Genomic DNA, 69560 nt, shown 5'->3' with positions numbered 1-69560 from the left:
TATTTTTATTAGAAAGACGGAGGTTGAGGGGGGACATCATTGAGGTCTACAAAATCATGAGAGGTATAGACAGGGTGGATAGCAACAAGCTTTTTCCCCAGAGTGGGGGACTCAATTACTTGGGGTCACGAGTTCAAGGTGAGAGGGGAAAGGTTTAAGGCAGATGTGCGTGGAAAGTTCTTTACGCAGAGGGTGGTGGGTGCCTGGAACGCATTGCCGGCAGGGGTGGTAGAGGCGGGCACGATAGTGGCATTTAAGATGTATCTAGACAGATACATGAATGGGCAGGGAGCAGAGGGATACCGATCTTTAGAAAATAGGCAACAGTTTTAGATCGAGGATCTGGATCAGCACAGGCTTGGAGGGCCGAAGGGCCGGTTCCTGTGCTGTAATTTTTCTTTGTTCTTTGTTCAAATGCATCATCCAGGTAAACCACAGTAAGCGGCAATCCACACAGGATGTTCTCCATGATGTGCTCGAACACTGCGCTCCCCGAGGAGACTCTGAACAGGAGCCAAGTGTACTCAGAGTCCCTTGTGCATATTAATCGTGTCACACGTCCGCGAGGATTCATCAATGCAAGGTAAAGGATACGATCTAACCACGAAGCAGTGTTCAGCGTTAATTTATAGTCTCCGCAGAGGTGGACGGTCTAATCCAGCTTCATTACAGGAACCACTGGTGTCATCCAATCAGCGAGGCTCACCGGCTGAATGATGCCCAAACTCTCCACTTGCCGAAGATTCATCTCGACTTTCTCCAGTAAAGCAGAGGGAACGGGTGGAGAACGGGAATATCGGGGCTGGACCTCCTGGCCCACCTGGATCTTGGCCACGGCCCCTTTAATTGTACCCAAGCCGGGCTGGGAAACATCCGGGAATTTCCTCAGAACCTACCAGACCGCCAGATCCCACCTGGAGGATATGAATGAAAATCGCTTATTGTCACGAGTAGGCTTCAATGAAGTTACTGTGAAAAGCCCCTAGTTACCACATTCCGGCACCTGTTCGGGGAGGCTGGTACGGGAATTGAACCGTGCTGCTGGCCTGCCTTGGTCTGCTTTAAAAGCCAGCAATTTAGCCCAGTGTGCTATACCAGCGCCTTCTCACGCTTCTCAAAGAAAACTACAGTCAGACTATCAATCGGTACACGCAGCTCGACGCGTACCCCCTCCCACGAATATCTGATATGGTCAATCAGATTGCACAGTACCGGGTCTTCTCAACGGCTGACCTCAAATCCGCCTACCACCAGCTCCCCATCCGTAAATCGTCCATACACGGCCTTCGAGGTGGACGGCCGCCTCTATCACTTCCTCAGGGTTCCCTTCGGCGTCACCAATGGGGTCTCAGTCTTCCAAAGGGAGATGGACCGAATGGTCTACCAGTACGGTTTGCGGGCCACCTTCCCATACCGAGACGACGTCACCATCTGCGGCCATGGTCAGCAGGACCACGACACCAACCGTGCCAAATTCCTCCACACCGCCACTCTCCTCAACCTCACCTACAATAAGGAGAAGTGCGTGTTCAGCACAACCCGCTTAGCCATCCTCGGCTATGTGGTCCAGAACGGAGTTCTGTGGCTCGATCCCGACCGCATGCGCCCCCTCATGGAGCTCCCCCTTCCCCACTGCCCCAAGGCCCTCAAACGCTGCCTGGGGTTCTTTTGCTACTACGCCCAGTGGGTCCCAAACTATGCGGACAAGGCCCGCCCACTCATTCAGTCCATCCACTTTCCCCTTACGGCCGAGGCACAACAGGCCTTCGCCCGTATCAGAGCCGATATCGCCAAGGCCGGGATGCACGCAGTAGACGAGGCACTGCCCTTTCAAGTAGAGAGCGACGCATCAGACGTCGCCCTAGCCGCCACTCTAAACCAGGCAGGCAGACCCGTGGCATTCTTTTCCCGCACCCTTCATGCCTCAGAAATTCAGCACTCATCCGTCAAAAAAGAGGCCCAAGCTATCGTTGAAGCTGTGCGGCATTGGAGGCATTACCTGGCCGGCAGGAGATTCACTCTCCTCACTGACCAACGGTCGGTAGCCTTCATGTTCAATAACACGCAGCGGGGCAAGATCAAGAATGATAAGATCTTGAGGTGGAGGATCGAGCTCTCCACCTACAATTACGAGATTTTGTATCGCCCCGGTAAGCTCAACGAGCCCCCAGATGCCCTATCCCGAGGTACATGTGCCAGTTCACAAGTAGACCGACTCCAGGCCCTGCACGACAGCCTTTGTCACCCGGGAGTCACACGGTGTAACCATTTCATAAAGGCCAGCAATCTGCCCTACTCCGTTAAGGAAGTACGGACAGTCACCAGGAACTGCCAGGTCTGTGCGGAGTGCAAGCCGCACTTCTACCAGCCAGACCGAGCGCACCTGGTGAAAGCATCCCGCCCCTTTGAACGCCTCAGAGTGGATTTCAAAGGGCCCCTCCCCTCCACCGACCGTAAAACGTATTTTCTCAGTTTGGTCGATGAGTACTCCAGATTCCTCTTCGCCATCCCATGCCCCGACATGACGTCTGCCACCGTCATCAACGCCCTCAACACAATCTTCGCTCTGTCGGTTTCCCCGACTACATCCACAGTGACAGGGGATCCTCATTCATGAGCGATGAGCTGCGTCAGTTCCTGCTCAGCAGGGGTATCGCCTCCAGCAGGACGACAAGCTATAATCCCCGGGGAAACGGGCAGGTAGAGAGGGAGAACGGGACGGTATGGAGGGCCGTCCAACTGGCCCTACGGTCCAGGAACCACCCAGCCTCTCGCTGGCAGGAGGTCCTCCCTGATGCATTGCACTCAACACACCCCATGAACGTCTTTTTACCTTCCCCAAGAAGTCCACATCCGGGGTGTCGCTCCCGACTTGGCTCGCAGCTCCAGGACCCGTACTCCTCTGTAAGCATGTCCGACTCCACAAGGCGGACCCGTTGGTGGAGAGGCTGCAGTTGCTCCATGCAAACCCCCAGTACGCCTACGTGGCGAACCCCAATGGCCGCCAGGATACTGTCTCCCTCAGGGACCTGGCACCAGCAGGTTCCCCACACACTCACACACCCCCGACCCGGCACCACCCTCCCCTCCGCGACCGGTTAAACCTCTAATTGGTCCACTGGACTTCAAAAGACTTTTTTTTCGCTCTCAAATATTGTAAATATAAATTCATTGCTGTGTATAGTTCTCCACCACCCCCGCAGGACTCAATTTTAACAGGGGGTGAATGTGGTAAACCACTGTTACACCTTTATTAGGTGATGTAAGGTAGGACCTGTACTACAGGTTCGCCGGTAGTCCCTGCCTACTGGCTCTGCCCAGTAGGCTGAGTATAAATATGTGTGTCCTCCGTGCAGCAGCCATTTCGCCAGCTGCTGTGGGAGGCCACGCATCTTAGAGCAATAAAGCCTCAGTTGTATCCAACTCTAGTCTTTGTTCAATTGATCGTGCATCACTCCTTCAGCCGAGTCTGGGGGCGTCTCACGTCTCGGTGACCAGATCTTCGCCCAGAGTCACCGAGGCATTCGGTCCAGGCTCCGGAACACCACGCGAGGGGCGATGCCCCAAAAGGTTCACATTCATCCCTTGTATTTCTTTGCGGCCACAGTCCACATTTCCTGGGACAGGGAGATATGCAGCACATGCTGAAAGGTCAGCGAGACTTCACCATATTATTGATGCTGCAGACCATGTGATCATGGAGCATATTGGACAAAACCCAGCTATCTTCCATCGCCGAGATGCAAACTCTATATACCACCGTGTCAAACCGATATCTTTGAACGATTATTGACAGGGTTGGGTTAAAGTGCTGCAGCACAACCTGGTTGAATGTTCACGGCATGAGACTCGGAATCACCCCGAACCTGTGCCATCCACAGTATGACCATCTGGTGCTCGTTCTCCATTTGAACCATGGACCACTAGAGATATTCTGGATGCATTGAGAAGGAAAAGAGAGGCTTTTAATAAGTATAAGAGGAGCAAATCAACAGAGGCATTAATGGAGTACAGAGAGGACAGGGTGGAATGCAAAAAAGCAATTAGGAGAACAAAGAGGGGAATTTGAGAAAGCTCTGGCTGGTAAAAGTAGGGAAAATCCCAAGATATTCTGTAAATATATCAATGGGAAGAGGATGACCAGGGAAAAGGGGCTGGTTTAGCTCACTCGGCTAAATCACTGGCTTTTAAAACAGGCCAGCAGCACGGTTCGATTCCCGTGCCAGCCTCCCCGGACAGGCGCCGGAATGTGGTGACTAGGGGCTTTTCACAGTAACTTCATTGAAGTCTACTCGTGACAATAAGCGATTTTCATTTTTCAAACTAAAGAGCTGGTCATTGACTTCAGGAAGCAAAGTACTGTACACACCCCTGTCAGCATCAACGGGGCCGAGGTGGAGATGTTTCACAGTTTCAAATTCCTAGGGGTGCACATCACCAAAAATCTATCCTGGTCCACTCACGTCAATGCTACCACCAAGAAAGCACAACAGTGCCTATACTTCCTCAGGAAACTAAGGAAATTCGGCATGTCCACATTAACCCTTACCAACTTTTACAGATGCACTATAGAAAGCATCCTATCGGGCTGCATCACAGCCTGGTATGGCAACTGCTCGGCCCAGGACCGCAAGGAACTTCAGAGAGTCGTGAACACAGCCCAGTCCATCACACGAACCTGCCTCCCATCCATTGACTCCATCTACACCTCCCACTGCCGGGGGAAAGCGGGCAGCATAATCAAGGACCCCTCCCACCCGGCTCACTCACTTTTCCAACTTCTTCCATCGGGAAGGAGATACAGAAGTCTGAGAACACGCACGAACAGACTCAAAAACAGCTTCTTCCCCACTGTTACCAGACTCGTAAACGACCATCTTATGGGCTGATCTGATTAACACTACACCCTGTATGCTTCAACCGATTTTGGTGTTATGTAGTTACATTGTGTACCTTGTGTTGCCCTATTATGTACTTTCTTTTTATTTTCATGTACTTAATGATCTGTTTGAGCTGCTCGCAGCAAAATACTTTTCACTGGACCTCGGTACACGTGACAGTAAACCAATCCAATCTATTAGGGACCAAGGGGAGAATCTGTGGATGGAACCAGATGACATGTTGTACCTAAATGTGCGCAGTATACGGAACAAGGTCAATGAGCTTGTTGCGCACATTGAAATTGGCCGGTACGATGTTGTGGGCATCACAGAGACGTGGCTACAAGGGGATCAGGGCTGGGATCTACATATCCAAGGATATGTGTCCTATTGAAAGGACAGGAAGATGGGCAAAGGGGGTGGGGTTGCATTGTTGGTAAGGAATGAAGTTAAATCGATAGCAAGGAGCGATATAGGATCAGAAGGCATAGAATCTCTGTGGGTAGAGTTGAGGAATCACAAAGGTAAAAAGACCCTGATGGGAGTTATGTACAGGCCCCTGAGCAGTAGTCAGGATGTGGGGCAGAAAATAAATCAGGAGATAGAAAAGGCATGTAAAAAAGGCAACATTACAATAATCATGGGGGACTTCAATATGCAGGTGGACTGGGAAAATCAGGTTGGTAGTGGATCCCAAAAAAAGGAATTTGTGGAATGTCTAAGAGATGTTTTTTTGGAGCAGCATCTACAGAACCCACTAGGGAACAGGCAATTTTGGATTTGGTGATGTGTAATGAGGCAGACTTGATTAGGAACTTAAGGTGAAGGAACCCTTAGGGAGCAGTGACCACAATATGATAGAATTTACGCTGCAGTTTGAGAGGGAGAAGCTGCAATCAGATGTAAGGGTATTACAATTAAATAAGGGTAACTACAAAGACATGAGGGAGGAGCTGGCCAGAGTTGATTGGAAATGGAGCCGAGCAGGGAAGGCAGTGGAACAGCAATGGCTGGGGTTTTTGGGGGTTATTAGGGAGGCACAACAGAAATTTATCCCAAGGAGGAGGAAGCATGCTAAGGGGAGGACAAGGCATCCATGGCTGATGAGGGAAGTCAAGGACAGCATAAAAGAAAAAGAAAAAGCAGACAAAATGGCGAGGATTAGTGGGAAGCCAGAGGATTGGGAAGCCTTTAAAAGCGAGCAGAGGACAACTAAAAAAGCAATAAGGTGGGGGGGGGGGGGGGGATATGAGTGCAAGCTAGCTAGTAATATAACAGGAGATAGGAAGAGGTTTTTTCAATATATAAAAGGTAAGAGAGAGGCAAAAGTAGACATTGGACCACTGGAAAATGTGACTGAAAAAGTAATGATAGGAAACAAAGAAATGGCAGAGGAGCTGAATAGTTACTGCTGAGGACCCGGGTCACTGTCCATGTGGTGTTTGCACATTCTCCCCTTGTCTGCGTGGGTCTCACCCCCACAACCCAAAGATGTGAAGGAAAGGCGGATTGGGCATGCTAAATTGCCCCTTAAAAGCAATTGGGCACTTTAAATTGAAATAATATTTTCCAATAATTTATCTGAGGAGTCGCGAATGGTGCTGAACATTGTGCAGTCATCCGTAAACATCCTCACTTCTGATGGGAGGCTGATCATTGACGAAGCCGTGTAAGATAGTTGGGCCGAGGACACGTCCCTGAGGAACTCCTGCAGTGAGGTTCTGGAGCTGAGATGATTGACCTCCAACCACCACAACCATCTTCCTTTGTGCCGGGTATGATTCCAACCAGCGGAGAGTTTCCCCCTGATTCCCATTGACTCCAGTTTAGCTTGATGCCTGTCTCGATTAAATGCTGCCTTGATATCCAGGGCAGTCGCTCTCTGGTGGTGTTGGAGCTCCACTCTTCCAGGCAAGTGGAGAGAATTTTCTCACACTCCTGACTTGTGCTTTATGGACAGGCTTTGGGAAGTCGGGAGGCGAGTTACGTGCTGCAGGATTCACAGCCTCTGATCTGCTGGGATTTCTGATGTTTGTTGTCATGGAGACTGAGAATCCACCCCCCCCCCCCCCCCCTTTCTCCTGATCTTTTTGTTGAATTACTAATTGTTTTTTCTTAATTGATCAATCCCAATGGTTAGGCTCATTTGTCCTGCTGGGTTGTGTGTTTAATTTAAAATCATGTAACAGTTTTGTTTGTTTGAGCCCTTTCCCAGGTCAGTGGTTGCTAGGTAGCGCAGGTTAAATGATTAAATATAGAGTTTAGTTTCCGCCGTCTTGTCTGTCTGTTTACAATCAGGTGGCAGTTTGAAGCAGTAAAACCTGGGCCCCTTATCACCTGAAACTGTGTCGTTGTGTCGAGGGCACCGATCTGGTTTAAATATTAATCCATTCACCATCCTGAATGGTGAGTATGTGATAGTCCCGTCACTTACTCCTGACCAATCTGAAGGTTGACCTGATGTGGAGATGCCGGTGTTGGACTGGGGTGAGCACAGTAAGAATTCTTACAACACCAGGTTAAAGTCCAACAGGTTGTTTCAATCACTAGCTTTCGGAGCACTGCTCCTTCCTCAGGTGAGTGAAGAGGTGGTTTCCACAAATACATATATAGACAAAGTCAAAGATGGAAGATGACACTTTGAATGCGTCTTGACAGGTCCAGACAGAGCAACTGGAGAGAGGGATAATCACAGGTTAAAGAGGTGTGAATTGTCTCAAGCCAGCATTTCCCAAGCCCAGGCCAGATGGTGGGGGGGTGAATGTAATGCGACATGAATCCCAGGTCCCTGTTGAGGCCGTACTCATGTGTGCGGAACTTGGCTGTAAGTTTCTGCTCAGCGATTCTGCGTTGTCGCGCGTCCTGAAGGCCGCCTTGGAGAACACTTACCCGGAGATCAGAGGCTGAATGCCCTTGGCTGCTGAAGTGTTCCCCGACTGGAAGGGAACATTCCTGCCTGGCGATTGCCGCGCAATGTCCGTTCATTCGTTGTCGCAGCGTCTGCATGGTCTCGCCAATGTACCACGCTTCGAGACATCCTTTCCTGCAGCGTATGAGGGAGACAACATTAGCTGAGTCGCACGAGTATGTACCACGTAGCTGGTGGGTGGTGTTCTCCCATGTAATGGTGGTACCCATGTCGATGATCTGGCACGTCTTACAGAGATTGCCATGGTAGGGTTATGTGGTGTTGTGGTCGCTGTTCTGAAGGTTGGGTAGTTTTCCCGCAAACAAGGGTTTGTTTGAGGTCTCCAGTTGCTTTGTCTGGACCTGTAAAGACTTAATTATCTGTGAAGACTCGTATTCAAAGCATTGTCTTGCATCTTTGACTGTGTCTATATATATGTTTCTGGAACCCACCTCTTCATTCACCTGAGGAAGAAGCTGTGCTCCGAAAGCTAGTGATTTGAAACAAACCTGTTGGACATTTCTTTTTAAACTTGTCCCATGGAAAGTAAGCCCCAGGAACAAGGTTCCAGCACTCTGCTCTGTCCAGAGGGCACTGACACTCTGCTCTGTCCAGAGGGCACTGACACTCTGCTCTGTCCAGAGGGCACTGAGACCCTGCTCTGTCTAGAGGGCACTGACACTCTGCTCTGTCCAGAGGGCACTGAGATCCTGCTCTGTCCAGAGGGCACTGACACTCCGCTCTGTCCAGAGGGCACTGAGATCCTGCTCTGTCCAGAGGGCACTGACACTCCGCTCTGTCCAGAGGGCGTCGACACTCTGCTCTGTCCAGAGGGCACTGAGACTGTGCTCTGTCCAGAGGGCACTGACACTCTGCTCTGTCCAGAGGGCTCTGACACTCTGCTCTGTCCAGAGGGCACTGACACTCTGCTCTGTCCAGAGGGCGTCGACACTCTGCTCTGTCCAGAGGGCACTGAGACTGTGCTCTGTCCAGAGGGCACTGAGACCCTGCTCTGTCCAGAGGGCACTGACACTCCGCTCTGTCCAGAGGGCACTGAGATTGTGCTCTGTCCAGAGGGCACTGACACTCTGCTCTGTCCAGAGGGCACTGAGACTGTGCTCTGTCCAGAGGGCACTGAGACTGTGCTCTGTCCAGAGGGCACTGACACTCCGCTCTGTCCAGAGGGCACTGACACTCTGCTCTGTCCAGAGGGCACTGAGACCCTGCTCTGTCCAGAGGGCACTGAGATTCTGCTCTGTCCAGAGGGCACTGAGACCCTGCTCTGTCCAGAGGGCACTGAGACCCTGCTCTGTCCAGAGGGCACTGAGACCCTGCTCTGTCCAGAGGGCACTGAGACCCTGCTCTGTCCAGAGGGCTCTGACACTCTGCTCTGTCCAGAGGGCACTGAGACCCTGCTCTGTCCAGAGGGCACTGAGATTCTGCTCTGTCCAGAGGGCACTGAGACCCTGCTCTGTCCAGAGGGCACTGAGACCCTGCTCTGTCCAGAGGGCACTGAGACCCTGCTCTGTCCAGAGGGCACTGAGACCCTGCTCTGTCCAGAGGGCTCTGACACTCTGCTCTGTCCAGAGGGCACTGACACTCTGCTCTGTCCAGAGGGCACTGACACTCTGCTCTGTCCAGAGGGCACTGAGATTCTGCTCTGTCCAGAGGGCACTGAGATCCTGCTCTGTCCAGAGGGCACTGAGACCCTGCTCTGTCCAGAGGGCTCTGACACTCTGCTCTGTCCAGAGGGCACTGACACTCTGCTCTGTCCAGAGGGCACTGAGACCCTGCTCTGTCCAGAGGGCACTGACACTCTGCTCTGTCCAGAGGGCACTGAGATCCTGCTCTGTCCAGAGGGCACTGAGACCCTGCTCTGTCCAGAGGGCTCTGACACTCTGCTCTGTCCAGAGGGCACTGACACTCTGCTCTGTCCAGAGGGCACTGAGACCCTGCTCTGTCCAGAGGGCACTGACACTCTGCTCTGTCCAGAGGGCACTGAGACCCTGCTCTGTCCAGAGGGCACTGACACTCTGCTCTGTCCAGAGGGCACTGAGACCCTGCTCTGTCCAGAGGGCACTGAGATTCTGCTCTGTCCAGAGGGCACTGAGACCCTGCTCTGTCTAGAGGGCACTGAGACCCTGCTCTGTCCAGAGGGCACTGAGACCCTGCTCTGTCCAGAGGGCACTGAGACCCTGCTCTGTCCAGAGGGCTCTGACACTCTGCTCTGTCCAGAGGGCACTGACACTCTGCTCTGTCCAGAGGGCACTGACACTCTGCTCTGTCCAGAGGGCACTGAGATTCTGCTCTGTCCAGAGGGCACTGAGATCCTGCTCTGTCCAGAGGGCACTGAGACCCTGCTCTGTCCAGAGGGCTCTGACACTCTGCTCTGTCCAGAGGGCACTGACACTCTGCTCTGTCCAGAGGGCACTGAGACCCTGCTCTGTCCAGAGGGCACTGACACTCTGCTCTGTCCAGAGGGCACTGAGACCCTGCTCTGTCCAGAGGGCACTGACACTCTGCTCTGTCCAGAGGGCACTGACACTCTGCTCTGTCCAGAGGGCACTGACACTCTGCTCTGGATTGGATTGGATTTGTTTATTGTCACGTATACCCAGGGACAGTGAAAAGTATTTTTCTGCGAGCACCTCAACAGATCATTAAGTACATGGGAAGAAAAGGGAATAAAAGAAAATACAAACTAGGGCAACACAAGGTACACAATGTAACTACATAAACAACGGCACCGGGTGAAGCATACAGGGTGCAGTGTTAATGAAATCAGTCCATAAGAGGGTCATTTAGGAGTCTGGTAACAGCGGGGAAGAAGCTGTTTTGAGTCTGTTTGTGCGTGTTCTCAGACTTCTGTATCTCCTGCCCAATGGAAGAAGTTGGAAGAGTGAGTAAGCTGGGTGCCTTTCTGAGGCAGCGGGAATTATAGATAGATAGAATTATAGATGGGAGGCTGGTTTGCGTGATGGACTGGGCTACATTCACAACCTTTTGTAGTTTCCTGCGGTCTTGGGCAGAGCAGGCTCCATACCAAGCTGTGATACAACCAGAAAGAATGCTTTCTATGGTGCATCTGTAGAAGTTGGTGAGGGTCGTAGCTGACATGCCAAATTTCCTTAGTCTTCTGAGAAAGTAGTCGTTGGTGGGCTTTCTTAACTATCGTGTTGGCATGGAGGGGACCAGGACGGACTGTTGGTGATCTGGACACCTACAAAACCTGAAGCTCTCGACTCTTTCTACTTAGTTCCCATTGATGTAGACAGGGACATGTTCTCCACTACGCTTCCTGAAGTCGATGATAATCTCCTTTGTTTTGTTGACATTGAGGGAGAGATTATTGTCATCGGACCAGGGCAGCACGGTGGCGTAGTGGGTTAGCACTGCGGTCTCACGGCGCCGAGGTCCCAGGTTCGATCCCGGCTCTGGGTCACTGTCCGTGTGGAGTTTGCACATTCTCCCCGTGTTTGCGTGGGTTTCACCCCCACAACCCAAAGATGCGCAGGGTAGGTGGATTGGCCATGCTAAATTGCCCCTTCATTGGAAAAAATGAATTGGGCACTCTAAATTTTTTTTTTAAATTGTCGTCGCACCAGTTCACCAGATTCTCTATTTAATTCCTGTACTCTGTCTCATCATTGTTTGAAATCCGACCCACCACGGTGGTGTCATCAGCAAATTTGAAAATCGAGTTGGAGGGGAATTTGGCCACACAGTCATAGGTGTATAAGGAGTATATTAGGGGGCTGAGGACACAGCCTTGTGGGGCACCGGTGTTGAGGATGATCGTGGAGGAGGTGTGGTTGCCTATCTTTACTGATTGTGGCCTGTGGGTTAGAAAGTTCAGGATCCCATCGCAGAGGGAGGAGCCGAGGCCAAGGCCACGGAGTTTGGAGATGATCGTGTTGAAGGCTGAGCTGTAGTCGATTAATAGGAGTCTGACATAGGTGTGTTTGTTATCTAGGTGTTCCAGTGTTGAGTGCAGGGCCATGGAGATGGCGCCTGCTGTGGACCTGTTGCAGCGCTAGGTGAACTGTAGTGGATCAAGGCATTACGGGAGGCTCGAGTTGATTTGTGCCATGTCTAACCTTTCGAAGCACTTCACGATGATGGATGTCAGAGCCACAGGACGATAGTCATTAAGGCACGCTGCTTGACATTTTTTGGTACAGGGATGATGGTCGTCTTCTTGAAGCAGATAGGGACCTCAGATTGTTGTAATGAGATGTTGAAGATATCCCCGCCAGCTGATCCGCGCAAGACCTGAGTGCTCGTCCGGGTACCCCATCCGGGCCAATGGCTTTCCGTGGGTTGACCTTCGAGAAGGCTGCTCTGACATCTGCAATGGTGATCTCAGATACAAGTTCATCTGTGGCTTCTGGGGTGGAGGGCTCGCTCTCGCTGACCTCTTGCTCAAATCTTGCATAGAATGTGTTGAGCTGATCAGGGAGGGGTGCGTTGGAGCCGACGATTTTACATGCCTTCATCTTGTAGCAAGTTATGTCTTGCAGACTTCGGCATAGACAGCGGGGATCTGTTCCACTAGCTTCTCTATCTCCCTCCTGTCCAGAGGGCACATGGCTCTGTTGGCCATGGAGCAGAGGTCAGGAGGATTGAGCAGTGTCCAAGGTGGTTGGCGCAGCAAATAAAGCTTTTGAATGAAGCCAAGGTTTTGGTTTTATTTTAATATCTGGATGTTTAATTTTGGGATGTCTGAGCAGAGACGACGAGGGACAAGAATTCTGAAAATCTTTCAAAAGACCAATGGAGAAATATTCAGGGAAAAGAAAACTTGTTGGAGAAAGTTTCCCCAGACCTCCCCCCCCGGTGGCAGACTGTCCCTCAGGCTCTGATTGGATAGTGTGTCCCGGGCGCCGGATATCCTGTATCTCCGTCGGTGATTGGCCCCCGGGGCCGCATATCCAGCCCCTCTCCCGGTGATTGGCCCCCGGGGCCGGATATCCGGTCTGTTTCTCGGTGATTGGCCCCCGGGGCCGGATATCCTGTCTGTCTCTCGGTGATTGGCCCCCGGGGCCGGATGTCTGGTCTGTCTCTCGGTGATTGGCCCCCGTGGCCGGAAAACCGGTCTGTTTCTCGGTGATTGGCTCCGGGGGCCGGATATCCGGTCTCTCTCCCGGTGATTGGCCCCCGAGCCGGATATCCGGTCTCTCTCCCGGTGATTGGGCCCCGAGCCGGATATCCGGTCTCTCTCCCGGTGATTGGCCCACGAGCCGGATATCCGGTCTCTCTCTCTCCCGCGTGTTGAATGATGGAGCAGTTGCCCGGGGCCTCGGGCTCGGGTCCGGGTTGTGGTTCGGGCAGCGGCGCCGGCAGCCCCGGGACCCAGTTCCTGATCAGCGGGGGTACCGGGTACGTCCCGGAGGATGGGCAGAGCGGCCGCCAGCTGTTCGGGGCCGGAGAGGGGCTGACCTACAAGTGAGTGTCCGGAGAGGTCAGGGGTCCCGGGGGAGGGTCTCCGGCCCCGGGGTCACCATCCCGGGCAGCACAGTGGCTAGCACTGTGGCTCCACAGCTCCAGGGTCCCGGGTTCGATTCCCGGCTTGGCTCACTGTGTGGAGTCTGCACGTTCTCCCCGTGTCTGCGTGGGTTTCCCCCGGGTGCTCCGGGTGCTCCGGTCCCACAGTCCCAAATTGGTCATTCTGAATTCTCCCTCTGTGTACCCGAACAGGCGCCGGAATGTGGCGACTAGGGGCTTTTCACAGTAACTTCACTGCAGTGTTAATGTAAGCCTACTTCTGACAAGATTATTATTAAAATTCTTTGCGGAGTGTCAGTGGCTGCGACGTGGGTCCCACCAGCCACTGGGCTCCGCTGGGTGCGGGATCTCAACGTCTGAATGGTGATTCTAAATGTTCAGCTTTAAAATCTTTCAGTATGAATTCTAGAATTTCCCCCACTACCGATGTAAAGCTTACTGGTCTACAATTCCCTGTTTTCTCTCTACCTCCCTTTTTGAATATCGGAGTGACGTGAGCTGCCCTCCAATCTGCAGGGACAGTTCCAGAATCTATAGAATCCCGGAAGATGACCACCAACGCATCCACTATTTCCAGAGCCACCTCCTTAAGCACTCTGGGATGTAGATTCTCAGGCCCTGGGGATTTATCAGCCTTCAATCCCATCAATTTTCCCAACACCATTTCTCTACTCGTATTGATCACTGTCAGTTCCTCCCTCTCACTAAACCCTGTGCTCCCCAACATATCTGGTTTGTTATTCGTCTCCTTTGTGAACACAGAACTGAAATATGTATTTAGTTGGTCACCATTTCTTTGTTCCACATTCTTCCCAATGCCTGTGGGAACGAGTGAGGAGAATGTGGAACCCGCTCCCCAAGATATTAAAGAGGGACGTTGGATAAACAGTTGAGCAAGCAAGGAGTTGAAGGAGATCGTGATGGGGTTGGAGGAGACACTAACTGGTTAACTGGGCTCAATGAGCAGATCTGTAATTGCTAAGTTATCCCAGTGCCTCCCCAAGGCAGTGACCAAATTCTGCCTGATAGAGTATCGCAGGCTGCAGTGAGGATTGAACCCACATCCAATCTCCATGCCATGTTTCAAGCCAGCTCCATGGCTATATGGAGGGTGGTCGACGACAATGATTTTGAATGTGGATGCAGGAGCTGATTAAATGTTGCTGATGGTCTTCTCTCGCTCTTCCAGTGATTTCCTCATCCTGCCCGGGTACATCGACTTCACTTCTGACCAAGTGGTGAGTATTTGGCTAAAACTTCAGGATGCAATTGTTGTAAAAGAAAAAAATAGTGATACAATCATAGAATGGGGCCATTCAGCCCATAATGCCCTGTTGACCCTTTGAAGTAGCTACCCAACTAATCCAGCTCCCCCTTCTCTTTCCCCGTAGCCACTGTCAATGTTTCTCCAACCTTCCCCTTCTCTTTAATAAATAAAAGCAAATTACTGCGGATGCTGGAATCTGAAACCAAAGAGAAAATGCTGGAAAATCTCAGCAGGTCCTGGCAGCATCTGTAGGGAGAGAAAAGAGCGAACATTTCTTTGGGTCATCTGGACTCAAAATGTTAGCTCTTTCCCCCTCTCTTCCCCATAGCCACTGTCAAAATGTTTCTCCAAACTGTCTTTCAAAGTTATGATTGAATCTGCTTCCATCGCCCTTTCGGGGAGCACCTTCCAGATCACATCTCACTCTCTGAATTGTTACAGTAAGAAGTCTTACAACACCAGGTTAAAGTCTAACAGGTTTGATTCAAACACCAGCTTTCGGAGCTGCGCTCCGAAAGCTGGTGTTTGAATCAAACCTGTTGGACTTTAACCTGGTGTTGTAAGACTTCTTACTGTGCTCACCCCAGTCCAACACCGGCATCTCCACATCGTTCTGAATTGTTAGTCAATCATCGTTAACCTGGTGGGTTGCGGTGTTTATGTAGAGGGGAGGGGTTTTGTGAAATGGGGGGGCTCCGAAGGGAGGACTTTGACTCTCTTTGAACCTCATTGAAAGTCACTCTTGTAGGAGGTGGTTTAATTGAAAGTGAATAATTCTCTGAATCATTTCTACAACGCAGCAGTCATTTACCTTTGTGTTTCCATGTGTAGGATCTTGCCTCGGCACTCACCAAGAAGATCACCTTAAAGACACCCCTGGTCTCCTCTCCAATGGACACAGTGACTGAGGCTAATATGGCAATTGCCATGGCGGTATGTAAACATCCTGTTCCCAACACCCTGCTACCCATTCACACACACATGCTCATATTCTCACACTGTTTCCAGATCTAATGTAGTTGCTCATAAACTGAATATTCCAGGAATATTCTTTGATTTCCTGCTCTGTGCCATTGGCGACTCTGGCTGAATATTTGGAGGAGCTGCTGTTCCTGGCGACTGACAAGGTTACTGTGGCTGTGCCTCTTGGACGCCACCCCCCCCCCCCCCCCCCCCCCCCCCCCCCGCCTCGCTCGCCCGTCCTCTCACAATGACCTGAGAGGGTAGAGGAACCTGGAACACCATTTTGTGCAGCATCTGGTAACAGCTGGCTGCAGCTTATTCATATCCATTTCTGATGTTATACAAATCGTGTTTACATTGAAAATCCCATTCAAAATGAAACCATCAGAATTTGAGATGGGGAAATGTCCACAGCAGTCAAATTGCTATTTTGTCATTTGGAGTTGTGGATTTTGATTTCCACTCTTTTCGGACGTTGATTTTTGAAGCAATTCCCTATGTTCGGGAAAGTTGGAGTGGAGGCTGCTTCACAATCAGTGTTCCTGACACTGACGACCATAACTGCAAGTGGGGGTTCTGAGGTTGGTCTGACTATCACTGATCCTTGGTCAGGTCTCCATGGTTACCACACTTTGCCTATGATTGGTATTGGTTACTTGTGATCTGCTGTTGCGTTTACCGAGCTAACCCAGCCGTCTTTCACCCAACCCCCCAGCTCATTTATTACCAGCAGAATTTTATAGGTGAAATACTCACAAAACTGCCTCAATCCAACACCGTTCTGGGTTTGAAATGGAATGGCTCCAGTGGATTTTGGTGTTGCTAGTGTTCTATTTGAGCCTGTGGTCAGTCCGTGCTCAGTGTGTGGGCAGTATTGTTGCTCAGTGTGTGGGCAGTATTGTTGCTCAGTGTGTGGTCAGTCCGTGCTCAGTGTGTGGGCAGTATTGTTGCTCAGTGTGTGGGCAGTATTGTTGCTCAGTGTGTGGGCAGTATTGTTGCTCAGTGTGTGGGCAGTATTGTTGCTCAGTGTGTGGGCAGTATTGTTGCTCAGTGTGTGGGCAGTATTGTTGCTCAGTGTGTGGGCAGTATTGTTGCTCAGTGTGTGGGCAGTATTGTTGCTCAGTGTGTGGGCAGTATTGTTGCTCGGTGTGTGGGCAGTATTGTTGCTCAGTGTGTGGGCAGTATTGTTGCTCAGTGTGTGGGCAGTATTGTTGCTCTGAGTGTGGGCAGTATTGTTGCTCAGTGTGTGGGCAGTATTGTTGCTCAGTGTGTGGGCAGTATTGTTGCTCAGTGTGTGGGCAGTATTGTTGCTCTCAGTGTGTGGGCAGTATTGTTGCTCAGTGTGTGGGCAGTATTGTTGCTCAGTGTGTGGGCAGTATTGTTGCTCAGTGTGTGGGCAGTATTGTTGCTCGGTGTGTGGGCAGTATTGTTGCTCAGTGTGTGGGCAGTATTGTTGCTCAGTGTGTGGGCAGTATTGTTGCTCAGTGTGTGGGCAGTATTGTTGCTCAGTGTGTGGGCAGTATTGTTGCTCAGTGTGTGGGCAGTATTGTTGCTCAGTGTGTGGGCAGTATTGTTGCTCAGTGTGTGGGCAGTATTGTTGCTCAGTGTGTGGGCAGTATTGTTGCTCAGTGTGTGGGCAGTATTGTTGCTCAGTGTGTGGGCAGTATTGTTGCTCAGTGTGTGGGCAGTATTGTTGCTCTGAGTGTGTGGGCAGTATTGTTGCTCTGAGTGTGTGGGCAGTATTGTTGCTCAGTGTGTGGGCAGTATTGTTGCTCAGTGTGTGGGCAGTATTGTTGCTCAGTGTGTGGGCAGTATTGTTGCTCTGAGTGTGTGGGCAGTATTGTTGCTCAGTGTGTGGGCAGTATTGTTGCTCAGTGTGTGGGCAGTATTGTTGCTCAGTGTGTGGGCAGTATTGTTGCTCAGTGTGTGGGCAGTATTGTTGCTCAGTGTGTGGGCAGTATTGTTGCTCAGTGTGTGGGCAGTATTGTTGCTCAGTGTGTGGGCAGTATTGTTGCTCTGACTGTGGGCAGTATTGTTGCTCAGTGTGTGGGCAGTATTGTTGCTCAGTGTGTGGGCAGTATTGTTGCTCAGTGTGTGGGCAGTATTGTTGCTCAGTGTGTGGGCAGTATTGTTGCTCAGTGTGTGGGCAGTATTGTTGCTCAGTGTGTGGGCAGTATTGTTGCTCAGTGTGTGGGCAGTATTGTTGCTCAGTGTGTGGGCAGTATTGTTGCTCAGTGTGTGGGCAGTATTGTTGCTCTGTGTGTGGGCAGTATTGTTGCTCAGTGTGTGGGCAGTATTGTTGCTCAGTGTGTGGGCAGTATTGTTGCTCAGTGTGTGGGCAGTATTGTTGCTCAGTGTGTGGGCAGTATTGTTGCTCAGTGTGTGGGCAGTATTGTTGCTCAGTATGTGGGCAGTATTGTTGCTCAGTGTGTGGGCAGTATTGTTGCTCAGTGTGTGGGCAGTATTGTTGCTCAGTGTGTGGGCAGTATTGTTGCTCAGTGTGTGGGCAGTATTGTTGCTCAGTGTGTGGGCAGTATTGTTGCTCAGTGTGTGGGCAGTATTGTTGCTCAGTGTGTGGGCAGTATTGTTGCTCAGTGTGTGGGCAGTATTGTTGCTCAGTGTGTGGGCAGTATTGTTGCTCAGTGTGTGGGCAGTATTGTTGCTCTGAGTGTGTGGTCGGGCAGTATTGTTGCTCTGAGTGTGGGCAGTATTGTTGCTCTGAGTGTGTGGGCAGTATTGTTGCTCAGTGTGTGGGCAGTATTGTTGCTCAGTGTGTGGGCAGCATTGTTGCTCTGAGTGTGGGCAGTATTGTTGCTCTGAGTGTGTGGGCAGTATTGTTGCTCTGAGTGTGGGCAGTATTGTTGCTCAGTGTGTGGTCAGTCCGTGCTCAGTGTGTGGGCAGTATTGTTGCTCGGTGTGTGGGCAGTATTGTTGCTCAGTGTGTGGGCAGTATTGTTGCTCAGTGTGGGCAGTATTGTTCAGTGTGTGGGCAGTATTGTTGCTCAGTGTGTGGGCAGTATTGTTGCTCAGTGTGTGGGCAGTATTGTTGCTCAGTGTGTGGGCAGTATTGTTGCTCAGTGTGTGGGCAGTATTGTTGCTCAGTGTGTGGGCAGTATTGTTGCTCAGTGTGTGGGCAGTATTGTTGCTCAGTGGTGTGGGCATATTGTTGCTCAGTGTGTGGGCAGTATTGTTGCTCAGTGTGGGCAGTATTGTTGCTCAGTGTGTGGCAGTATTGTTGCTCCGTGTGTGGGCAGTATTGTTGCTCAGTGTGTGGGCAGTATTGTTGCTCTCAGTGTGTGGGCAGTATTGTTGCTCAGTGTGTGGGCAGTATTGTTGCTCAGTGTGTGGGCAGTATTGTTGCTCAGTGTGTGGGCAGTATTGTTGCTCAGTGTGTGGGCAGTATTGTTGCTCAGTGTGGGCAGTATTGTTGCTCAGTGTGTGGGCAGTATTGTTGCTCCGTGTGTGGGCAGTATTGTTGCTCAGTGTGTGGGCAGTATTGTTGCTCAGTGTGTGGGCAGTATTGTTGCTCAGTATGTGGGCAGTATTGTTGCTCAGTGTGTGGGCAGTATTGTTGCTCAGTGTGGGCAGTATTGTTGCTCAGTGTGTGGGCAGTATTGTTGCTCAGTGTGTGGGCAGTATTGTTGCTCAGTGTGTGGGCAGTATTGTTGCTCAGTGTGTGGGCAGTATTGTTGCTCAGTGTGTGGGCAGTCCGTGCTCAGTGTGTGGGCAGTATTGTTGCTCAGTGTGTGGGCAGTATTGTTGCTCAGTGTGTGGGCAGTATTGTTGCTCAGTGTGTGGGCAGTATTGTTGCCCAGTGTGTGGGCAGTATTGTTGCTCAGTGTGTGGGCAGTATTGTTGCTCAGTGTGTGGGCAGTATTGTTGCTCAGTGTGTGGGCAGTATTGTTGCTCAGTGTGTGGGTAGTATTGTTGCTCAGTGTGTGGGCAGTATTGTTGCTCAGTGTGTGGGCAGTATTGTTGCTCAGTGTGTGGGCAGTATTGTTGCTCAGTGTGTGGGCAGTATTGTTGCTCAGTGTGTGGGCAGTATTGTTGCTCAGTGTGTGGGCAGTATTGTTGCTCCGTGTGTGGGCAGTATTGTTGCTCAGTGTGTGGGCAGTATTGTTGCTCAGTGTGTGGTCGCGCAGTATTGTTGCTCAGTGTGTGGGCAGTATTGTTGCTCAGTGTGTGGGCAGTATTGTTGCTCTGTGTGGGCAGTATTGTTGCTCAGTATGTCGGCAGTATTGTTGCTCAGTGTGTGGGCAGTATTGTTGCTCAGTGTGTGGGCAGTATTGTTGCTCAGTGTGTGGGCAGTATTGTTGCTCAGTGTGTGGGCAGTATTGTTGCTCAGTGTGTGGGCAGTATTGTTGCTCTCAGTGTGTGGGCAGTATTGTTGCTCAGTGTGTGGGCAGTCCGTGCTCAGTGTGTGGGCAGTATTGTTGCTCAGTGTGTGGGCAGTATTGTTGCTCAGTGTGTGGGCAGTATTGTTGCTCAGTGTGTGGGCAGTATTGTTGCTCAGTGTGTGGGCAGTATTGTTGCTCAGTGTGTGGGTAGTATTGTTGCTCAGTGTGTGGGCAGTATTGTTGCTCAGTGTGTGGGCAGTATTGTTGCTCAGTGTGTGGGCAGTATTGTTGCTCAGTGTGTGGGCAGTATTGTTGCTCAGTGTGTGGGCAGTATTGTTGCTCAGTGTGTGGGCAGTATTGTTGCTCTCAGTGTGTGGGCAGTATTGTTGCTCAGTGCGTGGGCAGTATTGTTGCTCAGTGTGTGGGCAGTATTGTTGCTCAGTGTGTGGGCAGTATTGTTGCTCAGTGTGTGGTCGGGCAAGTATTGTTGCTCAGTGTGTGGGCAGTATTGTTGCTCAGTGTGTGGGCAGTATTGTTGCTCAGTGTGTGGGCAGTATTGTTGCTCAGTGTGTGGGCAGTATTGTTGCTCAGTGTGTGGTCGGGCAGTATTGTTGCTCAGTGTGTGGGCAGTATTGTTGCTCAGTGTGTGGGCAGTATTGTTGCTCAGTGTGTGGGCAGTATTGTTGCTCAGTGTGTGGTCAGTATTGTTGCTCAGTGTGTGGGCAGTATTGTTGCTCAGTGTGTGGGCAGTATTGTTGCTCAGTGTGTGGGCAGTATTGTTGCTCAGTGTGTGGGCAGTATTGTTGCTCAGTGTGTGGGCAGTATTGTTGCTCAGTGTGTGGGCAGTATTGTTGCTCAGTGTGTGGGCAGTATTGTTGCTCAGTGTGTGGGCAGTATTGTTGCTCAGTGTGTGGGCAGTATTGTTGCTCCGTGTGTGGGCAGTATTGTTGCTCAGTGTGTGGGTAGTATTGTTGCTCAGTGTGTGGGCAGTATTGTTGCTCAGTGTGTGGGCAGTATTGTTGCTCAGTGTGTGGGCAGTATTGTTGCTCTGAGTGTGGGCAGTATTGTTGCTCAGTGTGTGTGGTCAGTCCGTGCTCAGTGTGTGGGCAGTATTGTTGCTCAGTGTGTGGGCAGTATTGTTGCTCAGTGTGTGGGCAGTATTGTTGCTCAGTGTGTGGGCAGTATTGTTGCTCAGTGTGTGGGCAGTATTGTTGCTCAGTGTGTGGGCAGTATTGCTGCTCAGTGTGTGGTCGGGCAGTATTGTTGCTCTGACTGTGGGCAGTATTGTTGCTCGGTGTGTGGGCAGTATTGTTGCTCAGTGTGTGGGCAGTATTGTTGCTCAGTGTGTGGGCAGTATTGTTGCTCAGTGTGTGGGCAGTATTGTTGCTCAGTGTGTGGGCAGTATTGTTGCTCAGTGTGTGGGCAGTATTGTTGCTCAGTGTGTGGGCAGTATTGTTGCTCAGTGTGTGGGCAGTATTGTTGCTCAGTGTGTGGGCAGTATTGTTGCTCAGTGTGTGGGCAGTATTGTTGCTCAGTGTGTGGGCAGTATTGTTGCTCAGTGTGTGGGCAGTATTGTTGCTCAGTGTGTGGGCAGTATTGTTGCTCAGTGTGTGGGCAGTATTGTTGCTCAGTGTGTGGGCAGTATTGTTGCTCAGTGTGTGGGCAGTATTGTTGCTCATTGTGTGGGCAGTATTGTTGCTCAGTGTGTGGGCAGTATTGTTGCTCAGTGTGTGGGCAGTATTGTTGCTCAGTGTGTGGGCAGTATTGTTGCTCAGTGTGTGGGCAGTATTGTTGCTCTGAGTGTGTGGGCAGTATTGTTGCTCTCAGTGTGTGGGCAGTATTGTTGCTCAGTGTGTGGGCAGTATTGTTGCTCTGAGTGTGTGGGCAGTATTGTTGCTCAGTGTGTGGGCAGTATTGTTGCTCAGTGTGTGGGCAGTATTGTTGCTCAGTGTGTGGGCAGTATTGTTGCTCAGTGTGTGGGCAGTATTGTTGCTCAGTGTGTGGGCAGTATTGTTGCTCAGTGTGTGGGCAGTATTGTTGCTCAGTGTGTGGGCAGTATTGTTGCTCTGACTGTGGGCAGTATTGTTGCTCAGTGTGTGGGCAGTATTGTTGCTCAGTGTGTGGGCAGTATTGTTGCTCAGTGTGTGGGCAGTATTGTTGCTCTGAGTGTGTGGGCAGTATTGTTGCTCAGTGTGTGGGCAGTATTGTTGCTCAGTGTGTGGGCAGTATTGTTGCTCAGTGTGTGGGCAGTATTGTTGCTCAGTGTGTGGGCAGTATTGTTGCTCAGTGTGTGGGCAGTATTGTTGCTCAGTGTGTGGGCAGTATTGTTGCTCAGTGTGTGGGTAGTATTGTTGCTCTGACTGTGTGGGCAGTATTGTTGCTCTGAGTGTGGGCAGTATTGTTGCTCAGTGTGTGTGGTCAGTCCGTGCTCAGTGTGTGGGCAGTATTGTTGCTCAGTGTGTGGGCAGTATTGTTGCTCAGTGTGTGGGCAGTATTGTTGCTCAGTGTGTGGGCAGTATTGTTGCTCTGAGTGTGTGGGCAGTATTGTTGCTCAGTGTGTGGGCAGTATTGCTGCTCAGTGTGTGGTCGGGCAGTATTGTTGCTCTGACTGTGGGCAGTATTGTTGCTCGGTGTGTGGGCAGTATTGTTGCTCAGTGTGTGGGCAGTATTGTTGCTCAGTGTGTGGTCAGTCCGTGCTCAGTGTGTGGGCAGTATTGTTGCTCAGTGTGTGGGCAGTATTGTTGCTCTGAGTGTGTGGGCAGTATTGTTGCTCAGTGTGTGGGCAGTATTGTTGCTCAGTGTGTGGGCAGTATTGTTGCTCCGTGTGTGGGCAGTATTGTTGCTCAGTGTGTGGGCAGTATTGTTGCTCAGTGTGTGGGTAGTATTGTTGCTCAGTGTGTGGGCAGTATTGTTGCTCAGTGTGTGGGCAGTATTGTTGCTCAGTGTGTGGGCAGTATTGTTGCTCAGTGTGTGGGCAGTATTGTTGCTCAGTGTGTGGTCAGTCCGTGCTCAGTGTGTGGGCAGTATTGTTGCTCAGTGTGTGGGCAGTATTGTTGCTCAGTGTGTGGGCAGTATTGTTGCTCAGTGTGTGGGCAGTATTGTTGCTCAGTGTGTGGGCAGTATTGTTGCTCAGTGTGTGGGCAGTATTGTTGCTCTGAGTGTGTGGGCAGTATTGTTGCTCAGTGTGTGGGCAGTATTGTTGCTCAGTGTGTGGGCAGTATTGTTGCTCAGTGTGTGGGCAGTATTGTTGCTCAGTGTGTGGGCAGTATTGTTGCTCAGTGTGTGGGCAGTATTGTTGCTCAGTGTGTGGGCAGTATTGTTGCTCAGTGTGTGGGCAGTATTGTTGCTCAGTGTGTGGGCAGTATTGTTGCTCATTGTGTGGGCAGTATTGTTGCTCAGTGTGTGGGCAGTATTGTTGCTCAGTGTGTGGGCAGTATTGTTGCTCAGTGTGTGGGCAGTATTGTTGCTCAGTGTGTGGGCAGTATTGTTGCTCAGTGTGTGGGCAGTATTGTTGCTCTGAGTGTGTGGGCAGTATTGTTGCTCTCAGTGTGTGGGCAGTATTGTTGCTCAGTGTGTGGGCAGTATTGTTGCTCAGTGTGTGGGCAGTATTGTTGCTCCGTGTGTGGGCAGTATTGTTGCTCAGTGTGTGGTCAGTATTGTTGCTCAGTGTGTGGGCAGTATTGTTGCTCAGTGTGTGGGCAGTATTGTTGCTCAGTGTGTGGGCAGTATTGTTGCTCAGTGTGTGGGCAGTATTGTTGCTCAGTGTGTGGGCAGTATTGTTGCTCAGTGTGTGGGCAGTATTGTTGCTCTGACTGTGGGCAGTATTGTTGCTCAGTGTGTGGGCAGTATTGTTGCTCAGTGTGTGGGCAGTATTGTTGCTCAGTGTGTGGTCAGTCCGTGCTCAGTGTGTGGGCAGTATTGTTGCTCAGTGTGTGGGCAGTATTGTTGCTCAGTGTGTGGGCAGTATTGTTGCTCAGTGTGTGGGCAGTATTGTTGCTCAGTGTGTGGGCAGTATTGTTGCTCAGTGTGTGGGCAGTATTGTTGCTCAGTGTGTGGGCAGTATTGTTGCTCAGTGTGTGGGCAGTATTGTTGCTCAGTGTGTGGGCAGTATTGTTGCTCAGTGTGTGGGCAGTATTGTTGCTCAGTGTGTGGGCAGTATTGTTGCTCAGTGTGTGGGTAGTATTGTTGCTCTGACTGTGTGGGCAGTATTGTTGCTCTGAGTGTGGGCAGTATTGTTGCTCAGTGTGTGTGGTCAGTCCGTGCTCAGTGTGTGGGCAGTATTGTTGCTCAGTGTGTGGGCAGTATTGTTGCTCAGTGTGTGGGCAGTATTGTTGCTCAGTGTGTGGGCAGTATTGTTGCTCGGTGTGTGGGCAGTATTGTTGCTCAGTGTGTGGGCAGTATTGTTGCTCTGAGTGTGTGGGCAGTATTGTTGCTCTCAGTGTGTGGGCAGTATTGTTGCTCAGTGTGTGGGCAGTATTGTTGCTCAGTGTGTGGGCAGTATTGTTGCTCAGTGTGTGGGCAGTATTGTTGCTCAGTGTGTGGGCAGTATTGTTGCTCAGTGTGTGGGCAGTATTGTTGCTCAGTGTGTGGGCAGTATTGTTGCTCAGTGTGTGGTCAGTCCGTGCTCAGTGTGTGGGCAGTATTGTTGCTCAGTGTGTGGGCAGTATTGTTGCTCTGAGTGTGTGGGCAGTATTGTTGCTCAGTGTGTGGGCAGTATTGTTGCTCAGTGTGTGGGCAGTATTGTTGCTCCGTGTGTGGGCAGTATTGTTGCTCAGTGTGTGGGCAGTATTGTTGCTCAGTGTGTGGGCAGTATTGTTGCTCAGTGTGTGGGCAGTATTGTTGCTCAGTGTGTGGGCAGTATTGTTGCTCAGTGTGTGGTCAGTCCGTGCTCAGTGTGTGGGCAGTATTGTTGCTCAGTGTGTGGGCAGTATTGTTGCTCAGTGTGTGGGCAGTATTGTTGCTCAGTGTGTGGGCAGTATTGTTGCTCAGTGTGTGGGCAGTATTGTTGCTCAGTGTGTGGGCAGTATTGTTGCTCTGAGTGTGTGGGCAGTATTGTTGCTCAGTGTGTGGGCAGTATTGTTGCTCAGTGTGTGGGCAGTATTGTTGCTCAGTGTGTGGGCAGTATTGTTGCTCAGTGTGTGGGCAGTATTGTTGCTCAGTGTGTGGGCAGTATTGTTGCTCAGTGTGTGGGCAGTATTGTTGCTCAGTGTGTGGGCAGTATTGTTGCTCATTGTGTGGGCAGTATTGTTGCTCAGTGTGTGGGCAGTATTGTTGCTCAGTGTGTGGGCAGTATTGTTGCTCAGTGTGTGGGCAGTATTGTTGCTCAGTGTGTGGGCAGTATTGTTGCTCAGTGTGTGGGCAGTATTGTTGCTCTGAGTGTGTGGGCAGTATTGTTGCTCTCAGTGTGTGGGCAGTATTGTTGCTCAGTGTGTGGGCAGTATTGTTGCTCAGTGTGTGGGCAGTATTGTTGCTCCGTGTGTGGGCAGTATTGTTGCTCAGTGTGTGGTCAGTATTGTTGCTCAGTGTGTGGGCAGTATTGTTGCTCAGTGTGTGGGCAGTATTGTTGCTCAGTGTGTGGGCAGTATTGTTGCTCAGTGTGTGGGCAGTATTGTTGCTCAGTGTGTGGGCAGTATTGTTGCTCAGTGTGTGGGCAGTATTGTTGCTCTGACTGTGGGCAGTATTGTTGCTCAGTGTGTGGGCAGTATTGTTGCTCAGTGTGTGGGCAGTATTGTTGCTCAGTGTGTGGTCAGTCCGTGCTCAGTGTGTGGGCAGTATTGTTGCTCAGTGTGTGGGCAGTATTGTTGCTCAGTGTGTGGGCAGTATTGTTGCTCAGTGTGTGGGCAGTATTGTTGCTCAGTGTGTGGGCAGTATTGTTGCTCAGTGTGTGGGCAGTATTGTTGCTCAGTGTGTGGGCAGTATTGTTGCTCAGTGTGTGGGCAGTATTGTTGCTCAGTGTGTGGGCAGTATTGTTGCTCAGTGTGTGGGCAGTATTGTTGCTCAGTGTGTGGGCAGTATTGTTGCTCAGTGTGTGGGTAGTATTGTTGCTCTGACTGTGTGGGCAGTATTGTTGCTCTGAGTGTGGGCAGTATTGTTGCTCAGTGTGTGTGGTCAGTCCGTGCTCAGTGTGTGGGCAGTATTGTTGCTCAGTGTGTGGGCAGTATTGTTGCTCAGTGTGTGGGCAGTATTGTTGCTCGGTGTGTGGGCAGTATTGTTGCTCAGTGTGTGGGCAGTATTGTTGCTCTGAGTGTGTGGGCAGTATTGTTGCTCAGTGTGTGGGCAGTATTGTTGCTCAGTGTGTGGGCAGTATTGTTGCTCAGTGTGTGGGCAGTATTGTTGCTCAGTGTGTGGGCAGTATTGTTGCTCAGTGTGTGGGCAGTATTGTTGCTCAGTGTGTGGGCAGTATTGTTGCTCAGTGTGTGGGCAGTATTGTTGCTCAGTGTGTGGGCAGTATTGTTGCTCAGTGTGTGGGCAGTATTGTTGCTCCGTGTGTGGGCAGTATTGTTGCTCAGTGTGTGGGCAGTATTGTTGCTCAGTGTGTGGGCAGTATTGTTGCTCAGTGTGTGGGCAGTATTGTTGCTCAGTGTGTGGGCAGTATTGTTGCTCAGTGTGTGGGCAGTATTGTTGCTCAGTGTGTGGGCAGTATTGTTGCTCAGTGTGTGGGCAGTATTGTTGCTCAGTGTGTGGGCAGTATTGTTGCTCAGTGTGTGGGCAGTATTGTTGCTCAGTGTGTGGGCAGTATTGTTGCTCAGTGTGTGGGCAGTATTGTTGCTCAGTGTGTGGGCAGTATTGTTGCTCTCAGTGTGTGGGCAGTATTGTTGCTGTATGTCGGCAGTATTGTTGCTCAGTGTGTGGGCAGTATTGTTGCTCAGTGTGTGGGCAGTATTGTTGCTCAGTGTGTGGGCAGTATTGTTGCTCAGTGTGTGGGCAGTATTGTTGCTCAGTGTGTGGGCAGTATTGTTGCTCAGTGTGTGGGCAGTATTGTTGCTCAGTGTGTGGGCAGTATTGTTGCTCAGTGTGTGGGCAGTATTGTTGCTCAGTGTGTGGGCAGTATTGTTGCTCACTGTGTGGGCAGTATTGTTGCTCAGTGTGTGGGCAGTATTGTTGCTCTGAGTGTGTGGGCAGTATTGTTGCTAACTCCTGTTCTTCTCTCTTTTGAACCCTAGTTGATGGGAGGAATTGGATTCATTCACCATAACTGTACCCCCGAGTTCCAGGCAAATGAAGTGCGGAAAGTGAAGGTACAGATTGGAATGCCGGCTCAGTGTGATTCCCATCCGTCAGGTTAATGAGGCAGTTCCAGAATTCTGGAGTTTCACTTCCAAGGAAAGGATTGGGATGTTTGGATTCCTGTCTTTGGAAAAATGTGAGCTCAACTTAAAACAAAGAAAAGTACAGCACAGGAACAGGCCCTTCGGCCCTCCAAGCCTATGCTGAGCACAAACTAAAATAAACCTTCTGCCCTTACTCGGTCTGTATCCCTCTATTTCCTCCCTATTCATGGACCCATCCAGATGCCTCTTAAATGTTGCTGATGTGCTGCTTCCACCACATCCTCTGGCAGCGCGTTCCAAGCACCCACCACACTCTGTGTGGAAAAACTTACCCCAGATCCCTCTGTATGTTAATGTTCCTGTGGGTTCTGCCATTTACAGTATAATTCGCGCCTAGATTTAATCCTCCAAAATGCATCACCTCTCATTTGTCTGGATTAAATTCAAAAACTCAAAAAACCTACTGAGGGAATTGATAGAATGCCCAGGAAAATAGTCGAAAGGCTGGATAACATTGAACTGTGGAGCAGTCTCTGGGGGTCACATGGAATATTCCTGCTACTTTTTATGATCTTATAATCGAAGCACGGGCCTTGATGCAGGCAGTGTCCATGGGGCTGGGCGATGCAGGCAGTGTCCATGGGGTTGGGTGATGCAGGCAGTGTCCATGGGGCTGGGCCATGCAGGCAGTGTCCATGGGGCTGGGCCATGCAGGCAATGTCCATGGGGCTGGGCCATGCAGGCAGTGTCCATGGGGCTGGGTGATGCAGGCAATGTCCATGGGGCTGGGTGATGCAGGCAGTGTCCATGGGGCTGGGCCATGCAGGCAGTGTCCATGGGGCTGGGCCATGCAGGCAGTGTCCATGGGGTTGGGTGATGCAGGCAGTGTCCATGGGGCTGGGCCATGCAGGCAGTGTCCATGGGGCTGGGCCATGCAGGCAGTGTCCATGGGGTTGGGTGATGCAGGCAGTGTCCATGGGGCTGGGCGATACAGGCAGTGTCCATGGGGTTGGGTGATGCAGGCAGTGTCCATGGGGCTGGGTGATGCAGGCAGTGTCCATGGGGCTGGGCGATGCAGGCAGTGTCCATGGGGCTGGGCGATGCAGGCAGTGTCCATGGGGCTGGGCCATGCAGGCAGTGTCCATGGGGTTGGGTGATGCAGGCAGTGTCCATGGGGCTGGGCGATGCAGGCAGTGTCCATGGGGTTGGGTGATGCAGGCAGTGTCCATGGGGCTGGGCCATGCAGGCAGTGTCCATGGGGTTGGGTGATGCAGGCAGTGTCCATGGGGTTGGGCGATGCAGGCAGTGTCCATGGGGCTGGGCCATGCAGGCAGTGTCCATGGGCCTGGGCCATGCAGGCAGTGTCCATGAGGCTGGGCGATGCAGGCAGTGTCCATGGGGCTGGGCCATGCAGGCAGTGTCCATGGGGCTGGGTGATGCAGGCAGTGTCCATGGGGCTGGGCGATGCAGGCAGTGTCCATGGGGCTGGGCCATGCAGGCAGTGTCCATGGGGCTGGGCGATGCAGGCAGTGTCCATGGGGTTGGGTGATGCAGGCAACGTCCATGGGGCTGGGCCATGCAGGCAGTGTCCATGGGGCTGGGTGATACAGGCAGTGTCCATGGGGTTGGGTGATGCAGGCAACGTCCATGGGGCTGGGCCATGCAGGCAGTGTCCATGGGGCTGGGCCATGCAGGCAGTGTCCATGGGGCTGGGCGATGCAGGCAGTGTCCATGGGGTTGGGTGATGCAGGCAGTGTCCATGGGGCTGGGTGATGCAGGCAGTGTCCAGGGGTTGGGCGAGGCAGGCAGTGTCCATGGGGCTGGGCCATGCAGGCAGTGACCATGGGGCTGGGTGATGCAGGCAGTGTCCATGGGGCTGGGCCATGCAGGCAGTGTCCATGGGGTTGGGTGATGCAGGCAGTGTCCATGGGGCTGGGTGATGCAGGCAGTGTCCATGGGGCTGGGCCATGCAGGCAGTGTCCATGGGGCTGGGCCATGCAGGCAGTGTCCATGGGGCTGGGTGATACAGGCAGTGTCCATGGGGCTGGGTGATGCAGGCAGTGTCCATGGGGCTGGGTGATGCAGGCAATGTCCATGGGGCTGGGCGATGCAGGCAATGTCCATGGGGTTGGGTGATGCAGGCAATGTCCATGGGGCTGGGTGATGCAGGCAGTGTCCATGGGGCTGGGTGATGCAGGCAGTGTCCATGGGGCTGGGTGATGCAGGCAGTGTCCATGGGGCTGGGCCATGCAGGCAGCGTCCATGGGGCTGGGTGAGATTTGGGTGTGTTATCAGAAGGAAGCCAAGGTGTTGGGGCGAGGCTGAGGGTTTGAGATTGCAGAGTGGGGAGTTTGTGGATCAGTAGTTGGGGGTTTTCCAGTTTGTCGAAGTTTGTTTTCTGTTGAGTTCCAGCCGTGTCTCCAGGATCAGAATCTCACTCCAGTAAACTTGCTTTTTCTGTGCTGTTGGTTTTGATGTGAAATGATTTGTTTATTTAATGGTCTGATTTGTCTCCATGTTTCCAATGTTCTTTCAGAAATACGAGCAGGGATTCATCACGGACCCCGTGGTTATGAGCCCCTCGGAAAAGGTGCAGGACGTGTTTGAAGCAAAAGCTCGTCACGGATTCTGTGGAATTCCCATCACAGACACCGGGAAACTTGGCGGGAAATTGGTTGGAATCATCTCCTCCCGTGACATCGACTTCCTGACGGAAAAGGAGCACGACCGTTACCTGGCAGAGGTATTGCCCGGGGCTGGGGTGGCGCGATGCCCGGGGCTGGGGTGGAACGATGCCTGGGGCTGGGGTGGCGCGATGCCCGGGGCTGGGGTGGCTCGATGCCTGGGGCTGGGGTGGCGCGATGCCTGGGGAGGGGGTGGCACGATGCCTGGGGAGGGGGTGGCGCGATGCCCGGGGCTGGGGTGGCGCGATGCCCGGGGTGGTGGGGGGGGCCTTGCAATGCTGTGGGAATCCAGCATCGAGAGGTGTGCAGTGGTGCGGGAATCTAGCATCGAGAGGTGTGCAGTGCTGCGGGAATCTAGCATCGAGAGGTGTGCAGTGCTCCGGAATCCAGCATTGAGAGGTGTGCAGTGCTGCGGGAATCCAGCATTGAGAGGTGTGCAGTGCTGCGGGAATCCAGCATTGAGAGGTGTGCAGTGCTGCGGGAATCCAGCATTGAGAGGTGTGCAGTGCTCGGGAATCCAGCATTGAGAGGTGTGCAGCGCTGTGGGAATCCAGCATCGAGAGGTGTGCAGTGCTCGGGAATCCAGCATTGAGAGGTGTGCAGTGCTCGGGAATCCAGCATTGAGAGGTGTGCAGTGCTCGGGAATCCAGCATTGAGAGGTGTGCAGTGGTGCGGGAATCCAGCATCGAGAGGTGTGCAGTGCTCGGGAATCCAGCATTGAGAGGTGTGCAGTGCTCGGGAATCCAGCATTGAGAGGTGTGCAGTGGTGCGGGAATCCAGCATCGAGAGGTGTGCAGTGCTCGGGAATCCAGCATTGAGAGGTGTGCAGTGCTCGGGAATCCAGCATTGAGAGGTGTGCAGTCCTCGGGAATCCAGCATTGAGAGGTGTGCAGTGCTCGGGAATCCAGCATTGAGAGGTGTGCAGTGGAGCGGGAATCCAGCATTGAGAGGTGTGCGGCGCTGCGGGAATCCAGCATTGAGAGGTGTGCAGTGCTCGGGAATCCAGCATTGAGAGGTGTGCAGTGCTCGGGAATCCAGCATTGAGAGGTGTGCAGTGCTGTGGGAATCCAGCATTGAGAGGTGTGCAGTGCTCGGGAATCCAGCATCGAGAGGTGTGCAGTGGTGCGGGAATCCAGCATCGAGAGGTGTGCAGTGCTCGGGAATCCAGCATCGAGAGGTGTGCAGTGGTGCGGGAATCCAGCATTGAGAGGTGTGCAGTGCTGCGGGAATCCAGCATCGAGAGGTGTGCAGTGCTCGGGAATCCAGCATTGAGAGGTGTGCAGTGCTGCGGGAATCCAGCATCGAGAGGTGTGCAGTGCTGCGGGAATCCAGCATCGAGAGGTGTGCAGTGCTCGGGAATCCAGCATTGAGAGGTGTGCAGCGCTGTGGGAATCCAGCATTGAGAGGTGTGCAGTGGAGCGGGAATCCAGCATTGAGAGGTGTGCAGTGGTGTGGGAATCCAGCATTGAGAGGTGTGCAGTGCTGCGGGAATCCAGCATTGAGAGGTGTGCAGTGCTGCGGGAATCCAGCATTGAGAGGTGTGCAGTGCTGCGGGAATCCAGCATCGAGAGGTGTGCAGTGCTCCGGAATCCAGCATTGAGAGGTGTGCAGTGCTCCGGAATCCAGCATTGAGAGGTGTGCAGTGCTCGGGAATCCAGCATCGAGAGGTGTGCAGTGGTGCGGGAATCCAGCATTGAGAGGTGTGCAGCGCTGTGGGAATCCAGCATTGAGAGGTGTGCAGTGCTCGGGAATCCAGCATTGAGAGGTGTGCAGTGCTCGGGAATCCAGCATTGAGAGGTGTGCAGTGGTGCGGGAATCCAGCATTGAGAGGTGTGCAGTGGTGCGGGAATCCAGCATTGAGAGGTGTGCAGTGCTGCGGGAATCCAGCATTGAGAGGTGTGCAGTGCTGCGGGAATCCAGCATTGAGAGGTGTGCAGTGCTGCGGGAATCCAGCATTGAGAGGTGTGCAGTGCTCGGGAATCCAGCATTGAGAGGTGTGCAGTGCTCGGGAATCCAGCATCGAGAGGTGTGCAGTGGTGCGGGAATCCAGCATTGAGAGGTGTGCAGTGCTCCGGAATCCAGCATTGAGAGGTGTGCAGTGCTGTGGAAATCCAGCATTGAGAGGTGTGCAGTGCTCTTGAATCCAGCATTGAGAGGTGTGCAGTGGTGCGGGAATCCAGCATTGAGAGGTGTGCAGTGGTGCGGGAATCCAGCATTGAGAGGTGTGCAGTGCTCGGGAATCCAGCATTGAGAGGTGTGCAGTGCTCGGGAATCCAGCATCGAGAGGTGTGCAGTGCTCGGGAATCCAGCATCGAGAGGTGTGCAGTGCTCGGGAATCCAGCATCGAGAGGTGTGCAGTGCTCGGGAATCCAGCATTGAGAGGTGTGCAGTGGTGCGGGAATCCAGCATTGAGAGGTGTGCAGTGGTGCGGGAATCCAGCATTGAGAGGTGCAGTGGTGCTCTGTATACTTCAATCTGAGCTGCCAGCTTCACGCTGGCTGTTATAAGCGGCTTTGCTCCGGGTATTTGGTATAATCGGCTCACACGGTTTGTGTATCGGAATGGTTGGTGTTTGCAGGAATTATGGCTTCCTGTGCAGAGACGGTGTGCTCACTGTGACAGCTCATTAAGGAATCAGCCATTCAGCCCCTCAAACCCGCTCTGCTAGTCAATGACATCCTGCCTGATTTTCTACTTGGATACCATTTCCCTGCACGATCCCCGTTTCCCTCCATGTTTTTAATGTGTAGAAATCTGTCGATCTCAGTGTGGAACTTACTGAGTGACTGAGTCACCACATCCCTCTGAGGCAGAGAATTCCAGTGACCCTCTGAGTGAATAAATCCCTCCTCATCTCAGTCCTACATGAGCCCTGATTCTGAGACTGTGTCCCATGGTTCTAGACCCTGCCCCCCCCCCCCCCCCCCCCACCCCCCTCCCCCCCTTTCCCCCCAGCCAGGGGGGACATCCTTCTGCAACTTCCCATCGAGCCCGGTAAGAATTTGTACCTTTGAATGAGACCATCTCTCAATCTTCTAAACTACAGAATAAAGGCCCCGTCTATTTGATCTTCCCTCATTAGGGCAATCCCTCCACCCCAGCAATGAGTTTGATTAACATTGGTTGTGTTCTCTCTGTGGCAAGTTTATCCTTCAGTAAGGTGACCGAGTCGGTAAACAATCCTCCAGGTTTGGTCTCACCAAGATTTTATATAATTACTCTGAGACATCTTTACTCCGACACGCAAACCCTCTTGTAATAAAGGCCAAAAATACCATTTGCCTTAATTGCTGTATCTGCCTGTCAGCTTTAGTGACTGGCGATTAATTGCTGTATCTGCCTGTCAGCTTTAGTGACTGGTGATTAATTGCTGTATCTGCCTGTCAGCTTTAGTGACTGGCAATTAATTGCTGTATCTGCCTGTCAGCTTTAGTGACTGGCGATTAATTGCTGTACCTGCCTGTCGGCTTTAGTGACTGGCGATTAATTGCTGTATCTGCCTGTCAGCTTTAGTGACTGGCGATTATTTGCTGTATCTGCCTGTCAGCTTTATAGAACATAGAACGATACAGCGCAGTACAGGCCCTTCGGCCCTCGATGTTGCACCGACATGGAAAAAATCTAAAGGCCATCTAACCTACACTATGCCCTTATCATCCATATGCTTATCCAATAAACTTTTAAATGCCCTCAATGTTGGCGAGTTCACTACTGTTGCAGGTAGGGCATTCCACGGCCTCACCACTCTTTGCGTAAAAAACCCACCTCTGACCTCTGTCCTATATCTATTACCCCTCAATTTAAGGCTATGTCCCCTCGTGCTAGCCACCTCCATCCGCGGGAGAAGGCTCTCGCTGTCCACCCTATCTAACCCTCTGATCATTTTGTATGCCTCTATTAGGTCACCTCTTAACCTTCTTCTCTCTAATGAAAACAACCTCAAGTCCATCAGCCTTTCCTCATAGGATTTTCCCTCCATACCAGGCAACATCCTGGTAAATCTCCTCTGCACCCGTTCCAAAGCTTCCACGTCCTTCCTATAATGAGGCGACCAGAACTGTACGCAATACTCCAAATGCGGCCGTACTAGAGTTTTGTACAACTGCAACATGACCTCATGGCTCCGGAACTCGATCCCTCTACCAATAAAGGCCATCACACCATAGGCCTTCTTCACAACCCTATCAACCTGGGTGGCAACTTTCAGGGATCTATGTACATGGACATCGAGATCCCTCTGCTCATCCACACTACCAAGAATTTTACCATTAGCCAAATATTCCTTATTCCTGTTATTCTTTCCAAAGTGAATCACCTCACACTTCTCCACATTAAACTCCATTTGCCACCTCTCAGCCCAGCTCTGCAGCTTATCTATGTCCCTCTGTAACCTGCAACATCCTTCCGCACTGTCTACAACTCCACCGACTTTAGTGTCATCTGCAAATTTACTTACCCATCCTTCTGCGCCCTCCTCTAGGTCATTTATAAAAATGACAAACAGCAACGGCCCCAGAACAGATCCTTGTGGTACGCCACTCGTAACTGAACTCCATTCTGAACATTTCCCATCGACCACCACTCTCTGTCTTCTTTCAACTAGCCAATTTCTGATCCACATCTCTAAATCACCCTCAATCCCCAGCCTCCGTATTTTCTGCAATAGCCGACCGTGGGGAACCTTATCAAACGCTTTACTGAAATCCATATACACCACATCAACTGCTTTACCCTCGTCCACCTGTTCCGTCACCTTCTCAAAGAACTCGATAAGGTTTGTGAGGCATGACCTACCCTTCACAAAACCATGCTGACTATCCCTAATCATATTATTCCTATCTAGATGATTATAAATCGTATCTTTTATAATCCTCTCCAAGACTTTACCCACCACAGATGTTAGGCTCACCAGCCTATAGTTACCGGGGTTATCTCTACTCCCCTTCTTGAACAAAGGGACCACATTTGCTATCCTCCAGTCCTCTGGCACTATTCCTGTAGCCAATGATGACCTAAAAATCAAAGCCAAAGGCTCAGCAATCTCTTCCCTGGCTTCCCAGAGAATCCTAGGATAAATCCCATCAGGCCCCGGGGACGTATCTATTTTCACCTTGTCCAGAATTGCCAACACTTCTTCCCTACGCACCTCAATGCCATCTATTCTAATAGCCTGGTCTCAGCATTCTCCTCCACAATATTATCTTTTTCCTGAGTGAATACTTTAGTGACATCCAATTCCCTTTGAAACGTAATAATTCTCATCATTTCAGAAATACTCTGTATTTCTGTTTGTCCGACCAAGTGGACACCCTCACATTTCTCCACATTGTATTCCATCGGCCAAATGTCTCTGTTCAGTTCCCTTACCCCTAACCCCTGTGCACTGGATGCAAGTCTGTCAGTGCGATAAATTCCCACTGATTGTGGAGTGAGATTAACACTGGGAATGTCACTGATTCCAGCATCACCCCTGCTCGCCCTCAGAGGGGCCCCTCCTCCCTCTCGCCCCTTGGAGGGGCCCCTCCTCCCTCTCGCCCCTCGGAGAGGCCCCTCCTCCAGCTCGCCCCTCGGGTAGGGGGCCCCTCCCCGGCTCGCCCCCTCAGAGAGGGCCCCTCCTCCCTCTCGCCCCTCGGGTAGGGGGCCCCTCCTCCCTCTCGCCCCTCGGGGAGGGTGGGGATCCACCCATCTCAGCCCTCGGTGATGCTGTATGGTGCTGCCCCTGGGGGGCTGGGGGGGGGGGGGGCTGCTCCTGGGGGGCTGGGGGGGGGGGGCTGCTCCTGGGGCTGGTCTGACTGTTTCCCCATCTCTACACCAGGTGATGACGAAGAGAGAAGATCTGGTGGTGGCTCCGGCTGCTGTCACTTTGAAAGAAGCAAACGAGATATTGCAGCGAAGTAAGAAAGGTAACTGGCCCGAGTGTGAGAATGAACTCAATGTGGGGGGGGGGGGGTGTTGTGTGGAGTGGGGGTGGGGGGGGTCGTGTGTGATCACATTTCGTACAATTTACAGTGCAGAAGGAGGCCATTCGGATCTTCGTGTCTGCACCGGCCCTTGGAAAGAGCACCCTACCCAAGCCCACACCCTATCCCAGTAACCCCACCGTTTGAAAATGAAAATCGCTTATTGTCAGGAGTAAGCTTCAAATGAAGTTACTGTGAAAAGCCCCTAGTTGCCACATTCCGGCGCCTGTTTCAGGGAGGCTGGTACTGGAATTGAACCGTGCTGCTGGCCTGCTTTGAAAGCCAGCGATTTAGCCCAGTGTGCCAAATCAGCCCTTTGGCCACTAAGGGCAAATTAGCATGTCCAATCCACCTAACCTGCACGCCTTGGACTGTGGGAGGAAACCCACGCAGTCACGGGGAGAATGTGCAAATGCCACACGGACAGTGACCCAGAGCCGGGATCGAACCTGGGACCTCGGTGCCGCGAGGCAGCAGTGCTAACCACTGTGCTGGCTTGCGATTGGGAATTATTCTGAGGCTGAGTTGGTGCTGTGATTGGATATGGACTAGCATGTGTACAGAGGGGCTGAGTGGCCCTCAGCTCTGTAACAGTGATACACTAATGAGTAGGCTCTTTAATGCTCTGCTGACTGTCCCTTTGTACAATGAGAGCGAGGCTGAGCTGGGAGCTGCTGTGAAATATTCCCTGTACTCGGAGCGATCAGTCTGACGCCTTTGTCTTTGATTCAGGGAAGCTGCCCATTGTCAATGATAATGACCAGCTGGTGGCCATTATCGCTCGGACAGACCTGAAGAAGAATCGTGATTATCCACTTGCATCAAAGGACTCCAAGAAGCAGTTACTGTGCGGAGCTGCAGTGGGCACCCATTCCGATGATCGGTATCGATTGGACCTCCTGGTGCAGGCTGGTGTGGACGCTGTGGTTCTGGTCAGTTTATCTGCACTCCACCATCTCTCTCCCCCCCCCCCCCCCCCCCCCCCCCATCCCTGCCACCGAGCCCCCCATCTGCCCCGATTCCTCTCTTCCCCCTCCCTCACCACCACCGTCCGCCCCTGGGCTCCCGCCCCCTCCCCTGGACCCCCGTCTCCTCCCCTGGGCCCCCGCCCCCTCCCCGCTGTATACCCATCCCGCTCTCACTGCTGTCTCATTCTCTCTACAGGATTCCTCCCAGGGAAATTCCATCTTTCAGATTGAGATGATTAAACACATCAAGGACAAGTACCCGGACCTGCAGGTCATTGGTGGAAATGGTAATTTATCTGAATGATTGGGCTGCTCCGTCTGTTCCTGTGATGGAAATCAGGAGCTCAGCGCGGTCTAGAACCTCTCGCTGACCTTCAATTGCTGGGGTTTTTATGCCTATTCAGGTATTAAAGAATCTTGCAGTGGAGGAAGAGGCCATTCAGCCGTCTGCCTCTGCTCGCTCTTTGAAAGAGTAATTATTCCCATTTCTCCGGCCCTTTCCCTGTAGGCCTGGAATTTTCACCCCTCTTCAGATTCCTCCAATTCTGCTTCTGCCGTCCTTTCAGGCAGCGCCTTCCAGATCAGAACATTCCGGATCACAACAACCTGTCATGCTAAGAAATAGTTCCCCCGATCTCCTTCTCTGATCAGTGACGTTAAATATCTGACCCTCTGGTTAACTGCTGCACCTGCTCCCAGTGACTGGAGAGTCAGAAACTATCTAAAACCCACCACCACCACCATCTAGAAGGTCAAGAGCAGCAGGTACCTGGGATCCCCACCACCTGGAGGTTTCCCTTCAAGTCACTCACCATCCAGACTGGGAAATATATCGGCCGTTCCTTCACTGTCGCTGGGGCAACATCCTGGAACTCTATCCCTAACAGCACTGTGGGTGTACCTACACCTTCTGAAGGGCAAGTAGGGATGGGCAACACATGCTGGCCTAACCAGCAACGCCCACATCTGTGAACAGTGAGAAAAAAAGCTTCAGAAAGATGACAAAGCGGCATTTCTAAAGTGTGTTTCATTACAGCATAATCAAAACCGCTTTACAAAAGGTGAAATACATTTGAAATGTAGTCAACAGCAGCAATTCCATACACAGTGAGCTCCTGCCAACAAATAATCAGTCACCGTTGTTTTATTTATTTATTTAATTAAATTTAGAATGCCCAAGTCTCCATGGCGACTAGGGCTACCGACAGGATCTGAATGATGATCTCTCTCCCTGGCGCTGTCGGCCATGAGAGGGATATAATCCCACAAAGCACAGACTCTGCCAAGAGTGACCCCTTCAGAGCCACAGGATTACACCGCCCCATATCGGCTCCGTCATGAAGAGAACATTGTCAGTCTGCACAAAAACAATGTTCCCATCACTGCTACCCAGAGTGGGAATGGGAAGTGCTCCATCTGTATCACTGTCGCCCTGTTGAAGGCAAATGATCGATCTTTTGTCTTAAGGTAAAAGTGACCATTTTTTTTCTCACTGTCTCTCATTTCCCCCAAACCCCCCCCTTCCTCTCCACCCCCCCCTTCCTCTCCACCCCCCCTTCCCCTCCACCCCACCCCACCTTCCTCTCCACCCCCCACCCCACCTTGCATCCCCCCTCCCTTCCTCCCTACCCCCCCATCCTCTCCCCCCCCCCCCCCCCACCCCACCTTGCATCCCCCCTCCCCCTCTGTGTCTCCTCAGTTGTCACTGCAGCACAGGCGAAGAATCTGATTGATGCTGGTGTGGATGCTCTGAGAGTGGGAATGGGAAGTGGCTCCATCTGTATCACACAGGAAGGTAATTTCCTCTGAGTAACACTGCTAGGGCCAATCGCTGACTGTTGGGGGTTAATCTCTGCTGAGGAACTGCCTCCTTGGATCACCCTGTGCATGCGCAGCTGCTCCAGGGCCTGGAGGGAATTTCTCAGCTACCTGCACTCACTCTGCACTCCCGGTTTGTATCTGAACTGGATCCTGTTCCAGTGCCTGGGATTGTCTGTCCGACTTTGCAACAGGCAACCATCTCCTCATCCAAAGTTCCTGCTCATAATTCCCACGGAAAATTTCATGTGATTTATTTGTTTTTACAAAGTTTGGTTGTAACAACCTCCCCCACCCAACTCCCCGGGCCCTGCCCCCACCCGGTAAAAGCCCCTTATTCCATTCTGTGATGTGTCAGTGAAGTAGCTCCATGTCAATCAGTCACTCTGGGCTGCTTTTGACAGGTGAAAGTCTGATTGTCCTCCTGTCGATTTATTTACAGCGGGTTCCACAAATATAACAGTTTTTTTTTATTGTATTTTTGGGGCTATAATCAAACTTGGGAAACTCTGAAGTGTCAGAATTGCCACTGACTTGGGAGTTTATGTGACAAGAAATCTGAAGAATCCAAACTGTTTCTTGGCATCTCCAACACTGTTGTCGGGAGATCTGAAGGTTTAATGACCGAGCTGTCTGGGACGGGGGGGGGGGGGTTAGTGACTGAGCTGTCCCGGGGGGGGGGGGGGGGGGGGGTTAGTGACTGAGCTGTCGGGGGGGGGGGGTTTAATAACCGAGCTGTCTGGCGTGGGGGGGGGGGGGTTTAGTGACTGAGCTGTCTAGGACGGGGGGGGGGGGGGGGGGGGGGTTTAGTGACCGAGGTGTCCGGGGCGGGGGGGGGTCTGATCATTTGGTTGTGTTGAACACGTGTAAGACAAAAGTTAGACCTCATTCTGGGAGCACTACCTGAGGAAGGAGGTGAAGACAATGGGGAGAGAACAGAGGGGATTCACAGGGTTGATTCCAAAGTTAAGGAAGGTCAGTGGGCAGCACGGTAGCACAGTGGTTAGCACTGTTGTTTCACGTCTCCAGTGTCCCAGGTTCGATTCCCGGCTTGGGTCACTGTCTGTGCGGAGTCTGCACATCCTCCCCGTGTCTGAGTGGGTTTCCTCCGGGTGCTCCGGTTTCCTCCCACAGTCCAAAGATGTGCAGGTTGGGTGGACTGGCCATGATAAATTACCCTTAGGGTCCAAAAAAGGTTAGTTGGGGTTACGGGAATAGGGTGGAGGTGTGGAGATGGAGAGGAGATGTGGGCTTGGGTAGGGTGCTCTTTCCGGGGGCGGGGTGCGGACTCGCTGGGCGGGGTGCAGACTCACTGGGCCGGGCGTGGGCTCGCTGGGCCGGGCGCGGGCTCGCTGGGCCGGGCTCGCTGGGCCGGGTGCGGGCTACTTGGGCCGGGCTCGCTGGGCCGGGCTCGCTGGGCCGGGTGCGGGCTCGCTGGGCCGGGGGGGGGCTCGCTGGGCCGGGCTCGCTGGGCCGGGTGGGGGCTCGCTGGGCCGGGACTCGCACTCGCTGGGCCGGGTGGGGGCTCGCTGGGCCGGGTGGGGGCTCGCTCGGGTGGGGGCTCGCTGGGCCGGGCTCGCTGGGCCGGGTGGGGGCTCGCTGGGCCGGGTGGGGGCTCGCTGGGCCGGGCTCGCTGGGCGGGGGGGGGCTCGCTCGGGTGGGGGCTCGCTGGGCCGGGCTCGCTGGGCCGGGTGGGGGCTCGCTGGGCCGGGTGGGGGCTCGCTGGGCCGGGCTCGCTGGGCGGGTGGGGCTCGCTCGGGTGGGGGCTCGCTGGGCCGGGCTCGCTGGGCCGGGTTCGCTGGGCCGGGCTCGCTGGGCCGGGCTCGCTGGGCCGGGTGGGGGCTCGCTCGGGTGGGGGCTCGCTGGGCCGGGCTCGCTGGGCGGGTGGGGGCTCGCTGGGCCGGGCTCGCTGGGCGGGTGGGGGCTCGCTCGGGTGGGGGCTCGCTGGGCGGGTGGGGGCTCGCTGGGCCGGGCTCGGACTTGCTGGGCCGGGTGGGGGCTCTCTGGGCCGGGTGGGGGCTCGCTGGGCCGGGTGGGGGCTCTCTGGGCCGGGTGGGGGCTCGCTGGGCCGGGTGGGGGCTCGCTGGGCGGGTGGGGGCTCTCTGGGCCGGGTGGGGGCTCGCTGGGCCGGGTGGGGGCTCGCTGGGCCGGGTGGGGGCTCGCTGGGCCGGGTGCGGGCTCGCTGGGCCGGGTGGGGGCTCGCTGGGCTGGGTGGGGGCTCGCTGGGCCGGGCTCGCTGGGCCGGGTGGGGGCTCGCTGGGCCGGGTGGGGGCTCGCTGGGCCGGGTGCGGGCTCGCCGGGTGGGGGCTCGCTGGGCCGGGTGGGGGCTCGCTGGGCCGGGCTCGCTGGGCCGGGCTCGCTGGGCGGGTGGGGGCTCGCTGGGCGGGTGGGGGCTCGCTGGGCCGGGTGGGGGCTCGCTGGGCGGGTGGGGGCTCGCTGGGCCGGGCTCGCTGGGCGGGTGGGGGCTCGCTCGGGTGGGGGCTCGCTGGGCCGGGCTCGCTGGGCGGGTGGGGGCTCGCTGGGCGGGTGGGGGCTCGCTCGGGTGGGGGCTCGCTGGGCCGGGCTCGCTGGGCCGGGTGGGGGCTCGCCGGGCCGGGTGGGGGCTTGCTGGGCCGGGTGGGGGCTCGCTGGGCCGGGTGGGGGCTCGCTGGGCCGGGTGGGGGCTCGCTGGGCCGGGTGGGGGCTCGCTGGGGTATTGATTGGGGTATTGAAAAGGGAATTGGATTCCTGCTGAAAAGAGATTGTGCGAGGGTACGGGGATACGGCTGGTGAGTGGGACAAGCTAGAATGATCTTTCAGAGTCAGTGCAGACTTGATGGGCCAAGTGGCCTCCTGCTGCACTGGAAAGATTGTGATTCTTTCAATTGCTAAAACTACAAATGACAAAACTGGGAAATGTTATAAATTGGGATTGAAAGTGATAAAGTTGACATGGACAGGCTGGTGGACTGGGCAGACAAGTGGCAGATGAAGTTTAATGCAGACAAGTATGAAGTGATTCATTTTAATGGGAATAACAGTGACAAGAAAATAATGGACACAAATCTAAAGTGGGTGCAGAAGCAGAGAGCCCTGGATGTGTGTGTATGTCATTGAAGGGCCCGGTACAGAGCGAGAGCACAATGCAGCATCTTGGGTTTTATTCATAGGGGCATAATAATATTCACTTATTGTCACAAGTAGGTTTGAATGGAGTTACTGTGAAAAGCCCCTAGTCGCCACATTCCAGCGCCTGTTCAGGGAGGCTGGTACGGGAATTGAACCCGCGCTGCTGGCCTTGTTCTGCATTACAAGCCAGCTGTTTAGCCCACTGTGCCATAGGGGTTATGATTAACTTTTGTAAAACATTCCGGCCTCAGGTGGGGTGCATACAACAAAAACAATTAAGAATCAAGAGGAGGCCGCTCAGCCCCTTGGATGCTAGCCCATTCAATAAGATCATGGCTGATCTGATTGCAACCTCAACCTCACTTTCCGTTCACCCCAGATAACCTTTCACCCCTGAACTTTTCAAGTCCCTTCTCACTCTTCTAAACTCCAGCAAATACAAGCTCAGCCTGTCTAATCTTTCCTCGAAGACAATCCTGCCATTCCTGGTGTTAGTCTGGTGAATGTTGGAATCTATGGAATTCCTTGCCCAGTGAAGCAGTTGAGGCTCCTTCATTACATGTTTTTAAGGTAAAGATAGATAGTTTTTTGAAGAATAAAGGGATTAAGGGTTATGGTGTTCGGGCCGGAAAGTGGAGCTGAGTCCACAAAAGATCAGCCATGATCTAATTGAATGGCGGAGCAGGCTCGAGGGGCCAGATGGCCTACTCCTGCTCCTAGTTCTTATGTTCTTATGTTCTCGAAACTGCTTCCGATGCATTTACATCCTTAAATAAACCGACCAATCCTGTGCCTAATACTCCAGGTGTGTTCACACTAAACAACCTCTCTACGTCTGTAACCAATTCCCCTCACGATAAACAACAACATTCTATTTGCTTTCCTAATTACTCGCTGTACCTGTATACCAGCCTTTGTGATTCATGCTCCAGGACACCCAGATCCCTCAGCTCTGCAGCCCATCACCATTTCGATAATGAACTTATTTATTCTTGCTGCCAACATGGATACTTTCTCACATCACACCCCATTTTCCACATCTTTGCCTATCTATGTCCTCTGTAGCCTCCTTAGTGCCTCACATCCTACCTGCTTACCTACCTGAGTCATCAGCTAATTTCGCAGCCATCCCATCACTACCGTCATCCAAGCCATTTATGTAAATTGTAAACTTTTGAGGCCCCTAACCTGATCCATGTTGACTCAGCCCGTTTGTCTTGAATGGTTCAGGTGCCCTGTTATAATATCTTTAATAATGGTTTCTAACATTTTTCATACGCCAGATATTAAGCCAACTGGTCTGTAGTTTACTGCTTTCTCCCTCCCTCCCTTTCTAAATAAAGGATTTACATTTGCTATTCTCCAATCTTAACGGAACCTTCCCTGAATCCAGAGAGTTTGGGGAAATTGAAACCAACGCATCAATAATCTCATCAGCCGTTTCCTTTACTCCCTGAGGATCAAGCCGTGGATCTGGGGATTTGTCAACCCACAAACCCAACAATTTCCCCGAGTTCTTCCCTCCCTTCCAGATCCTGGTTTACAGGATTGTGTCCACAGTTTGGGATGAGTGTGAGAGGAGCAGGAAAGATTTATCAAGACTGGGACCTGTGCACAAGGATTGCAGTTTGAGGAGGCAGAAGAAGCATTTTTCTCCTTGGGAAAGGTTATGGGGATGTTTAATCGAGGTGTTCAAAATAAAATAGTTTCAACACCATAAATAAGGAGAAAAGGGCGGCACGGCAGTTAGCACTGCTGCCTCACAGCGCCAGAGACCCGGGTTCAATTCCGACTTCAGGACGGTCTGTGCGGAGTCTGCACGTCCTCCCTGTGTCTGCGTGGGTTTCCTCCGGGTGCTCCGGTTTCCTCCCACAGTCCAAAGATGTGCATGTTTGGTGGATTGGCCATGCTAAATTGCCCCTTGTCCTTGAGTCAGGTGGGATTACGGGGATAGGGTCGGGGAGTGGGCCGAGGTACAGTGCTCTTTCAGAGGGTGAGTATAGAATCGATGGGCCAAATGGTCACCACTTGTGGCAGGAGGATTGGTAACCAAAGGGACACCGATGATTCGCAAAAGAACCAGAGAGTGAAATATATAGGATGGCGGAGTTTGGACAAGGGTCAGAGAGCAGAGTGGTCGAGTACCCCGGATGATTGAATTGCTAGTTGCCGTGTAACAGGGCTGCTGGATCCTCTCCCAGGCTGCTTCCTGTCCCCCTCGCTCTGTGATGCACAAAGCTTTCTGCTGTAATCTCCATCTGTCTCTCTCTGATCTGCAGCAGCACCCAGGATTCCTCCAGACATTAAAACTCTCAGCCCCAAACTCCCAACAACCATCAATGGGTCTTTTAGTAAGTGCTTTTCAAAGCCTGTTGTGTTGGAGACTGGAACGTGATTGGCTGTGCACTCAACATTTGCTTCTATTTGTTATGTCGCCCCCCCCCCCCCCCCCCCCCCCCCCCAAAAGCCTGATCTAACAGCTGAAACAAAACTGTCCTCCGAATATCGGTCATGTATCAATACGATTAACTTTGCTCACATAGTGTCTGAAGCTGCTGGTGGTACGACCTTGGGAGCCTTTAGTCAGTAAAATTGAAGGACCCTCATGTTCACACACACACACACTGACTCTCACTGGGGTACGGGTTCCACACACACTGACACTCACTGGGGTACGGGTTCCCGCACACACTGACTCTCACTGGGGTACGGGTCCCACACACACTGACACTCACTGGGGTACGGGTCCCACACACATTGACTCTCATTGGGGTACGGGTCCCACACACACTGACTCTCACTGGGGTACGGGTCCCACACACACTGACTCTCAAAGGGGTACGGGTACCACACACACTGACTCTCACTGGGGTACGGGTCCCACACACATTGACTCTCACTGGGGTATGGGTCCCACACACACTGACTCTCACTGGAGTACAGTTCCACACACACTGACTCACTGGGGTACGGGTCCCCCACACACTGATTCTCACTGGGGTATGGGTCCCACACACACTGACTCTCACTGGGGTACGGGTCCCACACACATTGACTCTCACTGGGGTACGGGTCCCACACACACTGACTCTCGCTGTGGTACGGGTCCCCCACACACTGACTCTTACTGGGGTACGGGTTCCACACACACTGACTCTCACTGGGGTACGGGTTCCACACACACTGACTCTCACTGGGGTACGGTTCCACACACTGACTCTCACTGGGGTCCCACACACACTGACTCTCACTGGGGCACGGGTCCCACACACATTGACTCTCACTGGGGTACGGGTCCCACACACACTGACTCTCACTGGGGTCCCACACACACTGACTCTCACTGGGGTACGGGTCCCACACACACTGACTCTCACTGGGGTACGGGTCCCACACACACTGACTCTCACTGGGGTACGGGTCCCACACATACTGACTCGCACTGGGGTACGGGTCCCACATACACTGACTCTCACTGGGGTACGGGTCCCACACACACTGACTCTCACTGGGGTACGGGTCCCACACATACTGACTCGCACTGGGGTACGGGTCCCACATACACTGACTCTCACTGGGGTACGGGTCCCACACACACTGACTCTCACTGGGGTACGGGTCCCACACACACTGTCTCTCTGTGGACAGGGTTACCGATGGAGAAATTTTGCGTTCTGTTCGGTCCTGACTGATGACTACTACGTGCCACTAATTTGAATCAATTGGCCCAGTTTCTATGGTCTCTGCAATGAACATCTTTCTGTAACCTGGGATTCAATGGGCTTCTCCCACCTGTTTGTGCAACGATTCGCTCAACTTCCACACTTGGGGAAATTCTTGATCTGTTGTTTGTATGGATACAATTTGAATAGATTCTGTGGTCTCCCATTGGACCTTCAAATCTCCAGCCACAGACCGACACATCACTTCATTCAAATCAATCTGACAGTCTCTGAGAGATGTACAGTCTGGATTTGTAGTGAATACTGCACAGTACAGACTGCCCCAGGAGTATTTCCTGGCATAGTGGGAGCTTTACTCTGTATCTAACCCCGTGCTGTACCTGTCCTGGGAGTGTTTGATGGGGACAGTATAGAGGGAGCTTTACCCTGTATCTAACCCCGTGCTGTACCTGTCCTGGGAGTGTTTGATGGGGACAGTGTAGAGGGAGCTTTACTCTGTATCTAACCCCGTGCTGTACCTGTCCTGGGAGTGTTTGATGGGGACAGTGTAGAGGGAGCTTTACTCTGTATCTAACCCCGTGCTGTACCTGTCCTGGGAGTGTTTGATGAGGACAGTGTAGAGGGAGCTTTACTCTGTATCTAACCCCGTGCTGTACCTATCCTGGGAGTGTTTGATGGGGACAGTGTAGAGGGAGCTTTACTCTGTATCTAACCCCGTGCTGTACCTATCCTGGGAGTGTTTGATTGGGACAGTGTAGAGGGAGCTTTACCCTGTATCTAACCCCGTGCTGTACCTGTCCTGGGAGTGTTTGATGGGGACAGTGTAGAGGGAGCTTTACTCTGTATCTAACCCCGTGCTGTACCTGTCCTGGGAGTGTTTGCTGGGGACAGTGTAGAGGGAGCTTTACCCTGTATCTAACCCCGTGCTGTACCTGTCCTGGGAGTGTTTGATGGGGACAGTGTAGAGGGAGCTTTACCCTGTATCTAACCCCGTGCTGTACCTGTCCTGGGAGTGTTTGATGGGGACAGTGTAGAGGGAGCTTTACTCTGTATCTAACCCCGTGCTGTACTTGTCCTGGGAGTGTTTGATGGGGACAGTGTAGAGGAGCTTTACTCTGTATCTAACCCCGTGCTGTACTTGTCCTGGGAGTGTTTGATGGGGACAGTGTAGAGGGAGCTTTACTCTGTATCTAACCCCGTGCTGTACTTGTCCTGGGAGTGTTTGATGGGGACAGTGTAGAGGGAGCTTTACTCTGTATCTAACCCCGTGCTGTACTTGTCCTGGGAGTGTTTGATGGGGACAGTGTAGAGGGAGCTTTACTCTGTATCTAACCCCGTGCTGTACTTGTCCTGGGAGTGTTTGATGGGGACAGTGTGTCTAACCCCGTGCTGTACCTATCCTGGGTGTTGTACAGTCTCTGCAGTGACTGGCTAGATTCTGATTAACCTCTGGTTGATTCTCACCTCGTCACTGCAGGAACCCTGCTTCACACTCTGGAGTCTCATTTCCATCTACTTAAACAATCTGCTGCACGATTGCCGCTTGTATTGACAAGGCATGCTGTGGATATTGCTGTGACCTGTTAGATTGTTAAAGCTGACATATAACCCGCTCATGCTGTACCGTTATTTTCACATTTTAAAGTGTAATATTTATAGTGATGTTTGGAGTCTGTGCAATTGGGAATCTTGGGCCATCTTAAAGCACCATCACTGCCAGTCCGCACCTGGGACACCAATCGGGAGAGATATGAGACAGTGACGTGGGTACAAGACTCTCTCACAGCAGGATCAGTGAGACGGGTATAAGACTCTCTTACAGTAGGGACAGTGAGGCGGGTATAAGACTTACAGCAGGGACAGTGACGCTGTTATAAGACTCGCAGCAGGATCAGTGAGACGGGTATAAGACTCTCTTACAGCAGGCTCAGTGAGGTGGGTATATTGACTCGCTCACAGAGTCAGTGAGGTGGGTATATTGACTCGCTCACCGGGTCAGTGAGGTGGGTATATTGACTCGCTCACAGGGTCAGTGAGGCGGGTATATTGACTCGCTCACAGGGTCAGTGAGGTGGGTATATTGACTCGCTCACCGGGTCAGTGAGGCGGGTATATTGACTCGCTCACCGGGTCAGTGAGGTGGGTATATTGACTCGCTCACAGGGTCACTGAGGCGGGTATCAGACCTAGGGTCAGTGAGGCGGGTATAAGACTCACAGGGTCACTGAGGCGGGTATCAGACCTAGGGTCAGTGAGGCGGGTATAAGACTCACGGTCAGTGAGGCGGGTATATTGACTCGCTCACAGGGTCAGTGAGGCGGGTATATTGACTCGCTCACAGGGCCAGTGAGGTGGGTATATTGACTCGCTCACAGGGCCAGTGAGGTGGGTATATTGACTCGCTCACAGGGCCAGTGAGGTGGGTATATTGACTCGCTCACAGGGCCAGTGAGGTGGGTATATTGACTCGCTCACAGAGTCAGTGAGGCGGGTATATTGACTCGCTCACAGGGTCAGTGAGGTGGGTATATTGACTCGCTCACAGGGCCAGTGAGGTGGGTATATTGACTCGCTCACAGGGCCAGTGAGGTGGGTATATTGACTCGCTCACAGGGCCAATGAGGTGGGTATATTGACTCGCTCACAGGGTCAGTGAGGTGGGTATATTGACTCGCTCACCGGGTCAGTGAGGCGGGTATATTGACTCGCTCACAGGGTCACTGAGGCGGGTATAAGAATCACAGGGTCACTGAGGCGGGTATCAGACCTAGGGTCAGTGAGGCGGGTATAAGACTCACGGTCAGTGATGCGGGTATATTGACTCGCTCACAGGGTCAGTGAGGCGGGTATATTGACTCGCTCACAGGGTCAGTGAGGTGGGTATATTGACTCGCTCACAGGGTCAGTGAGGCGGGTATATTGACTCGCTCACAGGGTCAGTGAGGTGGGTATATTGACTCGCTCACAGGGTCAGTGAGGCGGGTATATTGACTCGCTCACCGGGTCAGTGAGGCGGGTATATTGACTCGCTCACAGGGTCAGTGAGGCGGGTATATTGACTCGCTCACAGGGTCAGTGAGGCGGGTATATTGACTCGCTCACAGGGTCACTGAGGCGGGTATCAGACTCGGTCAGTGAGGCGGGTATCAGACCTAGGGTCAGTGAGGCGGGTATATGACTCACAGGGTCAGTGAGGCGGGTATATGACTCACCGGGTCAGTGAGGCGGGTATATGACTCACAGGGTCAGTGAGGCGGGTATATGACTCACAGGGTCAGGGAGGCGGGTATATTGACTCACAGGGTCAGGGAGGCGGGTATATTGACTCGCTCACAGGGTCAGTGAGGCGGGTATAAGACTCACAGGGTCAGTGAGGCGGGTATAAGACTCACGGTGAGGGAGGCGGGTATATTGACTCGCTCACAGGGTCAGTGAGGCGGGTATATGACTCACAGGGTCAGTGAGGCGGGTATAAGACTCACGGTGAGGGAGGCGGGTATATTGACTCGCTCACAGGGTCAGTGAGGCGGGTATATGACTCTCAGGGTCAGTGAGGCGGGTATAAGACTCACGGTGAGGGAGGCGGGTATATTGACTCGCTCACAGGGTCAGTGAGGCGGGTATAAGACTCACAATCACAGCAAACCCAAATATTAATAACTGCACCTTTGAGCATTTATATATCATAATTTCTCTAGATTCTAACAGTAAATTGATGTGGGTGCGGTTTTGCCTTAATATTACTGGACGAACAATCCATGGAATGTGAGTTTGAATTCTACATGTTGTTACGATCTCAGCTGATTATCTCATAAATATTTCCAAACTCCACTCAAAGACCTGCCTTACAATCTTCAAACAATGCTTTCCCTCAGCTGTTTTCACCAAGGATCCACTTCCAGGATTTCTAACTCTCTTTTCAGTATTCCTCTGTTTTGAATAGCCACATGCATTCAAAGGTCCGCATAATCTCTCTGATGCCCAGCCACCAATAGAACACAACTTCATTGGCTGTGTTACGGTTACCAACCTTAGGACTGCTTCAGATATCTGCTCTCTCTCAGGCCAACCTCATCAGGTCTGCCCATTTCTACTCTGTTTTTACCTTCAATGAACAGCACCTTGTTGAAATTCCAGTTCCCTTTTATTCCTTTCATTTTAAACTCCCTGGAACCTCTTTTCATTCTCTGGTTTTAGGACAAACTGTTCTTTCTGGGAATTGGTTTCTTTCCCATCGCTCCTTTCGTCTACTTCCGGCAGACCTGTGAGAGCTGCCCTCTTTCTCCCTACCTACTTCCTAGGGTTCGGTTTAAACTAAATTCAAATGGTCCTTTCAATTTAAAGGTGGCCCCTGGTTGCTAAGCAACAGCTTATTCATTCTCTGTATGCTGTTGTTTGCTTTTCACGTCATAAACTCAAAGTACAATTTGAAACAAACCCAAAACCCTGCATACTTGCAAACACCTTTGTTTAACGTGAGTCTGATTGAAGTTTTACCCTTTCTTACACAGAAATTAATTTAAACGCACTTAAATCCATGCCTTATTTCTAATATCCAACAGCACAAGCATAGGTTCTTTTTAAGCTGCTTTTGCTTCCTGACAACGTGGAGATGCAATAATAAGAAAATTAATCCAGAATAGCTCGCAGTTAAAATGCCCATGATTTTGTCGATTGTAATAAAAACCCATCTGGTTCACTAATGTCCTTTAGGGAAGGAAATCTGCCGTCCTTGCCCAGTCTGGCCTACATGTGACTCCAGACCCACAGCGATGTCGTTGACTCTTAACTGCCCCCCTCAGAAATGGCCCAAATATCAGCGGTTACGGCGACAGCTGAGCGAGTCAGATCCCAGAGTGAGGTCTGTCTTACTGATCAGAAATCATTTTCATATTGTGAAAATGAGGAGGAAGAGCTACTGACCCCAAAAGCATAGGACTCCAATAACACCTTTTATTTAAAAAAATTGTTAAAAAGACAAAAACCTAAGAGGACAGGATTAAAGTTACACGGTTAAACAGTCTTAACAGATCAACCCCCGAAAAACAGCTTATTCGTGAGTTTCCAAGTAAACTAGCTTCTTAGCAGCAATATATTAATGATTTGGTCGAGGGAAATAAATGTAGTATTTGCAAATGATACAAAGTTGGATGGGAGGGTAAGCTGTGAGGAGGATGCAGAGATGGTTCAGCGGGATTTGGACAGGCTGGGTGAGTGGGCACATGCACGGCAGATGCAGTATAATGTGGATAAATGTGAGGTTATTCACTTCGGTAGCAAAAATAGGAAGGCAGATTATTATTTGAATGGATGTAAATTGAGTGTGGTGGATACTCAGTGAGATCTTGGTGTCCTCGTGCCTCAGTCACTGAAAGTAAGTGCGCAGGTACAGGAGGCAGCAAAGAAGGCAAATGGTATGTTGGCCTTCATAGCGAGAGGATTTGAATATAGGAATGGAGATGTTTTACTGCAATTGTATCGGGTATTGGTCAGGCCACACCTGGAGTATTCTCTGCAGTTTTGGTGTCCTTATCTGAGGAAGGATGTTCTTGCTATGGAGGGAGAGCAGCGAAGGTTTACCAGGCTGATTCCTGGGACGGCGGGACTGTCATATGAGGAGAGACTAAGTCGGTTCGGATTACATTCATTGGAGTTTAGAAGAGTGAGAGGGGATCTCATAGAAACTTACAAAATTCTAACAGGATTAGACAGGGTAGATTCAGAAAGAATGTTCCCGATGGTGGGGGAGTCCAGAACTAGGGGTCATAGTTTGAGGATAAGAGGTAAACCTTTTAGGATTGAGGTGAGGAGAAATTTCTTCACCCAGAGAGTGGGGTGAATCTGTGGAATTCACTATCACAGAAAGTAGTTACGGTGAAAACGTTGTGTAATTTCAACAAGGAATTAGATACAGCTCTTGGGGGTAAACGGATCAAAGGATATGGGGAGAAGGCGGGATCAGCCATGATCATAATGAATGGAGCAGCAGGCTCGAAGGGCCGAATGGCCTCCTCCTGCTTCTGTTTTACTTTGGAGGATGTTTCTATGTTACCCCTTATCGATTTTTAACCATGAAAATCCAGTAATATTACCCAAGTCAAATAATTGTTACCACTTTATTAACGGGTATAGCACACGACTTCTCTTTGATGTGGAATCCAAAAAGGAGATTCATAAACAAACTGTTTCCCAAACAAAGACTCTTCTGGCTCAACACTGGATGGCTGCCTCCAATTCAAAACTTTAACAGCAACTCACACATAAAGGTGCTGGATCTCTGAGCTATACCCCTCCGTCACAACTCCAGTTAAATGCTGTTCCTTAAACATCTTCTTCCCTTATATCTCCGACTTAATTTCCTCAAACATCTCTTTGAACTCAACTTCTCCAAATATAAAGATCTTGTTTTTCTATTTCACCTCTATGTTTGGGTCAGTAAAATTTCATATCTCTTCCTCATTCATAGAACCTTTGTAAGATGTAATGGGTTTCTTATCAGCTCTGAACTCCCGTTTCAAATTCAGCAGCTGGAAAATCAAGTTTCCCACAATGAGATTCAACTTATTTACTTGCAGCTCAACCTCACCATAACCTCTCTTTACAAATACACCAACCAAACACCTTGAACCCTTAGCCCTCCCAGACAACCTATCTCTACTAACCTTCCCCTGTTTAGTTAATCATGCATGCACACGCACACGTGTTTCTTTACCTACCCAGAAAACAAATAAAGATCCCTCATCAGAGTTCAGAACCTTAAGCATTTCAATCAGGTGCCTCATCCACTGAGAGGAGATTAGAAAAGGTCAGCAAATGTTGGCCTCGCCAAGTATAAGAGTTTAATTGTAAAATGTTAGGGTGATGTCCTGGGGCCTGAGCTGCTTCAGGGATTGGATTGCCATACGCTCTCGTACTGACTGATTTCCTGTTTGTTCCTGGCTCCAGTGCTGGCTGTGGGCAGACCTCAAGCCACAGCCGTTTACAAGGTCGCAGAGTACGCAAGGAGATTTTCTGTTCCTGTGATAGCAGACGGTGGGATTCAGACCGTTGGCCACATTGCCAAGGCCCTGGCACTGGGAGCATCGACTGGTAAGTGAACCACTGACCACATAGAGGCAGAAAAAGCAAAACTCCAGTCTCTGAATTAATTTGGTTTTAAATGTTAAATAGAAAGAAGCTCTGGAGTCAGTCCATGTCGGTGCTGACTTCACTTGAACCAGCAGCTGGGTGACCCGCCTGTCAGCAGTGGTCCCCCGGCATCTACCTTTATGCTTCACTTGATTAGGACACCGGTTTGTGAAACAGTCTTGTTGTTAGGAGCCAGCATGTCAGTGGGACTCTGGGTAACACTCATTTCTGAATAAATAATGTGCTGGGTTTAAATCTCAGTCAGAGACTTGACCACAAAATCCAGGATAACACAACGAATTCAGTACTGAGGGAGTGCTGCACTGTCAGAGGGTCAGTACTGAGGGAGTGCCGCACTGTCAGAGGGTCAGTACTGAGGGAGAGCCGCACTGTCAGAGGGTCAGTACTGAGGGAGTGCCGCACTGTCAGAGGGTCAGTATTGAGGGAGTGCCGCACTGTCAGAGGGTCAGTACTGAGGGAGTGCTGCACTGTCAGAGGGTCAGTACTGAGGGAGTGCCGCACTGTCAGAGGGTCAGTACTGAGGGAGCTGCACTGTTTGGTGATGTCTGTCCTCAACTGAATGTAAACCATCTGTTGTAACAATTTTGAAGTTGAGCGGTAAGTTGTCCCTGGTTTCCAGGTGGCTTCATTAAGTTCTCTTTCTGCCCTCTCTCCCAGTGATGATGGGATCTCTGCTTGCTGCCACCAGCGAAGCTCCTGGAGAATATTTCTTCACAGATGGAGTGAGGCTAAAGAAGTATCGGGGAATGGGCTCCCTGGATGCGATGGACAAGCACATGGGGAGCCAAAACCGCTATTTTAGGTTAGTCCTGTGTAGTTGTGAATCTCTTGTGCTGTCAGTCAACCCAGTTTCATTTGGGGGAAAAAACAAGAAAATGCAGGGAAAATTCAGCAGGTCCGGCAAGATTTCTGGAGAGAAAAACAGCGTCAACACTTCGGCGGTCTGATTACTTCAGGCAGAGCCATGGAGACTGGACCTGTTTACTCGTCTCTCTCTCTCTGTCTGTCTCTCTCTGTCTGTCTCTCTCTCTCTGTGTCTGTCTCTCTCTCTCTGCCTCTCTCTCTCTCTGTCTGTCTCTCTCTCTGTGTCTCTCTGTCTCCCTCCCTCTCTGTGTCCGTCTCTCTCTCTCTGTCTCCCTCCCTCTCTCTGTCTGTCTGTCTCTCTGTCTGTCTCTCTCTGTGTCTGTCTCTTCTGTCTCCCTCCCTCTCTGTGTCCGTCTCTTTCTGTGTCTGTCTCCCTCCCTCTCTGTGTCCGTCTCTCTCTCTGTATCCGTCTCTCTCTCTCTGTATCCGTCTCTCTCTCTCTCTCTGTATCCGTCTCTCTCTGTGTCTGTCTCTCTCTCTCTGTCTGTCTCTCTCTCTCTCTTTCTGTCTCTCTCTCTCTGTCTGTCTCTCTCTCTCTCTGTGTCTGTCTCTCTCTCTCTGTCTGTCTCTCTCTCTGTGGGGGGGGGGGGGGCGGGGGCGTTGCCATAGGACTGCTACTGCAGGATTACAAGGGGTCTGTATGTCTGAAGTGATTAACTCAAAGTTACTCCAATCCTCTTTCCAGCGAGTCAGATAAGATCAAAGTGGCTCAGGGAGTATCTGGCGCTGTCCAGGACAAGGGCTCCATCCACAAATTTGTTCCCTACCTGATTGCTGGGATCCAACATGGCTGCCAGGACATTGGAGCCAAGAGTCTGTCACAGCTCAGGTATGACTGTGTTCTTCAGCTCTCCTGCTGTCCTCACCCTCTTCTTGTCGCCCTCCCTGTGTTGCATCAATGACTGACTCTGTACTCTTTCTAGAGCGATGATGTACTCGGGGGAGCTGAAATTTGAAAAGAGAACCTTGTGTGCTCAACTGGAAGGTGGTGTTCATGGGCTGCACTCGTAAGTATTGTTGCCCGCTGCCTCTCCCTCTTTGTCCCGCTCTCGTCTACTTTCCATTTCCACTTGCATCTGTTTCATTTGTTGTGAAAGTGCTTCAGAAACACGTTCCAGCCAATCCTGTTGCACAGATTGTTATGTGACTATTTGGGGCGATGTGTAACTGGGAATCTGTCAGTAGCAAATATTCAAAGTGAATTTCATTGCTGTAGCTTCTCTCCTCCTGGGACATTCTTCAGTTTTAGCCGATATGGTGCGATGTTTCTCAGTGCCAATGCAGCCATGTCTCTGCTCCCAGACTCAGCTCCACAGGAGGTACAACTTCCACTCCTTCTAATTCTTTAACAGATTGAGACCTCTGTCCCGATCTGTGCAGCGATCTGTGTGACTCCAGACCCACAGCAATGTGATTGACTCTTAATTGCCCCCCCAAGGGCAGTTAGGGATGGGCAACAAATGCTGGCACAGCCTGCGACACCCACATCCCATAAACAAATTTTTTAAAAGAGCTGCTGAATATCTGAGATCGTGATTTTTCTCTTCCTTTTTTTCCCCAGATATGAAAAGAGACTTTTCTAGAAATTCCAGTCTCATGCCAGGATTCTATTTCTCATCATTTCCTGCCAAATTTCCAAAGATCCTATTTCAATCTTTCATCAGCTTGAAATCTATATCTGGAAGCGATGGGAGAGGATGTGGGACTCAGGAATTCACACTAACTGTTTGATTCTGCATGTCTGATATCTTGGATTGCTGTATTGTGTAGATACTTTACCAAATGTGTTTTATTTTTGTTAGTGGAATAAAATTGTTTGGCATAATGTGACCTACACCGTTAAATGTCAAAGCTGCTGCTGGATGTGGCACTTTGATGTGACTGAGTTTTTACTGTGTTGGAGTTTCTAATCCCTGCACAGCCATGGAGTGTTTGTTCTCAGTTATAACATTGCACATTAACCCAGAGATTATTACTGTGACTGGTTCCTTTGCATCTGCTACTTAAGAACCAACTCTCTGAAGCATTGAGGAACTGGTATTTCGTGAAACATCCTAAATCAGAAGATGTGTCCATAAAGTCATTGGCCAGCAAGGTCCATGTTTGTGGAATAATTAATGGCTCGAAATGTTGACAGATGAATAGCATTCATTTTAAAAATGGGACTATGGCTTCGAACTGGTTGTGTAATATCTGATTCAGCATCTTAAACAGGGTTCTGATTGTAGTTTAAACTGTTCTAAAACAAATGATGTTTCAGACAAAAAACTCTTTATTCCTCTGGTGTGACCATGTTAGAAATTACATTAAAGAACAGTTTGTGAGAAAGGGCAAAGCCCTGCCAGTTGCTGCCTTGAGCAAAATCAGCTCAGCTTCTGATTAAACAGGTGAAATAAAGACCATTTTCCCTGGAAACTTCCCTCCCAGGTACCACCCCTCTCACATTCTACTGCAATGAATGTGGTGGTGGGATTGCTGCAGTTCGTGCCTAAGATGCAGAGGGTTACACAGAGACCCTGGAATCGATGTGGTTATCAGGCTCTGTTCTGATGCTTCCATAGTCAAATAGCTGACAAATACTTCCTGATTTTGGTTCATGATTTGCTCTTGGATTCTAGAGCTGGGTGCAAAGTGTAATCCGAAAACTATTGGAACCGTGCCTTCATCTTGGGCTGGAATAAAATGGTGGAAATAATGCTTCCGTTGTCTTTTTTAGCTCTGACCTTCCTAGCACTGAAAACTTTCTACTCCATTACTCGAACCAATCTAACATTTTGGTGAGTTGCTGCTACCATCAAATGGCAGAACACATTTTACCCACAGCCAATGATCATGAAGCTTTCAAATCAATGAGTCAACACAGAAATAGCTCATCTGTTCAGCTGGATTGAGGCTGTGTTAAAGTTCCCCATGAGCTCCTCCATGAACACACACCTGTCCACTCACTGACGTTGACATGAGACAATGATTTGTAACCCCTAACTTTACACAAAAACATCAACAACTTATTGACAAAAACAAATTTAATTATTCTATACAATCTGAGAAAGGTTCTCTAAACACCGAGTCATTCCAGCTCGCCAGGGATGTACTCCGGGGGAATCAGTGCGGCTGCTGTGCATCTTCTCTCACTCGTCAGGAAGTTGAAGGTCGCACAAGCATTTGGCTGCGGAGAAAAGAGGAGGGATTGGTGCAGCTGGACGGGGGGGGGGGGGGGGGGGGGGGGGGGGGTCTATATCTCAGGCCAGGCACTCCATGTGGAGCCTCCCTCCCCTCTGATGACACATTCAATAATACCCCCTCTGGTTTCGTGCGAAGACCAACAGAGTGAAACACAAACCGGATTCGAAGCAGCAGCAGGTGTTACTATTTAACATACTCCAATTCAGACCTTCAAACCACAAATGAAAGAAACACTATGGGGAAACCTGTGGAAATTACCCCCGTGAGAGTCGCTGTGTGGAACCCGTACCCCAGTGAGAGCCAGTGTGTGTGGGACCCGTACCCCAGTGAGAGTCGCTGTGTGGAACCCGTACCCCAGTGTGTGTGGGACCCGTACCCCAGTGAGAGTCGCTGTGTGGAACCCGTACCCCAGTGAGAGTCAGTGTGTGTGGGACCCGTACCCCAGTGAGAGTCAGTGTGTGTGGGACCCGTACCCCAGTGAGAGTCAGTGTGTGTGGGGCCCGTACCCCAGTGGGAGTCAGTGTGTGTGGGACCCGTACCCCAGTGGGAGTCAGCGTGTGTGGGACCCGTACCCCAGTGAGAGTCAGTGTGTGTGGGACACCAATGAGAGTTAGTGTGTGTGGGACCCGTACCCCAGTGAGAGTCAGTGTGTGTGGGACACCAGTGAGAGTCAGTGTGTGTGGGACCCATACCCCAGTGAGAGTCCGTGTGTGTGGAACCCGTATCCCAATGAGAGTTAGTGTGTGTGGGACCCGTACCCCAGTGAGAGTCAGTGTGTGTGGGACCCGTACCCCAGTGAGAGTCAGTGTGTGTGGGACACCAGTGAGAGTCAGTGTGTGTGGGACCCATACCCCAGTGAGAGTCAGTGTGTGTGGGACCCATACCCCAGTGAGAGTCCGTGTGTGTGGAACCCGTATCCCAATGAGAGTTAGTGTGTGTGGGACCCGTACCCCAGTGAGAGTCAGTGTGTGTGTGGGACCCATACCCCAGTGAGAGTCCGTGTGTGTGGAACCCGTACCCCAGTGAGAGTCAGTGTGTGTGGGACCCGTACCCCAGTGAGAGTCAGTGTGTGTGGGACCCGTACCCCAGTGAGAGTCAGTGTGTGTGGGACCCCAGTGAGAGTCAGTGTGTGTGGGACCCATACCCCAGTGAGAGTCAGTGTGTGTGGAACCCGTACCCCAGTGAGAGTCAGTGTGTGTGGGACCCGTACCCCAGTGAGAGTCAGTGTGTGTGAGACCCGTACCCCAGTGAGAGTCAGTGTGTGTGGGACCCGTACCCCAGTGAGAGTCAGTGTGTGTGGGACCCGTACCCCAGTGAGAGTCAGTGTGTGTGGGACCCTTACCCCAGTGAGAGTCAGTGTGTGTGGGACCCGTACCCCAGTGAGAGTCAGTGTGTGTGGGACCCGTACCCCAGTGAGAGTCAGTGTGTGTGGGACCCGTACCCCAGTGAGAGTCAGTGTGTGTGGGACCCGTACCGCAGTGAGAGTCAGTGTGTGTGGGACCCGTACCCCAGTGAGAGTCAGTATGTGTGGGGCCCGTACCCCAGTGAGAGTCAGTGTGTGTGGGACCCGTACCGCAGTGAGAGTCAGTGTGTGTGGGACCCGTACCGCAGTGAGAGTCAGTGTGTGTGGGACCCGTACCGCAGTGAGAGTCAGTGTGTGTGTGTGACTCAAACTGCAATGAGGGTCAGTACCAGTAAAATGGGGAAATCAATTTACTTCAAGCCTGAATTATTTCAAACTCACTCTGACTGCCCCATTGTTGTCTTGTCTCAACCTCGTGCCACTTACCGTGTCCTGTACCTCCACAGCAATCCCCTTGTTCTTCAGGAAGATCAGTAGTTTGGGGTCCAGTCTCTGGGATCGCTCACCCAAACCCAAAACCAGAATCTCTGTAAAACAATAGAATTCAGCTCGTGGAGCATGGGATTTATTATTTTATGGAATATGAGCATGTTGACTGGGCTAGCATTTACTGTCCATCCCTAATTGCCCTTGAGAAGGTGGCCGTGAGCTACCATGAACCATGGCAGTCCATGTGGTGTTCACAGAAAGTGTGCAGAATATGCCGGCTGGGGGGGGGGTGTTCCCAATAACCTTTGCAGAGTTTTCACAGAACAGCCCATTGTGTTTTCAATCTTGTACAAACCAAGATCATGTCACCGTCCTTAACATTTCAGTGCAACAGAATATTTCTCACCTATTTTCGGTTCCAGGATGTAAAAGAGAGACAGACTGTCTTCATTGACATCTTTGTAACTTCCAACCTGTACAGAGAGAAACACATCACATTGTTAACCCCTCCAGTCCTGGTCTCACCACTTCCTGTGGCTGCAGGGTCCATGGCTCCCCCTCAATATCTCCTGAGCCACTACCTCAAACTCTACGTCTGAGGTCAGTCAGACAGAAAGACGGATATCCGGTGGAGTGAGAGTGAGTGGTCACACATTTGGTGGCTCCCTTGGATGTGGAGGGTTATCGGAGTCTCATCGTGCGTCAAGTTAACCTCATCCAAGTGCAAAGGACCCACATGACGGTGGCGAGGTTAAGCCGGTTCTTTACAGGGATAGAGGATTGGTGTGTGGGGGTCCCGCGAATCACATCCATTGTTCTGGGCACGTCCGAGACCAAGGAAGTTCTGGCACGGGTTCACGGATCTGATGTGCGAGATTCTGGGTGTGGGGAAGGCCCCGAGTCCGGAGGTGGTGATGTTTCGTGTGTCGGGATTGCAGGGCAGAGAGGCCTTTGCCTCCCTGATAGCCCAGAGATGGATTTTGTTGGGCTGGAGGGACTCAGAGCTGACGGCAGGGGTTTGGCAGAACTCTTGCGATTGGAGAAGGTCAAATTCGCTTTGCGGGAGTCGGAGGAGGGGCTCACCCAGAGCACAAACTGTTCATTTATTTCTTCAAGGTGAATTGAGGGATCAGTTTGGGGGGGGGGGGGGAGGAGCTAAGGGGGGATGAATTAGAAAGACAGCGTGTGTTGGGGTTTGGTATTGGGGATGTTAGGGGCCTGCGGTTTCTGTTGATGTTTGGTCTGAGATTTTCATGTACATATGTGAAATGAAGACAAAAAACACTGACTGATTTCACTGCAGCAATCCTCCCTAACACTCAACTAAAAGCACCAATGGGGTTAATTGTTTACATAGAGTCATAGATGTTTACAGCATGGAAACAGGCCCTTCGGCCCAGCTTGTCCATGCCGCCCAATTTCTATCATTGAGCTAGTCCCACTTGTCCGTATTTGGCCCATATCCCTCTATACCCACCCTGCCCATGTAACTAATTGCTTTTTATTTTATTTTTTATTAAGGGGCAATTTAGCGTGGCCAATCCACCTATCCCGCACATCTTTGGGTTGTGGGGGCGAAACCCATGCAGACACGGGAGAATGTGCAAACTCCACACGGACAGTGACCCAGGGCCGGGATCGAACCCGGGTCCTGTGTTGTAGTTGCAGTGCTAACCACTGCGCCACATGCTGCCCATTTCTAACTTTTTGAAAGACAAAATCGTACCCACCTTTACCACTGCCTCTGGCAGCCTGTTCCAGATGCTCACCACCCTCTGTGTGGAGAAATTTCCCCTCGGGTCTCTTTTGTATCTCTCCCCTCTCACCTTAAACCTATGCCCTCTAGTTCTAGACTCCTCTACCTTTGGGAAAAGATGTTGACTATCTACCTTATCTATGCCCCTCATTATTTTCTAGATCTCTATAAGATCACCCCAAAGCCTCCTACGTTCCAGGGGAAAAGGTCCCAGCCTATCCAGCCTCTCCTTTATAACTCAGACCATCAAGTTCTGGGAGCATCCTCGTAAACCTCTTCTGCACTCTTTCTAGTTTAACAATATCCTTCCTATAATAGGGTGACCAGAACTGAACACAGTACTCCATGTGTGGCCTGTACAATGTCTTGTACAACTTCAACAAGACGTCCCAACTCCTGTATTCAATATTCTGACCAATAAAACCTAGCCTGCTGAATGCCTTCTTCACCACCCTGTCCACCGGTGGCTCCACCTTCAAGGAACTATGATCCTGTACCCCTAGATCTCTTTGTTCTGTAACTCTCCCCAACTCTCTACCATTAACTGAGTAAGTCCTGCCCTGATTTGATCGACCAAAATGCATCACCTCACATTTATCCAAATTAAACTCCATCTGCCATTCATCGGCCCACTGGCCCAATTGGTCAAGAACCTGTTGCAATCTTATATAACCTTTTCACTATCCACTAAGCCAATCTTGGTGTCATCTGCAAACTTACTAACCATGCCTCCTACATTCTCACCCAAATCATTAATATGTAAAACAAATAACAGTGGACCCAGCACCGATCCCTGAGGCACACCGTTGGTCACAGGCCTCCAGTTTGAAAAACAACCCTCCACAACCTCCCTTTGGCTTCGGACGCCGAGCCAATTTTGTATCCAATTGGCTACCTCACCCTGGATTCCGTGAGATTTAATCTTTTGCAACAATCTACCATGCGGTACCTTGTCAATGGCCTTGCTAAAGTCCAAGTAGAGAACGTCGACTGCACTGCCTCATCTACCTTCTTGGTTACCCCTTCAAAAAACTCAATCAAATTTGTGAGACATGACTTTCCCCTTACAAAGCCATGCTGACTTTCCCTAACTAGCCCTTGCCTGGCTAAATGCCTGTAGATCCTGCCCCTGAGAATATCTTCTGACAATTTACCCACTACAGAAGTACGGTTCACCGGTTTGTAGTTCACAGCCATATCCCTATAGCCCTTCTTAAACAAGGGCACAACATTTGCTACCTCCAATCTTCAGGCACCTCTCCTGTGGTTGTCAATGATTCAACTATCTCAGCTAGGGGGCCGGCAATTTCCTCCCTAGCCACCCACACCATCCTGGGATACATTTCATCAGGTCCCTTAAATGCGCTTTAATACCTCCAACACCTCCTTCTCTGTAATATGGACACTCCTCAGGACATCACTTTTTATTTCCCTAACATTCATGCTTTTCTCAATAGTAAATGCTGATGAGAAATATTCGTTTACGACCTCTCCCATACCTTGTGGATCCGCACATAGATTACCTTGTTTATCCTCTCCCTAGTCACTCTTTTACCCTTTATGTATCTGTAAAAGCTCTTTGGATTTTCCTTTGCCTTATCTGCCAAGACAATCTCATGTCCCCTTATATGCCCTCCTGATTTCTCTCAAGTCTACTCCAACAAGCCCTATACTCTTCAAGGGATCCACTTGATCCCAGCTGCCTATGCATGTCATATGCCTCCTTCTTCTTTTTGACCATGGCCTCAATATCCCGAGTAAACCAGGATTCCGTACTTCTACCAGCCTTGTCCTTCACTCTAAGAGGAATGTGCTCACCCCCAACCCTAGTTAACACCCTTTTGAAAGACTCCCAATTACCAGCTGTCCCCATGCCTGTAAACTCCCCCAATTAACTTTTGAAAGTTCCCGCCTAATACCATTGAAATTGGCCTTGCCCTAATTTAGAATTTTAACTTTTGGGCCAGAACTATCATTCTCCATAGCTATCTTAAAACTAATGGAATTATGGTCACTGGTCCCAAAGTAAATAAATAAATAATAAATAATCTTTATTATCACAAGTAGGTTTACATTAACACTGCAATGAAGTTACTGTGAAAAGCCCCTAGTCGCCACATTCCAGCATCTGTTTGGGTACACAAAGGGAGAATTCAGAATTCTCAGCTGGTACGGGAATTGAACCCGCGCTGCTGGCCTTGTTCTGCATCACAAACCAGCTGTCTAGCCCACTGAGCTAAACCAGCAAAGTGATCCCTCACTAACGCTTCCATCATCTGCTTTTCCTTATTCCCCAAGAGGTCAGGTTTTGCCCCCTCTCTAGTTGGACCATCCACATATTGAATGAGGAACTCTTCCTGAACACACTCGACAAATTTCTCCTCCGTCCAAACCCCAAGTGCTATGGCTGTCCCAGTTAATGTTGGGAAACATTAATTTTCGTCCAGAAGTATATCTGTTCGAAATATCGAGTTCGTAAAAAGGATTGCAATCAGTGTTTTACTGACCAACAGTCTTAGCAGAAGCCACAAACAGGCTGAGTGAGTTATCAGATACACACCCCCGTCTGCATCAATGGCTCCGAAGTGGAGATGCTCGATAGCTTTAAGTTCCTGGGGGTCACCATCACCAACAGTCTGTCAAGAAAGCCCAACAACGTTTCTACTTCCTACGGAAGCTAAAGAAATTTGGCATGTCTGCATTGACTCTCACAAACTTCTACAGATGTACGATAGAGAGCATCCTATCCGGCTGCATCACAGCCTGGTATGGCAGCTGCTCGGTCCAAAATCGCAAGAAGCTACAGTGTGGTGAACTCAGCCCAACGCATCACAGAAGCTTGCCACCCTCCCATTGATTCTGTCTACACCTCCCGCTGCCTCAGGAAGGCAGACAGCATTATCAGAGACCCCTAACACCCAGGCATTGCCTTCTTCCAGACCCTTCCATCAGGCAGAAGGTACAGAAGTCTGAAGATCCGTACATCCAGACATAGGAACAGCTTCATCCCCGCAGCTACTATACTCAACGATTCTGCCTTGAACTGATCTGTTCCCTGTGAGAACACTATTCACGATGCCCTATGCTGCTCTTGCTCATGTATTTGCTTTGTTTGGTCCCTTGTTCCGGACTGTAACCAATCACTGTTTGTCGATGTACCATTTGTCAATGTTCTCTGTTGATTATTGTTTTTGTCTACTATGTACGTATTGTGTACGTTCCCTTGGCCGCAGAAAAATACTTCTCACTGTACTTCGGTACATGTGGCAATAAAGCAAATCAACTTACACATTTACAGGCAGGGATTTCTCCGAGGACAGTTGTATAACACCCTCCGCAGGAAGCTTTGTTCTGGCTCCAGGGGAATTCGCGATTTGACAGCCCGGGTCAGGTGCAGACTTGGAGAATGATTCTGATTAAAACTGAAGTTTACAGCAGCAAATCAGATGGAGGTAATGTGGGCGAGGCAGATGATCAGAGGGCAGAGTGAAGGTGGGTGATCACAAATGATGCTTCAGAAAGTAAGACAACCTGAGCAGCTATTAACCCATTGTGCTTGAGAATGAAAATGTGAATTCTCCACTAATTGGCAGTGTATGTTTGTGAAGTGCACAGGGTGATAAGTATTCATCATTATCATTGTTTCCTGTCAAAGCCAAATAATGCCTTTGAATCTCATTATTTGAGATTTAATTCTACAAAAGATCAATTTTCTCAAACACCAAATCAACACTCACATTCCACTGAAGTAAGGCCTGTGGGAGCACGGCACAGGGGCCAAAAACACGGTTCCCATTAATAGTGAAGCCATGCTTGCCGTAACCATCGATGAACATGTCGCGGGATTCTCGCTCCAAAGCATTCACTCTAGTGCGCTGGTACATCTCATCATCTGAGGGAGTCATCTTGTAACCTCGACACGGCTGCCTGGAAAGAGCATCAAATCAGTGGAATTACTCCGCACATACAGGAACCTCACCAACAGAACATGTAGCTCCGCACCAACACACGTTGTGAATATTAAGCCTCCCAACTCTCTCACTCCTAAAGCGAACCTTACTGAGCAGGCTGCTTTTCACGTGTTGAAGATATCACTCAGTGATTTGGTGGCAGTGTTTCTTTTTCGATTCTCCTCTACATCACAAAGCAACATTTCATTATGATCAAGGTGTTATATAAATGTAAATTGGTGCAACTGCATTAAAGGGTCTCCAACCATTCCCTGTCCAACCTCAACTGCTGAAAAATATCCACAGGAAACTTTCTCATTTTCACAGCAAGTCAGAGGGTCAGTACTGAGGGAGTGCCGCACTGTCAGAGGGTCAGTACTGAGGGAGTGCTGCACTGTCAGAGAGTCAGTACTGAGTAAGCTCCGCACTGTCAGAGGGTCAGTACTGAGGGAGTGCCGCACTGTCAGAGGGTCAGTACTGAGGGAGTGCTGCGCTGTCAGAGGGTCAGTACTGAGGGAGTGCCGCACTGTCAGAGGGTCAGTACTGAGGGAGTGCTGCACTGTCAGAGGGTCAGTACTGAGGGAGCCCCGCACTGTCAGAGGGTCAGTACTGAGGGAGCTCCGCACTGTCAGAGGGTCAGTACTGAGGGAGTGCTGCACTGTCAGAGGGTCAGTACTGAGGGAGTGCTGCACTGTCAGAGGGTCAGTACTGAGGGAGTGCCGCACTGTCAGAGGGTCAGTACTGAGGGAGTGCTGCACTGTCAGAGGGTCAGTACTGAGGGAGTGCTACACTGTCAGAGGGTCAGTACTGAGGGAGTGCTGCACTGTCAGAGGGTCAGTACTGAGGGAGCACCGCACTGTCAGAGGGTCAGTACTGAGGGAGTGCCGCACTGTCAGAGGGTCAGTACTGAGGGAGTGCTGTACTGTCAGAGGGTCAGTACTGAGGGAGTGCCGCACTGTCAGAGGGTCAGTACTGAGGGAGTGCCGCACTGTCAGAGGGTCAGTACTGAGGGAGTGCCGCACTGTCAGAGGGTCAGTACTGAGGGAGTGCCGCACTGTCAGAGGGTCAGTACTGAGGGAGCTCCGCACTGCCAGAGGGTCAGTACTGAGGGAGTGCCGCACTGTCAGAGGGTCAGTACTGAAGGAGTGCTGCACTGTCAGAGGGTCAGTACTGAGGGAGCTCCGCACTGCCAGAGGGTCAGTACTGAAGGAGTGCTGCACTGTCAGAGGGTCAGTACTGAGGGAGCTCCGCACTGTCAGAGGGTCAGTGCTGAGGGAGTGCTGCACTGTCAGAGGGCCAGTACTGAGGGAGTGCTGCACTGTCAGAGGGTCAGTACTGGGGGAGCGCTGCACTGTCAGAGGGCCAGTACTGAGGGAGTGCCGCACTGTCAGAGGGTCAGTACTGAGGGAGTGCTGCACTGTCAGAGGGTCAGTACTGAGGGAGTGCCGCACTGTCAGAGGGTCAGTACTGAGGGAGTGCTGCACTGTCAGAGGGTCAGTACTGAGGGAGTGCTGCACTGTCAGAGGGTTAGTACTGAGGGAGTGCTGCACTGTCAGAGGGTCAGCACTGAGGGAGTGCTGCACTGTCAGAGGGTCAGTACTGAGGGAGTGCTGCACTGTCAGAGGGTCAGTACTGAGGGAGTGCCGCACTGTCAGAGGGTCAGTACTGAGGGACTGCCGCACTGTCAGAGGGTCAGTACTGAGGGAATGCAGCATGTCAGAGGGTCAGTACTGAGGGAGTGCCGCACTGTCAGAGGGTCAGTACTGAGGGAGTGCTGCACTGTCAGAGGGTCAGTACTGAGGGAGTGCTGCACTGTCAGAGGGTCAGTACTGAGGGAGTGCCGCACTGTCAGAGGGTCAGTACTGAGGGAGTGCTCCACTGTCAGAGGGTCAGTACTGAGGGAGTGCTGCACTGTCAGAGGGTCAGTACTGAGGGAGTGCTGCACTGTCAGAGAGTCAGTACTGAGGGAGTGCTGCACTGTCAGAGGGTCAGTACTGAGGGAGTGCCGCACTGTCAGAGGGTCAGTACTGAGGGAGTGCTGCACTGTCAGTGGGTCAGTACTGAGGGAGTGCCGCACTGTCAAAGGGTCAGTACTGAGGGAGTGCTGCACTGTCAGAGAGTCAGTACTGAGGGAGTGCTGCACTGTCAGAGGGTCAGTACTGAGGGAGCCGCGGGGACAGTTTTTCCTCACCTCGCTCTCCCTCTGTCCTGGCCCCGGGCCTCTCCGCTCTTTCCCAGCCCCGCTACCCGGGTCGTACACAGCCGGACGCCGGACTCGAACCGGCGACAGAGCGCGGCCGCCATTACGCGGGCTGGGCCGGGGTCAGGGGTCAGGGGTGAGCGCCAAGGAGCCCGCGGCAAGAGCGGCGCCCGCGCTCCTCCTGGCTCTCTGCCGCCACCCGCCGCCGAGCGCAGCAACTGCAGCTCCAACTCATCCTGCGCCCGGGCTTGGCCACCCCGGCTGCAGAGCAGCCCCAGCCCCAGCCTGCAGCCCCCAGCCTGCAGCCCCAAACTCCAGCCCCCAGCCTGCATCCCCAAACTCCAGCCCCCAGCCTGCATCCCCAAACTCCAGCCTCCTGCCCCAAACTCCAGCCCCCAGCCCCCAAACTCCAGCCCCCAGCCCCCAAACTCCAGCCCCCAGCCCCCAAACTCCAGCCCCCAGCCCCCAAACTCCACCCCCAGCCCCCAGCCTGCAGCCCCAAACTCCAGCCCCCAGGCCCCAAACTCCACCCCCAGCCCCCAAACTCCAGCCCCCAGCCCCCAGCCCCCAAACTCCAGCCCCCAGCCCCCAAACTCCAGCCCCCAGCCCCCAAACTCCAGCCCCCAGCCCCCAGCCTGCATCCCCAAACTCCAGCCCCCAGCCTGCATCCCCAAACTCCAGCCCCCAGCCTGCAGCCCCAAACTCCAGCCCCCAGCCTGCAGCCCCAAACTCCAGCCCCCAGCCTGCAGCCTCCTGCCCCAAACTCCAGCCCCCAGCCTGCAGCCCCAAACTCCAGCCCCCAGCCTGCAGCCCCAAACTCCAGCCCCCAGCCTGCAGCCCCAAACTCCAGCCCCCAGCCTGCAGCCCCAAACTCCAGCCCCCAGCCTGCAGCCCCAAACTCCAGCCCCCAGCCTGCATCCCCAAACTCCAGCCCCCAGCCTGCATCCCCAAACTCCAGCCCCCAGCCTCCTGCCCCAAACTCCAGCCCCCAGCCCCCAAACTCCAGCCCCCAGCCCCCAAACTCCAGCCCCCAGCCCCCAAACTCCAGCCCCCAGCCCCCAAACTCCACCCCCAGCCCCCAGCCTGCAGCCCCAAACTCCAGCCCCCAGGCCCCAAACTCCACCCCCAGCCCCCAAACTCCAGCCCCCAGCCCCCAAACTCCAGCCCCCAGCCCCCAAACTCCAGCCCCCAGCCCCCAAACTCCAGCCCCCAGCCCCCAAACTCCAGCCCCCAAGCCCCAAACTCCAGCCTCCTGCCCCAAACTCCAGCCTCCTGCCCCAAACTCCAGCCCCCAGCCCCCAAACTCCAGCCCCCAGCCCCCAAACTCCACCCCCAGCCCATAAACTCCAGCCCCCAGCCCCCAAACTCCAGCCCCCAGCCCCCAAACTCCAGCCCCCAGCCCCAAACTCCAGCCCCAAACTCCAGCCCCCAGCCTGCAGCCCCAAACTCCAGCCCCCAGCCCCCAAACTCCAGCCCCCAGCCCCAAACTCCAGCCCCCAGCCCCCAAACTCCAGCCCCCAGCCCCCAAACTCCAGCCCCCAGCCCCAAACTCCAGCCCCCAGCCTCCTGCCCCAAACTCCAGCCCCCAGCCCCAAACTCCAGCCCCCAGCCCCCAAACTCCAGCCCCAGACCCCAAACTCCAGCCCCCAGCCTGCAGCCCCAAACTCCAGCCTCCTGCCCCAAACTCCAGCCCCAGACCCCAAACTCCAGCCCCCAGCCCCAAACTCCAGCCTCCTGCCCCAAACTCCAGCCCCAGACCCCAAACTCCAGCCCCCAGCCTGCAGCCCCGTTCCAAACTCCAAACCAGCCCCAGACTCCAGATCCAGCCCCCAGCCTCCAGCCCCAGGCTCCTGCCCCAAACTCCAGCCCCCAGCCTGCAGCCCCAGACCCAAACTCCAGCCCCCAGCCCCCAGCCCCAGACCCAAACTCCAGACTGGCTGCAGAATCCAGACCAGTCCCAGTCTCCAGACCCCAGACCCGTTCCAAACTCCGAACCAGCTCCAGATCCAGCCCCAGACCCACTCCAATCTCCAGACCAGCTATCGACCGGCTCCGGACTACAGACCAACTCCCGACTCCAGACCAGCTGTGGACAGTCTCCATACTCAAGTATCAGGCCTTTCAATGTGTACTTCCTTGTCAAATTATGCCTTCTAAAGTGTATTACCTCTCACTTCTCAGGGATAAATTCCATCTGCCTCTTTTCTGCCCATTTGACCATCCCGTCTATATCTTCCTGTAACTTAAGACACTCAACCTCACTGTTAACCACCCGGCCGATCTTTGTGCCATCTGCCAACTTACTGATCCCACTCCCATATAGTCATCTAAGTCATAAATGACTAAATTCGAGGGCCCAGCACAGATGCCTGTGGTACGCCAGTCACTGACGCAGCCGAGTGTCATCATCCTCTGTCTCCTACTGCTAAGCCAATTTTGAATCCACCTCATCAGGTTACCTGGTATCCCAATGTGCATTTGCCTTCTTAATAAGTCTCCTAAGTGGGACCTTGTCGAAGGCTTTGCTGAAATCCATGTAAGCGATATCAACTGCACCACCCTCATGGAGACACCTGGTCACATGCTCAAATATTTGAATCAAATGTGTCAGGCATGAACTCTGACAAAGCCATGCTGACTATTCCTGGTCAAAGCTTGCCTCTTCAAATGGGCAGCATGGTAGCACAGTGGTTAGCACTGTTGTTTCACAGCGCCAGAGTCCAAGGTTCGATTCCCAGCTTGGGTCACTGTCTGTGCGGAGTCTGCACGTTCTCCCCGTGTCTGCGTGGGTTTCCTCCGGGTGCTCCGGTTTCCTCCCACAAGTCCCGAAAGCCAGACGTGCTTGTTGGGTGAATTGGACATTCTGAATTCTCCCTCTGTGTACCCAAGCAAGTGCTGGAATGTGCTGACAAGGGGCTTTTCACAGTAACTTCATTACAGTGTTAATATAAGCCTACTTGTGACAATATTAAAGATTATTATTATGAGTAAAAGAGTGTTGGGAATGCAGAAGAGCATAGCTGTGGGATCCATTGCTGCAAAAGCTCAGAGTTAAAGGGTTACCAAATGTGAGCCCTGATTTAAAGGCAGGACTGGGCCATTCTTGGCTTCACCTGAAATTAGTTCCCATTAGCAGCCTATTGGTTTGGCCATGAGTGGAATAATCATTTTGAATTAGATAAGATTCTCTCCTTCAGAATCTTCTCCAGTAGTTTCCCAACCATTGACCTGAGACTCACTGATCTGTACTGCCCTGGCTTATCTTTACAACCTTTCTTAAATAGTGCAACCACATTAGTGGTTCTCCAATCCTC

General features: G+C 51.9%; 2 protein-coding genes across 6 annotated transcripts; one reads left to right on the top strand and one right to left on the bottom strand.

Moving 5' to 3' along the window:
• The first annotated feature begins 13026 nt into the window (after positions 1-13026).
• impdh2 (IMP (inosine 5'-monophosphate) dehydrogenase 2) lies at positions 13027-56060 on the top strand. Of its 5 annotated transcripts, none has more exons than XM_038812085.1 (15): positions 13027-13167; positions 14483-14531; positions 15392-15493; positions 27024-27098; positions 29668-29874; positions 35631-35718; positions 36508-36707; positions 36940-37030; positions 38443-38538; positions 43949-44020; positions 52298-52441; positions 53159-53303; positions 54051-54194; positions 54289-54372; positions 54927-56060. In XM_038812085.1, exons 1-15 carry the CDS (start codon positions 13064-13066, stop codon positions 54946-54948), a joined length of 1623 nt encoding a protein of 540 aa, XP_038668013.1. In that variant the 5' UTR covers positions 13027-13063; the 3' UTR covers positions 54949-56060. The 5 variants fall into 5 exon arrangements, with proteins under 5 accessions (XP_038668013.1, XP_038668012.1, XP_038668011.1 ...); XM_038812084.1 differs by having other exon boundaries at positions 13029-13233; positions 38455-38538; XM_038812083.1 differs by having other exon boundaries at positions 13029-13233.
• Positions 56061-56370: 310 nt separating this feature from the next.
• On the bottom strand, positions 56371-66402 carry ndufaf3 (NADH:ubiquinone oxidoreductase complex assembly factor). The gene is made up of 5 exons (XM_038812089.1): positions 66238-66402; positions 63834-64023; positions 58747-58813; positions 58338-58438; positions 56371-56531 (listed from the first exon to the last, which is right to left on the bottom strand). Exons 1-5 carry the CDS (start codon positions 66348-66350, stop codon positions 56433-56435), a joined length of 570 nt encoding a protein of 189 aa, XP_038668017.1. The 5' UTR covers positions 66351-66402; the 3' UTR covers positions 56371-56432.
• Positions 66403-69560: the final 3158 nt, after the last annotated feature.

Source organism: Scyliorhinus canicula, chromosome 11, assembly GCF_902713615.1.
Source record: "Scyliorhinus canicula chromosome 11, sScyCan1.1, whole genome shotgun sequence".
In the NCBI taxonomy this organism is placed as follows: Eukaryota; Metazoa; Chordata; class Chondrichthyes; order Carcharhiniformes; family Scyliorhinidae; genus Scyliorhinus; species Scyliorhinus canicula.
Note: the sequence above shows the minus strand (reverse complement) of the source record. Positions and strands in the feature narration are given on the sequence as shown.

What these genes read in the sequence shown, in the direction of transcription:
- impdh2 (XM_038812083.1), top strand. Translation starts at nt 13,064, where the DNA reads ATGATGGAGCAGTTGCCCGGGGCCTCGGGCTCGGGTCCGGGTTGTGGT. An exon ending in AACCATCAATGGGTCTTTTA is followed by an intron (nt 44,021 to 52,297) that starts GTAAGTGCTTTT and finishes TCCTGGCTCCAG; the next exon opens with TGCTGGCTGTGGGCAGACCT. An exon ending in GGTGTTCATGGGCTGCACTC is followed by an intron (nt 54,373 to 54,926) that starts GTAAGTATTGTT and finishes TTTTTTCCCCAG; the next exon opens with ATATGAAAAGAGACTTTTCT.
- ndufaf3 (XM_038812089.1), bottom strand. Translation starts at nt 66,350, where the DNA reads ATGGCGGCCGCGCTCTGTCGCCGGTTCGAGTCCGGCGTCCGGCTGTGT. An exon ending in CAGGACAGAGGGAGAGCGAG is followed by an intron (nt 64,024 to 66,237) that starts GTGAGGAAAAAC and finishes TGCTCTTTCCAG; the next exon opens with GCAGCCGTGTCGAGGTTACA. An exon ending in CATCCTGGAACCGAAAATAG is followed by an intron (nt 58,439 to 58,746) that starts GTGAGAAATATT and finishes ATTGTTTTACAG; the next exon opens with AGATTCTGGTTTTGGGTTTG.